The 72,089-nt window shown below is 41.2% G+C and overlaps 2 long non-coding RNA genes across 2 annotated transcripts; both read right to left on the reverse strand.

Moving 5' to 3' along the window:
* Positions 1-33,777: 33,777 nt before the first annotated feature.
* Positions 33,778-39,108, reverse strand: LOC122801365. Its single transcript, XR_006364692.1, has 3 exons — positions 38,968-39,108; positions 36,344-36,491; positions 33,778-33,857 (listed from the first exon to the last, which is right to left on the reverse strand). It is a non-coding gene; the product is annotated as an uncharacterized LOC122801365 (long non-coding RNA).
* A 2,444-nt stretch (positions 39,109-41,552) lies between these two features.
* LOC122801366 lies at positions 41,553-46,758 on the reverse strand. Its single transcript, XR_006364693.1, has 3 exons — positions 46,703-46,758; positions 44,087-44,234; positions 41,553-41,632 (listed from the first exon to the last, which is right to left on the reverse strand). It is a non-coding gene; the product is annotated as an uncharacterized LOC122801366 (long non-coding RNA).
* Between the last annotated feature and the right edge of the window lie 25,331 nt (positions 46,759-72,089).

Below are 72,089 nucleotides of genomic sequence, written 5' to 3' on the forward strand. Positions count from 1 at the left end.
GTTTCAGGTATGACCCAGAGAAGTAAAATAGTACTTTCTGCAAAATGTCCAGTAAATTTACTGGGGAGAGACATTATGCAGCTGTTTGGCATAGCAGTAGTCCCTACTAAGAAGGGTATGGAGGCACAAAGGCAAATGGATACTTTTGTGGTGCGATCGGAGGGTGAATCCCATAATTGGTACAGGCAGGACCTCGTCACGACTGGTCCAGGGGCAGTAACCGAGGAACTGATGAACGTAGCCATCAGTAAGGTACGCTCCCTTCACATTGATCAGCAGCATTTGTTACATTGTACTCTGTACTATTGTAGCACACCAGGGCCTGATAAGGAATATGAGCAAACATTGTGCAGACATCCTGCCAATAGACTAGTGTTACGAACCTTGTACTGGGATACTGAGGGTAATAGTGTGCTGAGTTGTTCATTACCTCAGGAATTCATGGGATTATATAAGTCCAACAGGCCACCGCATGTCAGTGTAACCAAACATAAAAATGTCAGATGGGTGGACCTGGGTGAAAAAGTGACAAGATGGGAAAGGCAAATCGACTTAGAATTGTCACAACAGGGAATACAGAAGCAAAACTTAAATTGGCTAACGCAAGCACGTCCAGCTGTACACTTACAGCAGAGTGAGGACAGCTGATTGGTGTTCCTGTTAAAAGAAGAGAGAGCCATGTGTGACATACCAAGCACTCTTTGGTCAACAGGGAAATCAGATGTAGGGCTTATTCGGACAGCACGTCCAGTAACCATTACACCGAAGTCAGCATTTAGACCACAAAAGAAATAATACCCTTTGAGGAAGGATGCAGAGCAGGGAATCAATCCTATCATAGCGGCACAACTCAAGAAAGGGATACTGGTAGAATCTTTAGATTCACCATGCAATACCCCTCTATCTCCTGTTAGAAAAGCAAACGGGGAATGGCGGATGGTACAGGATTTACAAGCTGTAAATCATGCAATAATACCTAGGGCACCGATGGTGCCAGACCCACACACTATATTGAATGATTTGAAGCCGTAACAGAAGTATTTTACCGTGGTAGATATAAGCTATGCTTCCTTTTCAATACCTATACATCCAGATAGTAAGTATTGGTTTGCTTTTACATTCAGGGTAACAGATACACCTATACTCGGCTACCGCAGGGATACTGTGAAAGTCCAACAATATTTGCACAGGAGATGGCTAGCAACCTGGCGGGGTTTACTCCACCCGGGGGCAGTCAAGTTCTACTTTATGTGGATGACATCCTGCTTGCGGCCCCTACCCAGCAGCAATGTAGGGAAGCTACAATAGCATTATCGAAATATTTAGCATAACAGGGACATAAAGTAAACAAGCATAAAGTGCAACTTTGGAGAATACAGGTCAAGTACCTGGGATATGTGGTATCCAAGGAGGGTAGAACATTAGATGAAGATAGGAAGGCAGCAATTTTACAAGCACCCAAGCCAACTACCAAGAAGGAAATGATGTCCTTCCTGGGGACGACTAACATTTGTCGAAGCTGGATACCAAACTATGTTTTGGAATTGGCTGTATTGGCTGCTTTAATCTTTAATACACCTATGGCAGCACATGATATACTACATTGGACTCCAGTAGCAGAAACAGCTTTCTGCAGACTAAAACGATTGATAGCTTCATCATCAGTTTTAGGGCTCCCGAATTATCATAAGAGATGTCTTCAGACTGTAGATTGTAAGCAGGGATATATGACGTCAGTCTTGACGCAACAGCATGGAAGTAAGACACGCCCCATAGCTTACTACTCATCGCAGTTGGACCCAGTGGCACGGTCATTGCCACAGTGTGTACAGGCAGTTGTTGCAGCTGCTATGGCAGTACAGGCTTCGGCATCAATGGTATTATTCCACCCTCTCACTTTGAGAGTGCCTCATGCAGTTGCGATAATTTAGCTGCAAGAGGAAATAGCATGCCTGTCCCGTGCTAGACATCTGTCTTGTATGATCATACTCCTGAGTCAACCTCATATGGTGATTGAACGTTGTACAACATTAAATCCATCAACGTTACTTCCGACTCCTGTGGATGGCACACCACACAGTTGCCTACAGGAAATGGAGCAAATAACTTTACCCAGACAGGATCTTACTGATATACCCTTAGATGATGCAGAGGTGACATTTTATGTGGACGGATCATGTAGAAAGGGTCCTACAGGAAAGAATCTAGTAGGTTATGCAGTAGTTACTGATATTGAGATTGTAGAAGCCCAACCCCTGCAGCATAACTTGTCTGCTCAAGCAGCAGAATTGATAGCTTTAACACGTGCTTGCACTCTAGCGGAAAACAGATGTGTGGACATATATACTGATATGAAGTATGCTTTCTCTACAGTGCATGTTTTTGCGCAGCAGTAGAAGAATAGGGGAATGATAACATCCACTGGTAAACCGATTAATCATGCGCAATTCATCTTGAATTTATTAGATTCCATTCAGTTACCTACTAAAGTAGCTATTTGTAAATGTGCAGCTCATACAAAGCAACAGGATAAGATTTCGAAAGGTAATGCACGAGCTGATGCAGCTGCAAAACAAGCAGCCTCACACTCAGAAACTGTCTTTTTGAATGAGGAATTACAACCCTCAGAGATGTTAGATTTAGAAATGTTTACAACAATGCAAACATTAACTACAAAAGCAGAAAAACAGAAGTGGGTAAGACGAGGAGCAATCCTTGAAGACGGACTGTACATCTCCAAAGAGAAAAAGCCAATATTACCGTCTAATTTAATTAGATATGCGGCTGTGTTGAGCCATGGGCAGAGCCATGTCTCAACAGGGGGGATGGTACAGTAAGTTAACAGAATATTCCCACCATACGGAATTACGAACTACACACAAACAGTTTGTGCAGCGTGTCATATTTGCAGTAAACATCATGCACAGGGAGCATTCCAACTGAAGCGAGGGGGTTTCCCTACACCACCATATCCGTTCCATACTATTTGTCTGGATTTTATAGAGCTGAATAAATGTGAAGGGAAGAAATACTGTTTAGTGATTATAGATATGTTTCAAAATGGGTAGAAGCTTTCCCAACCAGGAATCCGGATGCAGCAACAGCGGCAAAGGCCCTAGTAAAAGAAATAATCCCTAGATCTGGCATACCGGAAAGAATCTATAGTGATAATGGAACGCAGTTTGTGAACCAGACAATCCAGCAATCTGGGAGATTCTTTGGGATTTCCATGAAGAATCAATGCACATACCACCCACAGTCAGCAGGACTGTTGGAGAGGTACAATGGGATTTAGAAAATAAGTTGAGGAAGTTGATGAGTGAGGCTCAGAAGAATTGGATTTGCTGTCTACCTCTAGCATTGCTGAGCATGAGAACAGTTCCAAATGTAAAGGGTTTGACCCCCTTTGAAGTAGTATTTGGAAGGGCATATTATGTGCCACAGTGGAAAGCTCTCATGCCTGCAGAGCTGGAGGTCGATGGCTCATTAGCCAGTTATATGAAAGGATTGTTAACCAATAAGATTGTTTTTCAGTTAAACTCTTTTTCAGATAAAGAACAAACGAAGCCGGACGCAGTGCTGACTCCAGGATCCTGGGTGTGGTTGAAAGTTATCCAAAGAAATAACTGGATGAGTCCAACGTGGGAAGGTCCGTACCAGGTACTGTTGGCAACGCCCACTGCAGTAAAGGTTGCGGAGAGGTCGTCCTGGGTTCACCTGACCCATTGCAAATCGGTGAAGAATATTCAGTTTTAGAAACATTTCGTAGCCGATATACCACAGAGACAGAATGACCAGGGCCAGAGTGTATGAAAATACAAAGCAACCCCAAAGACATTGGTTTACTGTCCTACTGATCATACACCTATCAACCATGTTTGTGGTGACTTTTCTTTTGCTGGGATCTTTCCTGCATATAACTACACAGATATAAATGAGGAAACGTGATGAACTGGCCACAGATTGGCATCCCAACTTTAACACATACCTAGCCATGAAGCGTGTGTATGTAGAGACTATGAACATTTCAAATTGCTGGGTTTGTACTGCCATACCTACAGCATATGGAGGACATTTGATGTCTGCTGTCCCCTTGGGGATAAATGAGACCTGTGAAAATCTACTTTGTGATACAGGTTCTGTGAGATCACATGACAAAGTGGCACTGTACTTACCTGTTACACAAAAAGGAATTGTTTGTCTCTATAAAAATGATACACTCCAAGTTGGTTGGAGTGATTGTAATATAACTGTGTCTTACAAATGTTATCTAAAAGCCAAAGATGAGAGTACTAGTTGTAGCACGATATAGGAGTCGTATGTAAGCTTAATGAGAACAACGTTGAAAGATGTGCAGAAAAATCCTGAATTGTATAAACAGTTGTCTGTTATAGACAGGAAAATGTTTCATTCAGAGTTAACCCGCATCAGTACTAAAGTAGAATATTATTTTGTTTGTGGGAAAAAAGCATATCAATGGTTACCTGAGAATTGGTCCGGCAGTTGTTTTTTGGGTTATCTGGTTCCAGCCATAAGACATACTGCAGAATTGCCTCTGGGTAAGATACGAAATGTAAGAGATATAGCTCGAAGAACTGGGAACTCAGTCAAGAAACCTACTAATCCAGTGGGTAAAATCGAAGCTGGTTGGAAAGATCATTCATCCGTAAGAGATAAAGGAAAATTGACTCATATGGACTTGAGTGACAGTGTCATATCCTGGGCTGGAATAATCACAGCCTATGGAGCAGTCAAATCAATCTGGGAACTGAGGAAGTTGTCAAAACCTCTCGAAGTAATGAGCAATGCGACCTTTCCACTCTCGAACTTGTGACAGATGAACTGAATGCAATGAGAACTGTTGTGCTGCAAAATCGAATGGCTCTTGACTGCACCCTGGCGGCGAGAGGTGGTACGCGCGCGCTTATCAAAGAAGAATGCTGTGCATAAATACCAGATAATACGCACGAGATCAACGACCACCTAGAGGTAATACAGCAGGTATCAGCCATGGCGGAACCAGGCCCAAACCCACTGATGAACCTTTTCCAGAATCCATTTTGTGGATGGGGTTCAATCCTAATGAATATCTTGATTGCCATTTGTGTTGTTTTGCTCATATTGGGAGCATGTGTCTGTTGCGGGATACCCTGTATGAAAGGATTAGTTAGGGACTTTGTTGACGTATCTGTAACCGAGACTAGGTATCAAGACCTGGATTTGAATCTGTCAATACCAAATGAAATTCTTTCTGAAATGTAAAACAAATGACTTGCCTAGTTAAAAGTTCCAGAAAGGAAGAGGCTAGGGAATGAAATAATGTTGTTTATGTTTCTGGATAGAATAAAAAGCATTAAAAGGAGGGAGAATGTTAGAAAAATATATATATCTAAACATATATGAAGTGCTAGTTTAGAAGCAAATAGTATATAATGCATTTTATTCTATTTTACAATATGGCAGTAGAAATGATCTTGCATGTAATTGCCTGAAGCATAGCTGCAGTGTGATTGAACTCTGACCCTGGCAGTAACCAGTTCAGCAGGCGTATGTCATTCAGCATTAATTATCTGCTGGGTTAGAGAATAATAAATGTATGTACATGTATATCTTTCTTCCTTCCACTGAGGAGGATGGTTTTGTGAGCTCTATCGAAGATAGAGTACAGCTGCTCACCAGAGAGACAAAGGAACGTATTAGGAAATGAACTGACTATTGTATCCGAACAGGCTTGGAACCTTGAAAGAGCAACATTTACAGAAGGACATTGTAATTGACCAGGTGCCTTGCAAGGCTGTGCTATTCTCATGGGAAAACTTTTAATAAGCATTACCTTAGCACCTTCGTATGAATAGAATATTGTGGACTATAGTGATGTGAATGCCCTGTGACTGACCATGTCATTAAGGTGGGCAAAAGCTGATTGTAAACACAATATAAACAAAGCTGCTTCCTGTATAGAGTCAGACAAAACTCTATACTTGTACTGCATAGTTATTTGCCTCCTGGTGTACACTATTAAAACGTTGTGAAACTGAGCTTCCTGTGTTATTGACTGTCATTTTGAAAAGCCTAATGAGTGTTACAGTCTGATTTTAACAACTTAATTGACAGATGTGTATGTCATAGCATGGGAATAGGCCAAGCCAACCACCACAATCGCCATGTGTACCACATACAAACAGCCAGTAACACGCAGTAGTAATGCATGAAGGCATACACGACTGTGGGAATAGCACAGGACATATGGCACGTGCCAAGTGTAGATGCATGACACAAAACTCCAGGATGGGGCCCCCTGCAAAGAGGAACATGTGCCAACCACACCTCCCACAGATGTACCGGCAGTGAAAACACATGCCAAACACACACCAACACTACCGTCCATCCCACGACCGCAACGGAGGCTGGTCAAAGACCACCATGACGCGCGCACAAACAATGACACATGTAACCATTGCCTTAACACCCCCCATAGGCCAAAGAATAATAGAATGGACATATGCATGTAATGCTGTGAAGGATGTGTGGTAGTCCTCAGTATCACAGTGGTAGGGACACAGATACACTGTAATCAACCGTGACGTATGTGCACTGTAGACAGCATACCTGCAGGTAATACAGAGGCCAATCACGTGCCACAGAAATATACACATGAGAAAGAGGATAGGGGATAGACAAGTGTAAATGAGACAAACTATGAACATAGGTTCATAGGTCCATAGGTACAGGGTAGGCTATCTTCCCAAGGTCAGCCATAACCCTAGGCCAGAGTTAGGATACCTTTGCCAACCTTCCAGTCCGGAGATAAAATGCCTATTATATTGCTGTACCTCTGTCAAGCAGTGACAATGATGTAATCCCTGGGGTATATCTGCAATCCCCCATCCAACGGACAAGATCCCCCTCGAACAAGGCTAGCAAGGATCTCTGCCTCACATGTACTGTGATGTAGATCCACAGCATAGTGAGTGTCTGGGTGACGTATGTGTCACTCCAACACATCCTATTAATGGCCACATCAAGGTTCACGTCACCTGCCCTTGTGGTTCCGAGGGATGTAGATCCAGTAGGTGAAGCATAGTCATCAAATATGGGTCGACATGGCCTCGTATGTCAGGCACAGGTCAACACCGAACAAGAGGTATGTGACTGAATGGAGCAGGAGTCCTAACAGTGGGGCAGCATAACACAAATCCCTGACACCCTGCATCTGTCTGACGATTAACCTATGGGGCCTTCCCAGCTGCTGTAGGTGTCGGGTCCGATACCCTCCGAATGGGGCAATGTACTCAATCATAGGTGTAACACGTAATGAGTACAAGGAGACAATGACCTACCCTGATCTAGATGTGAATCCCTGCACGAACAGGTGGGCAATGTAGAAGTCCTAACCAAAGAAGAAAAAAAGCGAAACAAATTCCACCAAACTCCAAGAAAAAGGATGCGGAAGACTCGACTGCTAAACCACCTCAGATTTAATATTTGTGGATAACAAAGCACACACAGCACGAACACTAAGAATAAAATCTTGCTTATACCAAAACCATGAACGCCTTCCTAGTACAAGCGTTTTCGTCCAAATGGACTTCATCAGATAATACTTTAAACAGTCACATATGTCTAATATACACAATTAAAAATATATTAACCAATCAATTGTCCAAATATCTTTCAAATCAACAAACCAAGCCTCAAACTGATTAATAATTCATTATGCTATGCTCTCGTGTTTAATTATCTTTGGTTCACATAGAATTCATTATAAACTTGTTAAAAAATATTATTAAAACTGTTATTTAAAACCTGTTCCTTCTTTATAAATATTCTATTAAATATACTATTAAATAAATTATAATGTTATTTGTTAAAACAATTGTTCCATACAAAAACTTTTTTGTATGGAACAATTGTTTTAACAAATAACATTATAATTTATTTAATAGTATATTTAATAGAATATTTATAAAGAAGGAACAGGTTTTAAATAACAGTTTTAATAATATTTTTTAACAAGTTTATAATGAATTCTATGTGAACCAAAGATAATTAAACACGAGAGCATAGCATAATGAATTATTAATCAGTTTGAGGCTTGATTTGTTGATTTGAAAGATATTTGGACAATTGATTGGTTAATATATTTTTAATTGTGTATATTAGACGTATGTGACTGTTTAAAGTGTTATCTGATGAAGTCCATTTGGACGAAAACGCTTGTACTAGGAAGGCGTTCATGGTTTTGGTATAAGCAAGATTTTATTCTTAGTGTTCGTGCTGTGTGTGCTTTGTTATCCACAAATATTAATTCTGAGGTGGTTTAGCAGTCGAGTCTTCCGCATCCTTTTTCTTGGAATGTAGAAGTCCTACCGAACCACGATAGCAACGTGTGTGTTGAACGAATGGTGACCGACAACCTGGGTCCCCAGATCCCTGGTAATTAACCCCGTGCTCAGTGGACTGCCACCCATATGCCGGACAGGGGTGACCTCGTTCTCCTCGACGGGTATGACTTTGCATTACCTGGCATTTAGCTTTAGGCCATGTCCCTGACAGCAGATATGCATATCTGGGAGGCCCCTTTGAAGGATATCTGTGTCAGATGTCCGTCCCACTATGGCACCCGGTTCGCAGTCATCTACAAACAATGTCAGCCATAACACCCCTGTGTGTGCCTGTACTGTGGAAATGTAGATGTAGAAAAAGAGTGGACCCAGGGCAGAGCCCCGTGGGACACCGCCTGCGACAGGCAGTAGGTCCGACATGCTGCCAGAAACTATGACCTCGTGGGTCGTGTCACCTAGCCACTTTGCAACCCATCCTGCGATGTACGTGTTCACATCCAAGCCGATGGGTTTATCAATGATACCCGAGGGGGGTATTGTGTTGAAGGCCTTTGCCAGGTCGAGGTAGGCTGTATGGACTGCAAGACCCCCATCAATGGCCTCGGTGACTGTCCCTAAAACGTCAACCAGGATTTAAACGCATGAACCGCCCCTGACCAAGCCAAACCGGGTTGGATGCAAAGTATGCAGGTCCCCATGTCGTCATCTACGAGCCGCAGTATGATCCCTCCCCATGTCTTTGCAGATAGGTCTCCTCATGGTAATGGGACAGTAATAACCAGGGTCAGTGGAGGCACTGGCCCTGTGACGTGGGACTACAGTCGCCGTGCGACACAACCTGGGTACGTTACCCGAGGTGAGGCTAAGAATAAACAGCTGTCCTAACTGTGGGTCTAATTCCTCAATGAGATCGCAGAGTACACAGTCGGGACACCAGCTGGTCCCATGGATGCTATGTTCACTACCCTGGAGAGAGCATGTCCCACCCGTGCATCACAGAACATTCGGGGACCACAAACCACTGGTACAGACATCTCTCCATGTGGGGGGAGAGGGTGGAGATGTCTTCACCGAACCTGTCAGCCCGTATGTTGGCAATGTGTGTATGTTCAGTAAACTCCACATCATTGTGAACCCAGTCAGAGCATATGTGTGAGTTACCTCCCAGGTGTCCAGCATAGCAAATGAAGGCTGTATGATTGTCTGCCAGATCCATGGAGATATATCTGTGGAACCTGCCCCGGACCATGTCATGACAGCCTGTAGCTCTACACATATAATGAGCAAGGGTGTCATACCTCACAAGGTGTCTGCTCTGCCTTGTAGTAGCTACCACCTCTCATTGTACAGCTTGTGTATGGCTCGGGTACATCACACTGGATGCTTGGCATTGGTACAATGAACCACAGTTGGGTAAGGGAATGCCTGATCCATGCAGTCCTGTAGGTACCGGTAGACGGCATATGTAAGTGATGCAGTGGCTGCAGTACTGTTGACCACTGGCTCAGGGTCCTTAAAGGAGACCACAGTAGTGTTCAGAATTGTGAATTCGGCCTTTGAGAAAGCCATGTGTATGGTAACCGGCAACACCCACAGCAACGGATGTCAATAGCAGAAGCCATTGTCCAAATAACATAGATTAACTTCGGTATGACAATATGTATTATTATACATGTATTGACACGTGTCTGCTAATTACACTTGCAAATGGCCGGTAAGACCGGGCCAAAGTGCCCGTGATTTACCTAGTATAGAGGTGTCATTCCGACAATAAAGTGGCGATACTTCCCAACCGGGACCTCTGGGGATTAATTAAAGCAGTTGTTAACCTGTAACATTGGATGTACACCATTTGGTTCCGGTTTCGGAAAACATGGTTTCCGTAGCACTACACACTATGGGTAGTCAAGCAGACATCCGCGATTGGTGAACACACAGCAGCAGTCAAAACCACTGGCCACACGGACACAGTCCGACAAGCTCTACACTTTACATATGCACATTGGTGTCCATTGTAGGACCCCAAAATTTTCCCGTACGGAATGCGTGCCAGCCTTCATCGTCCACCCACGAGAACTGATAGTCGTGACCACGGCACAGCTAGACATATGCACCACAAGCGTGTTCAATGTTGATGACAGCTGTCCATGAAATGCAGCACATATGTACAGAAATCCCCAGAGTTCCGAGTCCATAGAAGTGCGTCCACATCCCAGTCCCGCACACATGAAGGATGTGTAATGGGTACTGTCGACTGTTGCAGCCAAGGGATCCTGGGTATGTAGAAACAGGGCTCGGTGTCGTTTGGCAGGTAATCCATTGTCCCGCCCCATGGGAGGGATGTGGGCGTAGCACCTGCCTTACTCCCCACTAATAATGCAAAGCATCCACCGGAGAATGCTAAATGCAGGTGTGAAATGTGTGCAGCCCTATACCAGTGTCCAGTAGGCAATTCTCATGGATGGACAAGCGTACGACCAAGATGGCACCCATAACTGCAAACCCGGTGGAATTACACAGCCGCAGTAAGGCATAACACAGGAAATACACATAGGGACTACAGTTGACATTCCCCATACAAAGTTGGACCGCTGTGCGAACACCGCATACACAGCACTCAATCTGCCAGCAACAAAATGGGAGCACTCGCTACCATACTGCGGAACAGATGGGCGACCTGTGGAACACATACTAATGGCACACCAACAACGTCAACTAGGATATGTAAACTATGGCATTCCCACCTATAAAGAAAACATGCTTCAATGAATACATAGGGGATCAACATGTTCCGGTGGTGTTATGTTGAAAATACAGTGACGGATATGTCCTGTTGGGACGTCTGAGGTTTATTTAAAGCAGTTGCTAACCTGCATCTTTGGATGTACACCATTTGTTCACAGTTCTAAATCACCTGGTTACGTAGCACCACGTAGAATGGGTAGTCAAACAGACATCCGCGATTGGGGAACATACAGCAGCAGTCAAAACCACTGGCCAGTTGGACACAGTCCAGCAACATCTAACTTTACATATGCACATTGGTGTCCATTGAAGGACCCAAAAATACCTTCTAACAGAACTCCCTCCAGCCATTTCCGAACAACAGATGATGCGATAGCCGTGACTACGGCACAGTTAGACATATGCACCACCAGCGTGTTTAAGGTTGATGACAGGTGTCCATGAAATGCAGGACATATGAACAGAAATCCCCAGATCGACGTGTCCATACATGTGCGTCCACATCCCAGTCACGCACACATGAAGGATGTGTAATGGGTACTGTCGAGGGTTGCAGCCATGGGATCTTGGGTATGCAGAAATGGGGCTCGGTGTTGTTTGGCAGATAATCCGTTGTCCCGCCCTGTGGGAGGGATGTGGGCATAGTACCTGCCTTACTCCCCACTAATAATGCAAAGCATCCACCGGAGAATGCTAAATGCAGGTGTGAAATGTGTACAGCCCTATACCAGTGTCCAGTCGGCAATTCACATGGATGGACAAGCGTACGACCAAGATGGCACCCATAACTGCAAACCCGGTGGAATTACACTGCCACAGTAAGGCATTACACAGGAAATACACATAGGGACTACAGTTGACATTCCCCATATAAAGTCGGACTGCCGTGCGAACACCGGCGTACACAGCACTCAATCTGCCAGCAACAAAATGGGGAGCACTCGCTACCATACAGCGGAACAGATGAGCGACCTGTGGAACACATACTAATGGCACACCAACAACATCAACTAGGATATGTAAACTATGGCGTTCCCACCTATAAAGAAAACATGCTTCAATGAATACATAGGGGATCAACATGTTCCGGTGGTGTTATGTTGAAAATACAGTGACGAATATGTCCTATTGGGACGTCTGAGGTTTATTTAAAGCAGTTGCTAACCTGCATCTTTGGATATGCACCATTTATTCACAGTTCTAATACACCTGGTTTACGTAGCACCACGTAGAATGGGTAGTCAAACAGACATCCGCGATTGGGGAACATACAGCAGCAGTCAAAACCACTGGCCAGTTGGACACAGTCCAGCAACATCTAACTTTACATATGCACATTTGTGTCCATTGTAGGAACCAAAAATACCTTCTAACAGAACTCCATCCAGCCGTTTCCGACCACCAGATGATGCGATAGCCGTGACTACGGCACAGTTAGACATATGCACCACCAGCGTGTTTAAGGTTGATGACAGGTGTCCATGAAATGCAGGACATATGAACAGAAATCCCCAGATTGACGTGTCCATACATGTGCGTCCACATCCCTGTCCCGCACACATGAAGGATGTGTAATGGGTACTGTCGAGGGTTGCAGCCATGGGATCTTGGGTATGCAGAAATGGGGCTCGGTGTTGTTTGGCAGATAATCCGTTGTCCCGCCCCGTGGGAGGGATGTGGGTGTAGCACATGACCTACTCCCCACTAATAATGCAAAGCATCCACCGGATAATGCTAAATGCAGGTGTGGAATGTGTACAGGCCATAACAGTGTCCAGTAGGCAATCCCCATGGATGGACAGGCCTACGACCAGGATGGCACCCATACCTGCAAGCCCGGTGGAATTACACAGCTGCAGTAAGGCATAACACAGGAAATGCAGATGGAAACTACAGTAGACACTCCCCATAGAAATCCAGACCGCCGTGCAAATACCGGCGTACACAGCACTCAATCTGCCAGCAACAACATGGGGATTACTCGCTGCCATACTGCGGAACAAATGGGTGACCAGTGGAACACATACCAATGGCACACCAACAACGTCAACTAGGAAGGTCATAGGATGTTTAAACACTGGTGTTCCCGCTTATAAAGAACATCCTTCAATGAATCAATAGGGTCTACATGTTCTGGCTGTGTTATATTGACAATACAGTGGCGTATATGTCCTACTGGGCTTTCTGAGGATTACTTAAAGCAGTTGCCAACCTGCAGCATTACATTAATACCATTTGGGTTAATCGTAGCAGAACATGGGTTTCATAGCACAACATAATATGTGTAGTCAAACACACATCCACGATTGGGGAACATACAGCAGCGGTCACAACCACTGGCCAGATGGACACAGTCCAACATGTTCTACATTTTACATATGCACATTTGTGTCCATTGTAGGACCCAAAAATTTATCCGTACGCAATGTCAACCGGCTGCGATCGGGAGACCCAGATGAAGTGACAGCCGTGACTACGGCACAGCTACATATATGCACCACCAGCGTGTTCAAGGTTGATGACAACTGTCCATGAAATGCAGGACATATGCACAGAAATCCCCAGATTGTCGAGTCCATAGATGTGCGTCCACATCCCATTCCCGCACACATGGAGGATTTGCAATGGGTACTGTCGAGGGTTGCAGCCATGGGATCGTGGGTATGCAGAAATGGGTGTCGGAGTTGATTGGCAGATGATCCGTTGTCCCGCCCCATGTGAGGGATGTGGGTATGGCATATGCGTTACTCCGCACTAATAATGCAAATCATCCACCGGAGAATGCTAAATGCAGCTGTGAAATGTGTACAGCCCTATACCAGTGTCCATTAGGCAGTTCCCATGGATGGACAAACGTACGGCCAAGATGGCACCCATAACTGCAAACCTGGTGGAATCACACAGCTGTAGTAAGGCAAAACACAGGGAATACAGATAGGGACTACAGTAGAGACTCCACATACAAATTCAGACCGCCGTGCGAATACCGGCGTACACAGCACTCAATCTGCCAGCAAGTGAATGGGGATCACTCGCTTCCATACCGCGGAACAAATGGGCGACCTGCGGAACACATGCTAATGGCACACCAACAACGTCAACTAGGAAGGTTATAGGATGGTTAAGCTATGGCGTACCCACATATAAAGAACATCCTTCAATGAATTAATAGGATCTACATGTTTCGTTCATGTTAATTTGACAATACAGAGGCGGGAATGTCCCAATGGGATATCTGTGGATTAGTTAAAGCAATTGTTAGCCTGCATCATTGGAATTACAACATTTGGGTTCAGTGGCGGAAAACCCGGTTTACGTAGCACTACATAATATGGGTACTCAAACAGACATCCGTAATTGCTGAACATACAGCAGCAGTCAGACCCACTGGCCAGATGGACACAGTCCAATAAGTTCTACACTTTACATATGCACATTGGTGTCCATTATAGGACCAAAAAATGTATCCGTATGCAATGTGAACAGGCAGCGATCTAGAGACCCAGAAGAACTGATAGCCATGACTACGGCACAGCTAGATATGTGCACCACCAGCGCGTTCAAGGTTGATGACAAGTGTCCATGAAATGCAGGACATATGAATAGGACTCCCCAGGTTGCCGAGTCCATAGATGTGCGTCCACATCCCATTCCCGCACACATGAAGGATGTGCAATGGGTACCATCGAGGGTTGCAGACATGGGATCGTGGGTATGCAGAAATGGGGCTCGGTGTTGATTGGCAGATAATCCGTTGTACCGCCCCGTGGGAGGTATGTGGGTATAGCACATGCGTTACTCCCCACTAATAATGCAAATCATCCACCGGAGAATGCTAAATGTAGCTGTGAAATGTGTACAGCCCTATATCAGTGTCCAGTAGGCATTTCCCATGGACGGACAAACGTACGACCAAGATGGTCACCCATAACTGCAGACCCGGTGTAATTCCACAGCTGCAGTAAGGCATAACACAGAAAATACAGATAGGGACCACAGTACACACCCCCCATACAAAGCCAGACCGGCATGCGAATACCGGCGTAGACAGCACTCAATCTGCCAGCAAGAAAATGGGGTTCACTCGCTTACATACTGCGGAACAAATGGGCGATCTGAGGAACACATAGTAATGGCACACCACCAACGTCAACTAGGAAGGTTATGGGATGGTCAAGCTATGGCGTACCCACATATAAAGAACATCCTTCAATAAATTAATAGGATCCACATGTCATGGTGGTGTTAGTTTGACAATACAGTGGCGGATATTTCGTATTGTGACTTCAGAGGATTATGTAAAGCAGTTGCTAACCTGCATCTTTGGATGTACACCATTCGGTGTCAGGTTTGAAAGACCTGGATGTCGTAGCACTACATAATATGTGTAGTCAAACACACACCCGCGATTGGGGAACATACAGCAGCAGTCAAACCCACTGGCCAGATGGACACAGTCCAACAGGTTCTACACTTTACATATGCACATTGGTGTCCATTGTAGGACCCAAAAATTTTGCCCTAAGCAAGATAAACGTGATGGAGGAAGCGATGCTGAAGGAGTAACAGCCATGACTATGGCACTGTTAGACATATGCACCACCAGCGTGTTTAAGGTTGATGACAGGTGTCCATGAAACGCAGAACATATGAGCAGAAATACCCATATGGCCGTGTCCATAGATGTGCGTCCACATCTCAGTCCCGCACACATGAAGAATGTATAATGGGTACCGTCGAGGGCTGCAGCCATGGGATCGTGGGTATGCAGAAATGGGGCTCGGTGTTGTTTGGCAGATAATCCGTTGTCCCGCCCCATGGGAGGGATGTGGGTATAGAACATGCCTTACCCCCCACCAATAATGACAATCATCCACCGGAGAATGCTACATGCAGCTGTGAAATGGGTACAGCCCTACACCAGTGTCCAGTAGGCATTTCCCAAGGATGGACAAATGTACGGCCAAGATGGCACCCATAACTGCAAACCTGGTGGAATCACACAGCTGTAGTAAGGCAAAACACAGGGAATACAGATAGGGACTACAGTAGAGACTCCACATACAAAGTCAGACCGCCGTGCGAATACCGGCGTACACAGCACTCAATCTGCCAGCAAGAGAATGGTGATCACTCGCTTCCATACCGCGGAACAAATGGGCGACCTGCGGAACACATACTAATGGCACACCAACAACGTCAACTAGAAAGGTTATAGGATGTTTAAGCTATGGCGTACACATATAAAGAACATCCTTCAATGAATTAATAGGATCTACATGTTTTGTTCGTGTTAATTTGACAATACAGAGGCGGGAATGTCCCAATGGGATATCTGCGGATTAGTTAAAGCAATTGTTAGCCTGCATCATTGGAATTACACCATTTGGGTTCAGTGGCGGAAAACCCGGTTTACGTAGTACTACATAATATGGGTACTCAAACAGACATCCGTGATTGCTGAACATACAGCAGCAGTCAAACCCACTGGCCGGATGGACACAGTCCAATAAGTTCTACACTTTACGTATGCACATTGGTGTCCATTGTAGGACCCAAAAATTTATCCGTACGCAATGTCAACCTGCTGTGATCGGGAGACCCAGATGAAGTGACAGCAATGACTACGGCACAGCTACATATATGCACCACCAGCGTGTTCAAGGTTGATGACAACTGTCCATGAAATGCAGGTGATATGCACAGAAATCCCCAGATTGTCCAGTCCATAGAAGTGCGTCCACATCCCATTCCCGCACACATGGAGGATGTGCAATGGGTACTGTCGAGGGTTGCAGCCATGGGATCGTGGGTATGCAGAAATGGGTCTCGGTGTTGATTGGCAGATGATCCATTGTCCCGCCCCGTGTGAGGGATGTGGGTATGGCATATGCGTTACTCCGCACTAATAATGCAAATCATCCACCGGAGAATGCTAAATGCAGCTGTGAAATGTGTACAGCCCTATACCAGTGTCCATTAGGCAGTTCCCATGGATAGACAAACGTACGGCCAAGATGGCACCCATAACTGCAAACCTGGTGGAATCACACAGCTGTAGTAAGGCAAAACACAGGGAATACAGATAGGGACTACAGTAGAGACTCCACATACAAAGTCAGACCGCCGTGCGAATACCGCGTACACAGCACTCAATCTGCCAGAAAGAGAATGGGGATCCTCGCTTCCATACCGTGGAACAAATGGGCGACCTGCGGAACACATACTAATGGCACACCAACAACGTCAAGTAGGAAAGTCATAGGATCCTGAAACTATGGCGTTCACGCTTATAAAGAACATCCTTCAATGAATTAATAGGATCTACATGTTTTGATTGTGTCAGTTTGACAATACAGTGGCGGACATATCCTAATGGGACATTTGAGGATTACTTAAAGCATCTCCTAGCCTGCATCATTGGATTTACACCATCTGGTTTCAGTTTAGAATACCCTGGTTAACGTAGCACTACATAATATGGGTAGCAAGCAGACATCAGCGATTGGGGAACATACAGCAGCAGTCAAACCCACTAGCCAGATGGACACAGTCCAACAAGGTCTACACTGTACATATGCACAATGGTGTTCATAGTAGGACCCCAGAGATTCATCCGTACGCAATGTCAACCAGCTACGATCGGGAGACCCAGAAGAACTGACAGCCATGACTATGGTACAGCCAGACATATGCACCCCCAGCGTGTTCAGGGTTGACGACAACTGTCCACGGAATGCAGGACATATGTACAGATATTTCTAGATTGTAGAGTCCATAGAGGTGCGTCCACATCCCATTCCAGCACACATGCCGGATGTGTAATGGGTACCGTCGAGGGTTGCAGCCATGGGATCCTGGGCATGCAGAAATGGGGCTCGGTGTTGTTTGGCAGATAATACGTTGTCCCGCACCGTGGGAGGGATGTGGGAGTAGCACGTGCCTTACTCCCCACTGATAGTGCAAAGCATCCACTGGCTAATGCTAAATGCAGGTGTGAAATGTGTACTGCTCCATACCAGTGTCCAGTAGACAATCGCTAGGGATGGACAAGCGTAGGACCAAGATGGCACCCATATCTGCGAACCTGGTGTAACCACACAGCTGCAGTGAGGCATAACACAAGAAATACAGATAGGGACAACAGTAGACACTCCCCATACAAAGCCAGACCGCTGTGCGAATACCGGCATACACAGCACTCAATCTGCCAGCACCGAAATGGGGATCACACGCTTCCATACCGCGGAACAAATGGGTGACCTGTGGAACACATAGCAATGGCACAATATCAACGTCAGCTAGGAAAGCCATACGATGGTCAAACTATGGCGTTCCCACCAATGAAGAACATCCTTCAGTGAATTAATAGGATTAATGTCAATTGACCATGGAATACACCTAATCAATATCAAAGACCCGCTGGCACCTTATGGCACACAAACCAAGTCACACATAGGTAGATGAAACAGTCAACGTAGACATTTTGTCCACGACAGGTCACATATGGTATCCAGAGGTTACTCCATAGACATGTAAGCGCTATCACCCGTAGGCTCCGTGAGACTTACACATAACATAGAAGCATCCAGGCTTTCAATATCCCCCTTACACTTCCATTTGTTACTTTCTATGCAAACAATGAACATGTAACCACAGCATAGAAAGCACAGATGCAATGTTAACCACACACACATATGTTAACATCTCAGAAAGCATCCTATTAACACATGTATTATATGATATTGTACTATGCCGAATACTCATCAATCAAAGATTTAACAATGTATATGGAAGATATGCATAGCATATCACTGTAATACAGCGGTACAGAACTGAAAGAGTGGACAAATGTGTGTCAACTCTACATCTGTACCTAAACTACATTCCTGTTACGGGGGTTTGCTCCACCTGCTTCTCAAAAGAGGCCTCATCAGTGTTCCATCGGTCAGCCCTGGTGTGTGGCCAACCCTCCACCTACTAATCCATCTAAATCCGCATTCTATAGCATAGCTAAATTATTAATAATTTTTATTTCATGTATATAATAATATTTTCATGTGAATACTTTTTTATATATTATTTGTACATATAGGGAATATATATATATTTAATACATAGGGATATATGTTTGTGTTTTATTTTATTTCATTTTATTTGTTCTATTTTATTTAATTGTTTATGTAGCTGCTTTAATCTATGTCGTTAGACCAAGGAACAGAAGTGAAAATGATGTAATGTCTGCTTTAAAAATTAATGCCTCACTATCTAATCATTTGATTCATCAAGTAATTACTTTAATTGCTTGATTGCTTAATTATACTGTTCAGTTGAGTATATAAGCAGAGTGATTTTACTTATAAAATGTAACCTGATGAAGCATACTCGATGTATGTGAAAGCGCTCGTTTTTGTCTTTTGGTCCTGTATTGTGGAATAAAAGTTCTACTTCATATCGTGGTGGATTCCTTGGTTTTTATCTAGTATTCTTGTGCCTACTCCGCTGGAATCCTTTGGATGGTAAATAGCCTGTCTTTGCTGATATTTTTGATCGTTTTGGGTTGCTGTTACCTTCACATGATGGAGAACTCATCAGCTGAACTCGACTATAATCCGATACCAGCGGAATACACTACTAAATGGAAAGACGTTCTTCAACAACAAGCAAACCCTTTATTGGGCTTGGAACTACATCTCGCTACCATTAATGAAACAGGTACTGTACCGCTACATAAAGAGTTCTATGTGAATCTAAGGGAGTTGGAAAATGTGTTATATAAGCTTAACAGACTTACTTGGCAGAGACGGCACCTTGAAGCATGCCTACATTTTAATGTCATTCCTAGAGGCATGCGTATTTTATGCATGCCTACCTATGGCGAAATACATCCTACTTTATTAAAAAAGTGGCAAGAACTAAATATTAACTTTAGCAAACAGTATATCCATCTGCTCATAGAATATTTTACTCCTATTGAGAAAGAGCTCACGGAGAAAGCTGATGAGCTACATAAAGATTTGCTAAAGCGATTTAAAGGGGAAATTCATCGTAAAAAACTAGAAAGCATGTTTCTACAAGTAATAGCCTTTGGCGAGAGACTGCAACAACTGAAGCATAAGAAACTTTTAAGGGACTATAACGACTTTGTGTCCGGCCAGATTTTTGTTTGGCCGAGGGCTAATACCCAAAATCAACACAATTCTTATGCAGATATGACCAAGCCTATACCTAGACCAAATGGCAATGTTGAGAATACTAATTTAGACATTTCCACCTTAAATGAAACAACACCATTTCTGGGAAGGGATTCTCAGAGTAACATACTCAGCAATGAACAGAGTATCCATCCAATAGGAGCAGATGTTTGTAATACTCCGCCTCCGAACCAGGAAGCCTTACAAACGTCCACATCCAATGGAGCGAGACCGAAGCTAACTACGGCCATGACATCACAAGGTTTTTTACCCTTGCCAGTTCGGTACCGACAGGAGAACAGAATGAGGTCAAGCAGCAGAGGCAGAAGAAAAAGGAAATTCTCGGAAGAAGCCATAGAAGAACGGAGGAGACAGCATTAATAAATGAACTTGTGTTTAATTTATCTAGCCATTGCCTCATGACTAGTGAACACAGTTTATTAAATAAAGGACTTTCTTTCATACCATCTCAAAGCAGTAATTTAGCTGAGCTTTTAGTAGATCTGCATATGTTCACACGAACACTATCTTTGAAATTAATGTACAAAGATAAAGGAATAGAAAACAATCTAGACACTGATACATATTATAAGAGGAAAAGTGTTTTTATTCCTGAAGTTCTTCCTAATGTGCATTGCTTCATAAGGAAGTGTGAGAATGATCTTTATAAATATTTTTCAGATATAAGAAAGGGGAAGAGACATGAAAGAATTTTTTATAATCTTAATTTTGAAGAATTCCAAGCATTGCAGAATCTATCTAGAAATGAGCTGCTAACTATAAGACCAGCTGATAAAGGGGGAGGCATTGTGGTCTTAGATACCTTGTTCTATGATGAACTAATGCTTAAGATGCTAAGTGATACTGATAAATACCAAGAAATCGACAAAAATAGACTAATTAATTTTATTTATTTTTTTTATTTTACATTTGTTGACCGGGCTAGTCAAGCTGGACATACATCCGTTTACAGTCGAGGCCCGGGGAGAAAAGCTCCAGAACAGGTAAGCAACAATTTTAAATGACAAAAAAAAAAAAAAAAAAAAAATTTATATGCACAACAATATACAAGTTGAAAAAAGGAGAAAATTACAAAAAGAATCTAAAAATACATTAGAAGTAGAATTAAAATAAGAGAAAAAAAAATTAAAGGCATGGTACTATAGTTAGACTAATAAATCAGATGGAAACAATATAGGAATACGTTACAAAAAGATTCTTAGTAAGGCATAGTTCTAAGAAGTGACTCACGGCAATTAAAAGTGTAGGTTAGGATCTCAGTAAGGGAGGAAGAGGAAGATTAGGTGTATGGAGTCGTGTTTTCAGTCGGGGTTGGTGCAAGGACATAACCATTGAGTTTTAAGATGTTCTTTGATATGTTTTTTGAAAAGAGTAGTAGAGTCTTGATTAGTTAATTCTTGAGGGAGTTGGTTCCAGTTTTTACCTATGGAATTTGAAAATAATGCGTCACCAGCTTTATTGTGCGATTTAGTAACAGATACTAGAAGTTTATTGGCAGAGCGAAGTGTGGCTAGGTTTTTATATGGTGAAATTAGTTTTGTCAGGCTAGGAGTATCATCAGGGTAGTAAAGTGTCTTATGAATGATGAGTAATTGTTGGTAGAGTAAGTGGTTATTTAGCTCTAGCCAGTTTAGTTGTTTGAGGTTGAGACAGTGGTGAGTTCTAAGGGAGTAGAAGTAATGAATCTTGCTATACTGTGATAGCAGGTAGAGAGTTTGGAAATGTTATTTTTAGATAAGTTAGTGTATAAAGCTGAGGCATAAAAGAGGGTAGAGATCAGGTGAGTTTGAGCAATGGTTTTCTCGCTACTGGGGAAAGGAAGAGTTTAATTCTGTAGAGCATCCCAATTTTTTATTTACAGCTTTAATAGTAGAGTTAATATGGTCATCAAAGTTAAGTCGGTTGTCAATGGTTACACCTAACAGTCGAGTGGTCATATCAGGGTTAATACAGGTAGAATTATTTGAGGAGATAGTGAAGAATGGTGTGGGAGATTTATTGGTAGGAGTAAAGAGAAGAAGCTTAGTTTTTTGGGATTCAGGAGGAGGCAGTGTTGCATAAACCATTTTCAACGTTTTGGAAAACTGTTTGGGTGATGGACTGAAGGGAGGAGACATTTTTAGCAGTGCAGATCAAAGTAGAGTCGTCAGCATATTGAATACAAGTAGCTTCTGGCACATTAAAGTGTAGGTCATTAATAAATAATGAGAAAAGAAAGGGACCTAAGATTGATCCTTGTGGAACACCAATATTTACTGGGGTTAAGGATGATAGGTTGTTATCCCAAAGCACTGCTTGTTGCCTGTTATTGAGATAGCTCCTAAACCACTGTAGAGATTGTGGGCTAAGAGAAAAGAGATTGAGTTTGTGAAGAAGTATATTATGGTTAACCATGTCAAAGGCTTTTGATAGATCTATGAATAGAGCGGAGGAGAAATGATTATTGTTTCGATTATTATTTATGGAGTCAGAGAAGGAAAGGAGGGCAGTTGTAGTGCTATGGAAAGGCCTGAAACCATGTTGACAGTCAGCTAAAAGTTTGTTATGAAGAAGATAGTTGAGAAATTGTTTGTGTATACATCTTTCCATAATTTTAGCTAATGGGGAGAGTAAAGCAATAGGGCGAAAGTTGGAGAGCTCAGTAGAAGAGCCCCCTTTATGTAGAGGAATAATGTGCGATATTTTCCATATGGTGGGGATCACTCCTTCAGAGATTGTTCTATTTATCAGTATGGATATGGGGTGATTAATAACTTTTGCAGCAATTTGTAAGTATTCAGATGGGAGTTGGTCAGCAGAAGGGGTACATGGTTTGAGTTTGTTGAGAAGCTTATAAATAATAGATGAGGTGACAGGTTGAATCTGAAAGGCATTAGAAGAGTCTTCAGAGATATTTGGTGAGAATGCAGAAGATGTGGGTAATGAACTAGCTAGAGTTTGAATGGCTTCTGTAAAGTATTTGTTAAAGGCATCTGGGATCAGGGTAGAATTGTTAAGGTTAAAGCCTGAAGGGATAGGAGTAGGTGAATGCCCTGGTTTCAGAAGTTTATTAACACCTGACCAGAACTTTTGAGGGTTTTTTTGACTAGTTTGTTGAAGATGAAGATAAAATTCTTTTTTATCTCTAAGAGTATCTTTCTTGGTGGCATTTCTTAATTGTTTGAAGAGGAGGTGATCTGATGGATGTTTGGTAGCTCTCCATTTAGCCCATATTTTATTTCTGAGGATCATTTTTTCTTTAGTTTGCTTAGTTAGCCATGGGGCAGTCCTAGCTTTTATCCTAGTAGAGCGTAAAGGAGCATGATAATCAAGGATTTGCAAAAAGTTTGTGTTAAAATAGTTAACCGCTTCATTGAGCTCAAGATGTAGCAGTGGTGACCAGTCACATGCCTGCAATTCAGTAAGGAAGTTGTCAGGGTTGAAAAGTTTTTTTGAGCGGGATGTCCTAATTTTATGAGCATTTGGAATATTTAATTTTTTCCTAATGACATATGTAAGTATATGATCACTAATACTATCAGGCAAGGTTCCTGGGGTATAGCTGCTTGGGTCGTTATTAATAAGGATCCAGTCCAAAATTGTTTCTTTCTTATTTGGTTTATGGATTCTAGTTGGAGTTAATATTAATTGTGAGAAACCATAGAGATTAATGTGGTTAGTGGGCTTCTGGGATGAACAGGTTGTCCAATCAATGTTGAAATCCCCAAGTATAATGGTTTCTTGGGGTAGTTGATTAGAAAGGGAACTGAGTAAGTCTTCTAGATTCTGAATATTGTTACCAGGGGGAAGATACATACAGATTAGATAGATTGATTTGTTGTTGCTAATCTGAAGTTTGGTTACTAATATTTCAGCTTTGTGGTCTGTTAATGGAAGTTCATTATAAAGGGTAACCTGGAGGTTAGATTTGTAGATGATGGCTATGCCGCCACCTTTCTTCTTTGTGCGGTCATATCTAAGTATGTTGTAGCCAGGAGGAGTAATTTCCTGGTCTTGAGTAGAGGGTTTAAGCCATGTTTCTGTTAGACATAAAATATCAAATGAGTGCAAGTTTAGGAGTGCATGTAGGTGGTGAAGTTTGTTATTGACACTTCTAATATTAAGGTGGGCTATTAGAAGGGAGTTGGCAACTTTAGTACGTGATGAATGTAAAGGTAAAGGATAATTATTTAGATTATGTTCAAATGTGGTAGAGGGACCGGGATTAGGATGAATATCACCATGGAGGAGGAGGTGGTGATGGGAATACAATAGTAATTTGAGGATCTTAAGTGAGATATTAAGGATCTTTTTGTTTAAGTAGAATGTTATATGGGTTATTCTATGGTATTTTGGTCCTAGATAGTTGGAGGAACAGGTTATGTTACTATGACTAAGGGTAATGAGGAAAGAAGAAGGAAGTGTTTGTTGGAGATGAAGGTTTTGTTCATTTAAAGTGATGTTTTCCACAAAGGTGACGTAGTAAGATATAGAAAGAAAGGCTGTAACAGTAGTAAAAAGAAGGGTATATATGAGAAAAGCATTAAGACTTGGAGACATGGTAGTGAGAAGCTGACAAGTAAATGTAACTTATAAGAGATGTTCAGTGTAAGAGTAAGTAGATCAGTGCAAATTTGTACAATAGGGTTTAAGGGAAGTATGAAAGGGAAGTTGAGGTAGGAGATAGGTAGAGGTAGTCAGAATAAGAGGTAAATGCTAGATAGTAAGTGAAAGGTACAGTGTGGTAAGGTAAAAATGGAAAATTAGAGAAGGATGTAAGAAATAAAGTTAAATGAGAGTTACAGGCGATAAGAATATAATAGGTTTTAGATTTGGAGGGGAGAGATGGGTGGATCAGGAGGTGGGGAGGGAAAGAAATATAGAATAAATCCTAGGGAAGAGGTCTAGTGGTAAGATGGTTAGAGATTGGTTAGAAGGATAAGGGCCAGTGTCTAGTGAGGTATAAGTTAAGCACCCCTGGCGGTCGGTGGCAATTGGCGGTAGGGAGGGGAGCGGAGCGGGGCAGAGACTATTAGGTCGAGAGCAGTGGAAGAGAAAACAATCAGCAAGTAGTTAGCCAAGGGCAGTAGGCTTAATACAAGAAGTTAGCTGGGGTAACCAGAGGATAAGGAAAAAGTAAAAGGAATAATTGAAGGTTAAAGAGTGACAGTCACAGGATAGGTTCAAGGAAGGCTTAGAAGAAGTACAGTTGGTGAAGGTGAGTTCAGAGACAGATTAATTGAACCAAGGTATGCAGGACTCAGAAGGGAAGAAGAACAAAGAAGAAAAAATGGTCAAGAAGAGACAGTTAGCATCGAAAGTAGGAAGAGAAACTAGAAAGTCTTCAGGGGGGAGAGATAGTACTATACAAGGAGACAGACTAAGGGGTATAGCAGTATGGTAGACAGGGGGGTGGGTTTGGCTGCTGGCAGAGACAGGCAGTAATCTAGTACATGTATGAAGTGAGGAGAACCAATAATGACAACAGTGATGCTCTTGATAAAACTTAATAATGCAGAGACATACAGTATATATTTCTGTGATTTTAACCAGGGTATTAAGGTAACCCAGGGGAGAAAGACTCAGACAGGTTTTGTTGGGTGGATAATGCAGTCTTAGGAGTCCAAATCGAACACTTCCAGGAGTTGAGAGTGGGAAAGATGCCTTATACCAGCTGATAAAAAGAATAAATAAAAAGGAAAAAAAAGGAAAAAGTGCAGTCAGATTACACTTTGGGACAAGAACAAGCAGGTTAAACTATACAAATGAATTTCAATACCTTACAAACATTAGGCTTCAAGAGTAAAGGTACAAGCAATTAGGCAGCTAAATACAAAATTCTAATTACTTTCTCTAAAGTGCAGCAGGTTAAACTATACATATGAATTTCAATACCTTACAAACATTAGGCTTCAAGAGTAAAGGTACAAGCAATTAGGCAGCTAAATACAACATTATAATTACTTTCTCTAAAGTGCAGCCATCAGCTTCAGTTTGTAAAAACAGTCCAATATATTCAGAAGACAAAAACCCAGTCGTGACAAGTGGTAGAATCTAAGTTAGAAAAAGTAATACCACTCGCGCAAGTTTCCTAAAAACATTTAACAGTGATTGGGCGGGAAAAAGTATTCTAAACAGTTTCTCCGCTCTCCCAAAGTCAAAAACGCTAAAATGGCAACAAATCTAATTTCCTAGATCCATCAAACAGTAATTGGGCAGGAAAAAATATTCTAGCAGTTCCTCCGTTCTCCCAAAGTCAAAAACGCTAAATAGCCAGCATAACCTAATACTGTACATCCAAAAAGTACATGCGACATATCTAACACTCTAAGAGAAAGAGATACGAAAAACACTTAAAACTAAAGGTTAAACAGGTAAGAAGAGGGAGACGAAAAACACTTAAAACTAAAGGTTAAACAGGTAAGAAGAGGGAGACCCACCATAACAAACCATATCACTACAAACCAGCCTAGCGCCTACAGGGTGGAGAAAGCAGTCGAGTAGTGGCATACAGTTAATGCAAAGAGCATTGGAGCGGAGAGCGCTACCGCTAGCAGACCCCCCTTGACACGTGGTTCAAAGGTTAGAAGTACCAATACTATGTTAAGGCTACACCACAACTAAACACAGCCACTAGAAGTATCAGCTAATAACAAGTAAAAATCTCAGGGTTACAAGAGACCGTAAATGCCAGTAAAACAACATGCAGATACGGACATAATCTTGCAAAAATAACTCCACGCCAAAGGTTACAGGTACAGCCAAATAAGACTGTTTAGAGGCTAACCCAAAACAAGACACCTAAAGCTTACACGACAAACCAGTAATAACCATAAAATAACATAATAAAGAGCAAAAAAAATGCCAGCAAAATACGTACGTTCTACCGGCCCTACAACATGCAAACAAGGGAACAATTAGCAGAATCTAGCCTAGTGGATGCAGAGGTTCAGACGCAGCAGCATAGGCAGCTAAACAAGTATGATGCAAACAGTTTCAAGTATACAGTATAAAAGCAAACAGTCGGGTAAAGTATGCAGCACAACAGAGGGACTAAGTACAGCTTAAGGCTACGCTTAGTACATTATCAACAGCTAGACAGATAAATCTTCAGTTACAGAATAATGACCATAGGTAATTTGTGGCACAACATACAAACTTACAATCCACCGACTCAGACAGCAGCCACGCGCAAAGTGGGAGATTCAAGATGGCGCCCTAAGGGAACTACTCCTAATTACCAGTTCCAGAGCGGAAATGGGAAAACTAGGGGGCAAGGCAAAATACTCCCATCGCACATTGGTAGACAGTTAGTACTAGTAAAAGGAGGGAGGAGTCAGAAAGATATTAGGGAAAAACGGTCACACAGGACCTACAATAATGGCTGAGGGAAAGCAAACCAATAGAAAGGAAAAAGAGCAACAAATAAATGAAATTAGTAAAACTATAATATGGGACTAGTAAAGGTGTGCTTATAGAGAGTTAGATTAAGCCAGTATTCTATAGACAGAGGTAGGGAAGTAAAGATAAAGTTTAAAGTAGGGGAAGAAGCAATGAGGAGAGGTTACAGAAATAAGAGTGTGATGGAAATGAGATAGTGGGAAGGAGCAAGTAAAGAAAAGAAACTGAGTAGAGTAGCCAGAGGTTCACAATTAGGGTAGTTAGCTCACAATTAGGTCGAGAGCAGTGGAAGAGAAAACAATCAGCAAGTAGTTAGCCAAGGGCAGTAGGCTTAATACAAGAAGTTAGCTGGGGTAACCAGAGGATAAGGAAAAAGTAAAAGGAATAATTGAAGGTTAAAGAGTGACAGTCACAGGATAGGTTCAAGGAAGGCTTAGAAGAAGTACAGTTGGTGAAGGTGAGTTCAGAGACAGATTAATTGAACCAAGGTATGCAGGACTCAGAAGGGAAGAAGAACAAAGAAGAAAAAATGGTCAAGAAGAGACAGTTAGCATCGAAAGTAGGAAGAGAAACTAGAAAGTCTTCAGGGGGGAGAGATAGTACTATACAAGGAGACAGACTAAGGGGTATAGCAGTATGGTAGACAGGGGGTTGGGTTTGGCTGCTGGCAGAGACAGGCAGTAATCTAGTACATGTATGAAGTGAGGAGAACCAATAATGACAACAGTGATGCTCTTGATAAAACTTAATAATGCAGAGACATACAGTATATATTTCTGTGATTTTAACCAGGGTATTAAGGTAACCCAGGGAGAAAGACTCAGACAGGTTTTGTTGGGTGGATAATGCAGTCTTAGGAGTCCAAATCGAACACTTCCAGGAGTTGAGAGTGGGAAAGATGCCTTATATCAGCTGATAAAAAGAATAAATAAAAAGGAAAAAAAAAGGAAAAAGTGCAGTCAGATTACACTTTGGGACAAGAACAAGCAGGTTAAACTATACAAATGAATTTCAATACCTTACAAACATTAGGCTTCAAGAGTAAAGGTACAAGCAATTAGGCAGCTAAATACAAAATTCTAATTACTTTCTCTAAAGTGCAGCAGGTTAAACTATACATATGAATTTCAATACCTTACAAACATTAGGCTTCAAGAGTAAAGGTACAAGCAATTAGGCAGCTAAATACAACATTATAATTACTTTCTCTAAAGTGCAGCCATCAGCTTCAGTTTGTAAAAACAGTCCAATATATTCAGAAGACAAAAACCCAGTCGTGACAAGTGGTAGAATCTAAGTTAGAAAAGTAATACCACTCGCATGAGTTTCCTAAAACATTTAACAGTGATTGGGCGGGAAAAAGTATTCTAAACAGTTTCTCCGCTCTCCCAAAGTCAAAACGCTAAAATGGCAACAAATCTAATTTCCTAGATCCATCAAACAGTAATTGGGCAGGAAAAAATATTCTAGCAGTTCCTCCGTTCTCCCAAAGTCAAAAACGCTAAATAGCCAGCATAACCTAATACTGTACATCCGAAAAGTACATGCGACATATCTAACACTCTAAGAGAAAGAGATACGAAAAACACTTAAAACTAAAGGTTAAACAGGTAAGAAGAGGGAGACGAAAAACACTTAAAACTAAAGGTTAAACAGGTAAGAAGAGGGAGACCCACCATAACAAACCATATCACTACAAACCAGCCTAGCGCCTACAGGGTGGAGAAAGCAGTCAGTAGTGGCATACAGTTAATGCAAAGAGCATTGAGCGGAGAGCTACCGCTAGCAGACCCCTTGACACGTGGTTCAAAGGTTAGAAGTACCAATACTATGTTAAGGCTACACCACAACTAAACACAGCCACTAGAAGTATCAGCTAATAACAAGTAAAAATCTCAGGGTTACAAGAGACCGTAAATGCCAGTAAAACAACATGCAGATACGGACATAATCTTGCAAAAATAACTCCACGCCAAAGGTTACAGGTACAGCCAAATAAGACTGTTTAGAGGCTAACCCAAAACAAGACACCTAAAGCTTACACGACAAACCAGTAATAACCATAAAATAACATAATAAAGAGCAAAAAATGCCAGCAAAATACGTACGTTCTACCGGCCCTACAACATGCAAACAAGGGAACAATTAGCAGAATCTAGCCTAGTGGATGCAGAGGTTCAGACGCAGCAGCATAGGCAGCTAAACAAGTATGATGCAAACAGTTTCAAGTATACAGTATAAAAGCAAACAGTCGGGTAAAGTATGCAGCACAACAGAGGGACTAAGTACAGCTTAAGGCTACGCTTAGTACATTATCAACAGCTAGACAGATAAATCTTCAGTTACAGAATAATAACCATAGGTAATTTGTGGCACAACGTACAAACTTACAATCCACCGACTCAGACAGCAGCCACGCCAAAGTGGGAGATTCAAGATGGCCCTAAGGGAACTACTCCTAATTACCAGTTCCAGAGCGGAAATGGGAAAACTAGGGGGCAAGGCAAAATACTCCCATCGCACATTGGTAGACAGTTAGTACTAGTAAAAGGAGGGAGGAGTCAGAAAGATATTAGGGAAAACGGTCACACAGGACCTACAATAATGGCTGAGGGAAAGCAAACCAATAGAAAGGAAAAAGAGCAACAAATAAATGAAATTAGTAAAACTATAATATGGGACTAGTAAAGGTGTGCTTATAGAGAGTTAGATTAAGCCAGTATTCTATAGACAGAGGTAGGGAAGTAAAGATAAAGTTTAAAGTAGGGGAAGAAGCAATGAGGAGAGGTTACAGAAATAAGAGTGTGATGGAAATGAGATAGTGGGAAGGAGCAAGTAAAGAAAAGAAACTGAGTAGAGTAGCCAGAGGTTCACAATTAGGGTAGTTAGCTCACAATTAGGTCGAGAGCAGTGGAAGAGAAAACAATCAGCAAGTAGTTAGCCAAGGGCAGTAGGCTTAATACAAGAAGTTAGCTGGGGTAACCAGAGGATAAGGAAAAAGTAAAAGGAATAATTGAAGGTTAAAGAGTGACAGTCACAGGATAGGTTCAAGGAAGGCTTAGAAGAAGTACAGTTGGTGAAGGTGAGTTCAGAGACAGATTAATTGAACCAAGGTATGCAGGACTCAGAAGGGAAGAAGAACAAAGAAGAAAAAATGGTCAAGAAGAGACAGTTAGCATCGAAAGTAGGAAGAGAAACTAGAAAGTCTTCAGGGGGGAGAGATAGTACTATACAAGGAGACAGACTAAGGGGTATAGCAGTATGGTAGACAGGGGGGTGGGTTTGGCTGCTGGCAGAGACAGGCAGTAATCTAGTACATGTATGAAGTGAGGAGAACCAATAATGACAACAGTGATGCTCTTGATAAAACTTAATAATGCAGAGACATACAGTATATATTTCTGTGATTTTAACCAGGGTATTAAGGTAACCCAGGGAGAAAGACTCAGACAGGTTTTGTTGGGTGGATAATGCAGTCTTAGGAGTCCAAATCGAACACTTCCAGGAGTTGAGAGTGGGAAAGATGCCTTATACCAGCTGATAAAAAGAATAAATAAAAAGGAAAAAAGGAAAAAGTGCAGTCAGATTACACTTTGGGACAAGAACAAGCAGGTTAAACTATACAAATGAATTTCAATACCTTACAAACATTAGGCTTCAAGAGTAAAGGTACAAGCAATTAGGCAGCTAAATACAAAATTCTAATTACTTTCTCTAAAGTGCAGCAGGTTAAACTATACATATGAATTTCAATACCTTACAAACATTAGGCTTCAAGAGTAAAGGTACAAGCAATTAGGCAGCTAAATACAACATTATAATTACTTTCTCTAAAGTGCAGCCATCAGCTTCAGTTTGTAAAAACAGTCCAATATATTCAGAAGACAAAAACCCAGTCGTGACAAGTGGTAGAATCTAAGTTAGAAAAAGTAATACCACTCGCGCGAGTTTCCTAAAAACATTTAACAGTGATTGGGCGGGAAAAAGTATTCTAAACAGTTTCTCCGCTCTCCCAAAGTCAAAAACGCTAAAATGGCAACAAATCTAATTTCCTAGATCCATCAAACAGTAATTGGGCAGGAAAAAATATTCTAGCAGTTCCTCCGTTCTCCCAAAGTCAAAAACGCTAAATAGCCAGCATAACCTAATACTGTACATCCGAAAAGTACATGCGACATATCTAACACTCTAAGAGAAAGAGATACGAAAAACACTTAAAACTAAAGGTTAAACAGGTAAGAAGAGGGAGACGAAAAACACTTAAAACTAAAGGTTAAACAGGTAAGAAGAGGCAGTCCCACCATAACAAACCATATCACTACAAACCAGCCTAGCGCCTACAGGGTGGAGAAAGCAGTCGAGTAGTGGCATACAGTTAATGCAAAGAGCATTGGAGCGGAGAGCGCTACCGCTAGCAGACCCCCCTTGACACGTGGTTCAAAGGTTAGAAGTACCAATACTATGTTAAGGCTACACCACAACTAAACACAGCCACTAGAAGTATCAGCTAATAACAAGTAAAAATCTCAGGGTTACAAGAGACCGTAAATGCCAGTAAAACAACATGCAGATACGGACATAATCTTGCAAAAATAACTCCACGCCAAAGGTTACAGGTACAGCCAAATAAGACTGTTTAGAGGCTAACCCAAAACAAGACACCTAAAGCTTACACGACAAACCAGTAATAACCATAAAATAACATAATAAAGAGCAAAAAAAATGCCAGCAAAATACGTACGTTCTACCGGCCCTACAACATGCAAACAAGGGAACAATTAGCAGAATCTAGCCTAGTGGATGCAGAGGTTCAGACGCAGCAGCATAGGCAGCTAAACAAGTATGATGCAAACAGTTTCAAGTATACAGTATAAAAGCAAATAGTCGGGTAAAGTATGCAGCACAACAGAGGGACTAAGTACAGCTTAAGGCTACGCTTAGTACATTATCAACAGCTAGACAGATAAATCTTCAGTTACAGAATAATGACCATAGGTAATTTGTGGCACAACGTACAAACTTACAATCCATCGACTCAGACAGCAGCCACGCGCAAAGTGGGAGATTCAAGATGGCGCCCTAAGGGAACTACTCCTAATTACCAGTTCCAGAGCGGAAATGGGAAAACTAGGGGGCAAGGCAAAATACTCCCATCGCACATTGGTAGACAGTTAGTACTAGTAAAAGGAGGGAGGAGTCAGAAAGATATTAGGGAAAAACGGTCACACAGGACCTACAATAATGGCTGAGGGAAAGCAAACCAATAGAAAGGAAAAAGAGCAACAAATAAATGAAATTAGTAAAACTATAATATGGGACTAGTAAAGGTGTGCTTATAGAGAGTTAGATTAAGCCAGTATTCTATAGACAGAGGTAGGGAAGTAAAGATAAAGTTTAAAGTAGGGGAAGAAGCAATGAGGAGAGGTTACAGAAATAAGAGTGTGATGGAAATGAGATAGTGGGAAGGAGCAAGTAAAGAAAAGAAACTGAGTAGAGTAGCCAGAGGTTCACAATTAGGGTAGTTAGCTCACAATTAGGTCGAGAGCAGTGGAAGAGAAAACAATCAGCAAGTAGTTAGCCAAGGGCAGTAGGCTTAATACAAGAAGTTAGCTGGGGTAACCAGAGGATAAGGAAAAGTAAAAGGAATAATTGAAGGTTAAAGAGTGACAGTCACAGGATAGGTTCAAGGAAGGCTTAGAAGAAGTACAGTTGGTGAAGGTGAGTTCAGAGACAGATTAATTGAACCAAGGTATGCAGGACTCAGAAGGGAAGAAGAACAAAGAAGAAAAATGGTCAAGAAGAGACAGTTAGCATCGAAAGTAGGAAGAGAAACTAGAAAGTCTTCAGGGGGGAGAGATAGTACTATACAAGGAGACAGACTAAGGGGTATAGCAGTATGGTAGACAGGGGGTTGGGTTTGGCTGCTGGCAGAGACAGGCAGTAATCTAGTACATGTATGAAGTGAGGAGAACCAATAATGACAACAGTGATGCTCTTGATAAAACTTAATAATGCAGAGACATACAGTATATATTTCTGTGATTTTAACCAGGGTATTAAGGTAACCCAGGGAGAAAGACTCAGACAGGTTTTGTTGGGTGGATAATGCAGTCTTAGGAGTCCAAATCGAACACTTCCAGGAGTTGAGAGTGGGAAAGATGCCTTATACCAGCTGATAAAAAGAATAAATAAAAAGGAAAAAAAAGGAAAAAGTGCAGTCAGATTACACTTTGGGACAAGAACAAGCAGGTTAAACTATACAAATGAATTTCAATACCTTACAAACATTAGGCTTCAAGAGTAAAGGTACAAGCAATTAGGCAGCTAAATACAAAATTCTAATTACTTTCTCTAAAGTGCAGCAGGTTAAACTATACATATGAATTTCAATACCTTACAAACATTAGGCTTCAAGAGTAAAGGTACAAGCAATTAGGCAGCTAAATACAACATTATAATTACTTTCTCTAAAGTGCAGCCATCAGCTTCAGTTTGTAAAAACAGTCCAATATATTCAGAAGACAAAAACCCAGTCGTGACAAGTGGTAGAATCTAAGTTAGAAAAAGTAATACCACTCGCGCGAGTTTCCTAAAAACATTTAACAGTGATTGGGCGGGAAAAAGTATTCTAAACAGTTTCTCCGCTCTCCCAAAGTCAAAAACGCTAAAATGGCAACAAATCTAATTTCCTAGATCCATCAAACAGTAATTGGGCAGGAAAAAATATTCTAGCAGTTCCTCCGTTCTCCCAAAGTCAAAAACGCTAAATAGCCAGCATAACCTAATACTGTACATCCAAAAAGTACATGCGACATATCTAACACTCTAAGAGAAAGAGATACGAAAAACACTTAAAACTAAAGGTTAAACAGGTAAGAAGAGGGAGACGAAAAACACTTAAAACTAAAGGTTAAACAGGTAAGAAGAGGGAGACCCACCATAACAAACCATATCACTACAAACCAGCCTAGCGCCTACAGGGTGGAGAAAGCAGTCGAGTAGTGGCATACAGTTAATGCAAAGAGCATTGGAGCGGAGAGCGCTACCGCTAGCAGACCCCCCTTGACACGTGGTTCAAAGGTTAGAAGTACCAATACTATGTTAAGGCTACACCACAACTAAACACAGCCACTAGAAGTATCAGCTAATAACAAGTAAAAATCTCAGGGTTACAAGAGACCGTAAATGCCAGTAAAACAACATGCAGATACGGACATAATCTTGCAAAAATAACTCCACGCCAAAGGTTACAGGTACAGCCAAATAAGACTGTTTAGAGGCTAACCCAAAACAAGACACCTAAAGCTTACACGACAAACCAGTAATAACCATAAAATAACATAATAAAGAGCAAAAAAAATGCCAGCAAAATACGTACGTTCTACCGGCCCTACAACATGCAAACAAGGGAACAATTAGCAGAATCTAGCCTAGTGGATGCAGAGGTTCAGACGCAGCAGCATAGGCAGCTAAACAAGTATGATGCAAACAGTTTCAAGTATACAGTATAAAAGCAAACAGTCGGGTAAAGTATGCAGCACAACAGAGGGACTAAGTACAGCTTAAGGCTACGCTTAGTACATTATCAACAGCTAGACAGATAAATCTTCAGTTACAGAATAATAACCATAGGTAATTTGTGGCACAACGTACAAACTTACAATCCACCAACTCAGACAGCAGCCACGCGCAAAGTGGGAGATTCAAGATGGCCCTAAGGGAACTACTCCTAATTACCAGTTCCAGAGCGGAAATGGGAAAACTAGGGGGCAAGGCAAAATACTCCCATCGCACATTGGTAGACAGTTAGTACTAGTAAAAGGAGGGAGGAGTCAGAAAGAGATTAGGGAAAACGGTCACACAGGACCTACAATAATGGCTGAGGGAAAGCAAACCAATAGAAAGGAAAAAGAGCAACAAATAAATGAAATTAGTAAAACTATAATATGGGACTAGTAAAGGTGTGCTTATAGAGAGTTAGATTAAGCCAGTATTCTATAGACAGAGGTAGGGAAGTAAAGATAAAGTTTAAAGTAGGAGAAGCAATGAGGAGAGGTTACAGAAATAAGAGTGTGATGGAAATGAGATAGTGGGAAGGAGCAAGTAAAGAAAAGAAACTGAGTAGAGTAGCCAGAGGTTCACAATTAGGGTAGTTAGCTCACAATTAGGTCGAGAGCAGTGGAAGAGAAAACAATCAGCAAGTAGTTAGCCAAGGGCAGTAGGCTTAATACAAGAAGTTAGCTGGGGTAACCAGAGGATAAGGAAAAAGTAAAAGGAATAATTGAAGGTTAAAGAGTGACAGTCACAGGATAGGTTCAAGGAAGGCTTAGAAGAAGTACAGTTGGTGAAGGTGAGTTCAGAGACAGATTAATTGAACCAAGGTATGCAGGACTCAGAAGGGAAGAAGAACAAAGAAGAAAAAATGGTCAAGAAGAGACAGTTAGCATCGAAAGTAGGAAGAGAAACTAGAAAGTCTTCAGGGGGGAGAGATAGTACTATACAAGGAGACAGACTAAGGGGTATAGCAGTATGGTAGACAGGGGGGTGGGTTTGGCTGCTGGCAGAGACAGGCAGTAATCTAGTACATGTATGAAGTGAGGAGAACCAATAATGACAACAGTGATGCTCTTGATAAAACTTAATAATGCAGAGACATACAGTATATATTTCTGTGATTTTAACCAGGGTATTAAGGTAACCCAGGGGAGAAAGACTCAGACAGGTTTTGTTGGGTGGATAATGCAGTCTTAGGAGTCCAAATCGAACACTTCCAGGAGTTGAGAGTGGGAAAGATGCCTTATACCAGCTGATAAAAAGAATAAATAAAAAGGAAAAAAGGAAAAGTGCAGTCAGATTACACTTTGGGACAAGAACAAGCAGGTTAAACTATACAAATGAATTTCAATACCTTACAAACATTAGGCTTCAAGAGTAAAGGTACAAGCAATTAGGCAGCTAAATACAAAATTCTAATTACTTTCTCTAAAGTGCAGCAGGTTAAACTATACATATGAATTTCAATACCTTACAAACATTAGGCTTCAAGAGTAAAGGTACAAGCAATTAGGCAGCTAAATACAACATTATAATTACTTTCTCTAAAGTGCAGCCATCAGCTTCAGTTTGTAAAACAGTCCAATATATTCAGAAGACAAAACCCAGTCGTGACAAGTGGTAGAATCTAAGTTAGAAAAGTAATACCACTCAAGTGAGTTTCCTAAAAACATTTAACAGTGATTGGGCGGGAAAAAGTATTCTAAACAGTTTCTCCGCTCTCCCAAAGTCAAAAACGCTAAAATGGCAACAAATCTAATTTCCTAGATCCATCAAACAGTAATTGGGCAGGAAAAATATTCTAGCAGTTCCTCCGTTCTCCCAAAGTCAAAACGCTAAATAGCCAGCATAACCTAATACTGTACATCCAAAAAGTACATGCGACATATCTAACACTCTAAGAGAAAGAGATACGAAAAACACTTAAAACTAAAGGTTAAACAGGTAAGAAGAGGGAGACGAAAAACACTTAAAACTAAAGGTTAAACAGGTAAGAAGAGGAGACCCACCATAACAAACCATATCACTACAAACCAGCCTAGCCTACAGGGTGGAGAAAGCAGTCGAGTAGTGGCATACAGTTAATGCAAAGAGCATTGAGCGAGAGCGCTACCGCTAGCAGACCCCTTGACACGTGGTTCAAAGGTTAGAAGTACCAATACTATGTTAAGGCTACACCACAACTAAACACAGCCACTAGAAGTATCAGCTAATAACAAGTAAAAATCTCAGGGTTACAAGAGACCGTAAATGCCAGTAAAACAACATGCAGATACGGACATAATCTTGCAAAAATAACTCCACGCCAAAGGTTACAGGTACAGCCAAATAAGACTGTTTAGAGGCTAACCCAAAACAAGACACCTAAAGCTTACACGACAAACCAGTAATAACCATAAAATAACATAATAAAGAGCAAAAAAAATGCCAGCAAAATACGTACGTTCTACCGGCCCTACAACATGCAAACAAGGGAACAATTAGCAGAATCTAGCCTAGTGGATGCAGAGGGTTAGACGCAGCAGCATAGGCAGCTAAACAAGTATGATGCAAACAGTTTCAAGTATACAGTATAAAAGCAAACAGTCGGGTAAAGTATGCAGCACAACAGAGGGACTAAGTACAGCTTAAGGCTACGCTTAGTACATTATCAACAGCTAGACAGATAAATCTTCAGTTACAGAATAATAACCATAGGTAATTTGTGGCACAACGTACAAACTTACAATCCACCGACTCAGACAGCAGCCACGCGCAAAGTGGGAGATTCAAGATGGCGCCCTAAGGGAACTACTCCTAATTACCAGTTCCAGAGCGGAAATGGGAAAACTAGGGGGCAAGGCAAAATACTCCCATCGCACATTGGTAGACAGTTAGTACTAGTAAAAGGAGGGAGGAGTCAGAAAGATATTAGGGAAAAACGGTCACACAGGACCTACAATAATGGCTGAGGGAAAGCAAACCAATAGAAAGGAAAAGAGCAACAAATAAATGAAATTAGTAAAACTATAATATGGGACTAGTAAAGGTGTGCTTATAGAGAGTTAGATTAAGCCAGTATTCTATAGACAGAGGTAGGGAAGTAAAGATAAAGTTTAAAGTAGGGGAAGAAGCAATGAGGAGAGGTTACAGAAATAAGAGTGTGATGGAAATGAGATAGTGGGAAGGAGCAAGTAAAGAAAAGAAACTGAGTAGAGTAGCCAGAGGTTCACAATTAGGGTAGTTAGCTCACAATTAGGTCGAGAGCAGTGGAAGAGAAAACAATCAGCAAGTAGTTAGCCAAGGGCAGTAGGCTTAATACAAGAAGTTAGCTGGGGTAACCAGAGGATAAGGAAAAAGTAAAAGGAATAATTGAAGGTTAAAGAGTGACAGTCACAGGATAGGTTCAAGGAAGGCTTAGAAGAAGTACAGTTGGTGAAGGTGAGTTCAGAGACAGATTAATTGAACCAAGGTATGCAGGACTCAGAAGGGAAGAAGAACAAAGAAGAAAAAATGGTCAAGAAGAGACAGTTAGCATCGAAAGTAGGAAGAGAAACTAGAAAGTCTTCAGGGGGGAGAGATAGTACTATACAAGGAGACAGACTAAGGGGTATAGCAGTATGGTAGACAGGGGGGTGGGTTTGGCTGCTGGCAGAGACAGGCAGTAATCTAGTACATGTATGAAGTGAGGAGAACCAATAATGACAACAGTGATGCTCTTGATAAAACTTAATAATGCAGAGACATACAGTATATATTTCTGTGATTTTAACCAGGGTATTAAGGTAACCCAGGGGAGAAAGACTCAGACAGGTTTTGTTGGGTGGATAATGCAGTCTTAGGAGTCCAAATCGAACACTTCCAGGAGTTGAGAGTGGGAAAGATGCCTTATACCAGCTGATAAAAAGAATAAATAAAAAGGAAAAAAAAAAGTGCAGTCAGATTACACTTTGGGACAAGAACAAGCAGGTTAAACTATACAAATGAATTTCAATACCTTACAAACATTAGGCTTCAAGAGTAAAGGTACAAGCAATTAGGTAGCTAAATACAACATTATAATTACTTTCTCTAAAGTGCAGCCATCAGCTTCAGTTTGTAAAAACAGTCCAATATATTCAGAAGACAAAAACCCAGTCGTGACAAGTGGTAGAATCTAAGTTAGAAAAAGTAATACCACTCGCGCGAGTTTCCTAAAAACATTTAACAGTGATTGGGCGGGAAAAAGTATTCTAAACAGTTTCTCCGCTCTCCCAAAGTCAAAACGCTAAAATGGCAACAAATCTAATTTCCTAGATCCATCAAACAGTAATTGGGCAGGAAAAAATATTCTAGCAGTTCCTCCGTTCTCCCAAAGTCAAAAACGCTAAATAGCCAGCATAACCTAATACTGTACATCCAAAAAGTACATGCGACATATCTAACACTCTAAGAGAAAGAGATACGAAAAACACTTAAAACTAAAGGTTAAACAGGTAAGAAGAGGGAGACGAAAAACACTTAAAACTAAAGGTTAAACAGGTAAGAAGAGGGAGACCCACCATAACAAACCATATCACTACAAACCAGCCTAGCGCCTACAGGGTGGAGAAAGCAGTCGAGTAGTGGCATACAGTTAATGCAAAGAGCATTGGAGCGGAGAGCGCTACCACTAGCAGACCCCCCTTGACACGTGGTTCAAAGGTTAGAAGTACCAATACTATGTTAAGGCTACACCACAACTAAACACAGCCACTAGAAGTATCAGCTAATAACAAGTAAAAATCTCAGGGTTACAAGAGACCGTAAATGCCAGTAAAACAACATGCAGATACGGACATAATCTTGCAAAAATAACTCCACGCCAAAGGTTACAGGTACAGCCAAATAAGACTGTTTAGAGGCTAACCCAAAACAAGACACCTAAAGCTTACACGACAAACCAGTAATAACCATAAAATAACATAATAAAGAGCAAAAAAAATGCCAGCAAAATACGTACGTTCTACCGGCCCTACAACATGCAAACAAGGGAACAATTAGCAGAATCTAGCCTAGTGGATGCAGAGGTTCAGATGCAGCAGCATAGGCAGCTAAACAAGTATGATGCAAACAGTTTCAAGTATACAGTATAAAAGCAAACAGTCGGGTAAAGTATGCAGCACAACAGAGGGACTAAGTACAGCTTAAGGCTACGCTTAGTACATTATCAACAGCTAGACAGATAAATCTTCAGTTACAGAATAATAACCATAGGTAATTTGTGGCACAACGTACAAACTTACAATCCACCGACTCAGACAGCAGCCACGCGCAAAGTGGGAGATTCAAGATGGCGCCCTAAGGGAACTACTCCTAATTACCAGTTCCAGAGCGGAAATGGGAAAACTAGGGGGCAAGGCAAAATACTCCCATCGCACATTGGTAGACAGTTAGTACTAGTAAAAGGAGGGAGGAGTCAGAAAGATATTAGGGAAAAACGGTCACACAGGACCTACAATAATGGCTGAGGGAAAGCAAACCAATAGAAAGGAAAAAGAGCAACAAATAAATGAAATTAGTAAAACTATAATATGGGACTAGTAAAGGTGTGCTTATAGAGAGTTAGATTAAGCCAGTATTCTATAGACAGAGGTAGGGAAGTAAAGATAAAGTTTAAAGTAGGGGAAGAAGCAATGAGGAGAGGTTACAGAAATAAGAGTGTGATGGAAATGAGATAGTGGGAAGGAGCAAGTAAAGAAAAGAAACTGAGTAGAGTAGCCAGAGGTTCACAATTAGGGTAGTTAGCTCACAATTAGGTCGAGAGCAGTGGAAGAGAAAACAATCAGCAAGTAGTTAGCCAAGGGCAGTAGGCTTAATACAAGAAGTTAGCTGGGGTAACCAGAGGATAAGGAAAAAGTAAAAGGAATAATTGAAGGTTAAAGAGTGACAGTCACAGGATAGGTTCAAGGAAGGCTTAGAAGAAGTACAGTTGGTGAAGGTGAGTTCAGAGACAGATTAATTGAACCAATTTATGCAGGACTCAGAAGGGAAGAAGAACAAAGAAGAAAAAATGGTCAAGAAGAGACAGTTAGCATCGAAAGTAGGAAGAGAAACTAGAAAGTCTTCAGGGGGGAGAGATAGTACTATACAAGGAGACAGACTAAGGGGTATAGCAGTATGGTAGACAGGGGGGTGGGTTTGGCTGCTGGCAGAGACAGGCAGTAATCTAGTACATGTATGAAGTGAGGAGAACCAATAATGACAACAGTGATGCTCTTGATAAAACTTAATAATGCAGAGACATACAGTATATATTTCTGTGATTTTAACCAGGGTATTAAGGTAACCCAGGGAGAAAGACTCAGACAGGTTTTGTTGGGTGGATAATGCAGTCTTAGGAGTCCAAATCGAACACTTCCAGGAGTTGAGAGTGGGAAAGATGCCTTATACCAGCTGATAAAAAGAATAAATAAAAAGGAAAAAAAAGGAAAAAGTGCAGTCAGATTACACTTTGGGACAAGAACAAGCAGGTTAAACTATACAAATGAATTTCAATACCTTACAAACATTAGGCTTCAAGAGTAAAGGTACAAGCAATTAGGCAGCTAAATACAAAATTCTAATTACTTTCTCTAAAGTGCAGCAGGTTAAACTATACATATGAATTTCAATACCTTACAAACATTAGGCTTCAAGAGTAAAGGTACAAGCAATTAGGTAGCTAAATACAACATTATAATTACTTTCTCTAAAGTGCAGCCATCAGCTTCAGTTTGTAAAAACAGTCCAATATATTCAGAAGACAAAAACCCAGTCGTGACAAGTGGTAGAATCTAAGTTAGAAAAAGTAATACCACTCGCGAGTTTCCTAAAAACATTTAACAGTGATTGGGCGGGAAAAAGTATTCTAAACAGTTTCTCCGCTCTCCCAAAGTCAAAAACGCTAAAATGGCAACAAATCTAATTTCCTAGATCCATCAAACAGTAATTGGGCAGGAAAAAATATTCTAGCAGTTCCTCCGTTCTCCCAAAGTCAAAAACGCTAAATAGCCAGCATAACCTAATACTGTACATCCGAAAAGTACATGACATATCTAACACTCTAAGAGAAAGAGATCTGAAAAACACTTAAAACTAAAGGTTAAACAGGTAAGAAGAGGGAGACGAAAAACACTTAAAACTAAAGGTTAAACAGGTAAGAAGAGGGAGACCCACCATAACAAACCATATCACTACAAACCAGCCTAGCCTACAGGGTGGAGAAAGCAGTCGAGTAGTGGCATACAGTTAATGCAAAGAGCATTGAGCGGAGAGCGCTAGCAGACCCCTGACACGTGGTTCAAAGGTTAGAAGTACCAATACTATGTTAAGGCTACACCACAACTAAACACAGCCACTAGAAGTATCAGCTAATAACAAGTAAAAATCTCAGGGTTACAAGAGACCGTAAATGCCAGTAAAACAACATGCAGATACGGACATAATCTTGCAAAATAACTCCACGCCAAAGGTTACAGGTACAGCCAAATAAGACTGTTTAGAGGCTAACCCAAAACAAGACACCTAAAGCTTACACGACAAACCAGTAATAACCATAAAATAACATAATAAAGAGCAAAAATGCCAGCAAAATGCGTTCTACCGGCCCTACAACATGCAAACAAGGGAACAATTAGCAGAATCTAGCCTAGTGGATGCAGAGGTTCAGGCAGCAGCATAGGCAGCTAAACAAGTATGATGCAAACAGTTTCAAGTATACAGTATAAAAGCAAACAGTCGGGTAAAGTATGCAGCACAACAGAGGGACTAAGTACAGCTTAAGGCTACGCTTAGTACATTATCAACAGCTAGACAGATAAATCTTCAGTTACAGAATAATAACCATAGGTAATTTGTGGCACATACAAACTTACAATCCACCGACTCAGACAGCAGCCACGCAAAGTGGGAGATTCAAGATGGCGCCCTAAGGAACTACTCCTAATTACCAGTTCCAGAGCGGAAATGGGAAAACTAGCGGGCAAGGGAAAATACTCCCATCGTACATTGGTAGGCTGCTAGTACTAGTAAAAGGAGGAGGAGTCAGAAAGATATTAGGGAAAAACGGTCACACAGGACCTACAATAATGGCTGAGGAAAGCAAACCAATAGAAAGGAAAAAGAGCAACAAATAAATGAAATTAGTAAAACTATAATATGGGACTAGTAAAGGTGTGCTTATAGAGAGTTAGATTAAGCCAGTATTCTATAGACAGAGGTAGGGAAGTAAAGATAAAGTTTAAAGTAGGGGAAGAAGCAATGAGGAGAGGTTACAGAAATAAGAGTGTGATGGAAATGAGATAGTGGGAAGGAGCAAGTAAAGAAAGAAAACTGAGTAGAGTAGCCAGAGGTTCACAATTAGGGTAGTTAGCTCACAATTAGGTCGAGAGCAGTGGAAGAGAAAACAATCAGCAAGTAGTTAGCCAAGGGCAGTAGGCTTAATACAAGAAGTTAGCTGGGGTAACCAGAGGATAAGGAAAAGTAAAAGGAATAATTGAAGGTTAAAGAGTGACAGTCACAGGATAGGTTCAAGGAAGGCTTAGAAGAAGTACAGTTGGTGAAGGTGAGTTCAGAGACAGATTAATTGAACCAAGGTATGCAGGACACAGTGGAAGAAGAACAAAGAAGAAAAATGGTCAAGAAGAGACAGTTAGCATCGAAAGTAGGAAGAGAAACTAGAAAGTCTTCAGGGGGGAGAGATAGTACTATACAAGGAGACAGACTAAGGGGTATAGCAGTATGGTAGACAGGGGGGTGGGTTTGGCTGCTGGCAGAGACAGGCAGTAATCTAGTACATGTATGAAGTGAGGAGAACCAATAATGACAACAGTGATGCTCTTGATAAAACTTAATAATGCAGAGACATACAGTATATATTTCTGTGATTTTAACCAGGGTATTAAGGTAACCCAGGGGAGAAAGACTCAGACAGGTTTTGTTGGGTGGATAATGCAGTCTTAGGAGTCCAAATCGAACACTTCCAGGAGTTGAGAGTGGGAAAGATGCCTTATACCAGCTGATAAAAGAATAAATAAAAAGGAAAAAAAAGGAAAAAGTGCAGTCAGATTACACTTTGGGACAAGAACAAGCAGGTTAAACTATACAAATGAATTTCAATACCTTACAAACATTAGGCTTCAAGAGTAAAGGTACAAGCAATTAGGCAGCTAAATACAAAATTCTAATTACTTTCTCTAAAGTGCAGCAGGTTAAACTATACATATGAATTTCAATACCTTACAAACATTAGGCTTCAAGAGTAAAGGTACAAGCAATTAGGCAGCTAAATACAACATTATAATTACTTTCTCTAAAGTGCAGCCATCAGCTTCAGTTTGTAAAAACAGTCCAATATATTCAGAAGACAAAAACCAGTCGTGACAAGTGGTAGAATCTAAGTTAGAAAAAGTAATACCACTCGCGTGAGTTTCCTAAAAACATTTAACAGTGATTGGGCGGGAAAAAGTATTCTAAACAGTTTCTCCGCTCTCCCAAAGTCAAAAACGCTAAAATGGCAACAAATCTAATTTCCTAGATCCATCAAACAGTAATTGGGCAGGAAAAAATATTCTAGCAGTTCCTCCGTTCTCCCAAAGTCAAAACGCTAAATAGCCAGCATAACCTAATACTGTACATCCAAAAGTACATGCGACATATCTAACACTCTAAGAGAAAGAGATACGAAAACACTTAAAACTAAAGGTTAAACAGGTAAGAAGAGGGAGACGAAAACACTTAAAACTAAAGGTTAAACAGGTAAGAAGAGGGAGACCCACCATAACAAACCATATCACTACAAACCAGCCTAGCGCCTACAGGGTGGAGAAAGCAGTCAGTAGTGGCATACAGTTAATGCAAAGAGCATTGGAGCGAGAGCTACCACTAGCAGACCCCCCTTGACACGTGGTTCAAAGGTTAGAAGTACCAATACTATGTTAAGGCTACACCACAACTAAACACAGCCACTAGAAGTATCAGCTAATAACAAGTAAAAATCTCAGGGTTACAAGAGACCGTAAATGCCAGTAAAACAACATGCAGATACGGACATAATCTTGCAAAAATAACTCCACACCAAAGGTTACAGGTACAGCCAAATAAGACTGTTTAGAGGCTAACCCAAAACAAGACACCTAAAGCTTACACGACAAACCAGTAATAACCATAAAATAACATAATAAAGAGCAAAAAAAATGCCAGCAAAATACGTACGTTCTACCGGCCCTACAACATGCAAACAAGGGAACAATTAGCAGAATCTAGCCTAGTGGATGCAGAGGTTCAGACGCAGCAGCATAGGCAGCTAAACAAGTATGATGCAAACAGTTTCAAGTATACAGTATAAAAGCAAACAGTCGGGTAAAGTATGCAGCACAACAGAGGGACTAAGTACAGCTTAAGGCTACGCAGTACATTATCAACAGCTAGACAGATAAATCTTCAGTTACAGAATAATAACCATAGGTAATTTGTGGCACAACACAAACTTACAATCCACCGACTCAGACAGCAGCCACGCAAAGTGGGAGATTCAAGATGGCCCTAAGGAACTACTCCTAATTACCAGTTCCAGAGCGGAAATGGGAAAACTAGGGGGCAAGGCAAAATACTCCCATCGCACATTGGTAGACAGTTAGTACTAGTAAAAGGAGGGAGGAGTCAGAAAGATATTAGGGAAAAACGGTCACACAGGACCTACAATAATGGCTGAGGGAAAGCAAACCAATAGAAAGGAAAAAGAGCAACAAATAAATGAAATTAGTAAAACTATAATATGGGACTAGTAAAGGTGTGCTTATAGAGAGTTAGATTAAGCCAGTATTCTATAGACAGAGGTAGGGAAGTAAAGATAAAGTTTAAAGTAGGGGAAGAAGCAATGAGGAGAGGTTACAGAAATAAGAGTGTGATGGAAATGAGATAGTGGGAAGGAGCAAGTAAAGAAAAGAAACTGAGTAGAGTAGCCAGAGGTTCACAATTAGGTAGTTAGCTCACAATTGGTCGAGAGCAGTGGAAGAAAACAATCAGCAAGTAGTTAGCCAAGGGCAGTAGGCTTAATACAAGAAGTTAGCTGGGGTAACCAGAGGATAAGGAAAAAGTAAAAGGAATAATTGAAGGTTAAAGAGTGACAGTCACAGGATAGGTTCAAGGAAGGCTTAGAAGAAGTACAGTTGGTGAAGGTGAGTTCAGAGACAGATTAATTGAACCAAGGTATGCAGGACTCAGAAGGGAAGAAGAACAAGAAGAAAAAATGGTCAAGAAGAGACAGTTAGCATCGAAAGTAGGAAGAGAAACTAGAAAGTCTTCAGGGGGGAGAGATAGTACTATACAAGGAGACAGACTAAGGGGTATAGCAGTATGGTAGACAGGGGGGTGGGTTTGGCTGCTGGCAGAGACAGGCAGTAATCTAGTACATGTATGAAGTGAGGAGAACCAATAATGACAACAGTGATGCTCTTGATAAAACTTAATAATGCAGAGACATACAGTATATATTTCTGTGATTTTAACCAGGGTATTAAGGTAACCCAGGGGAGAAAGACTCAAACAGGTTTTGTTGGGTGGATAATGCAGTCTTAGGAGTCCAAATCGAACACTTCCAGGAGTTGAGAGTGGGAAAGATGCCTTATACCAGAGTATATATTTCTGTGATTTTAACCAGGGTATTAAGGTAACCCAGGGGAGAAAGACTCAGACAGGTTTTGTTGGGTGGATAATGCAGTCTTAGGAGTCCAAATCGAACACTTCCAGGAGTTGAGAGTGGGAAAGATGCCTTATACCAGAATCCACCGACTCAGACAGCAGCCACTAATACAGTACAGGATATGTTATATGATTTACTTATGTGCAGATTTACTTATGTGCAGATTAATTTCTAAACAATTATATGACTACTTTTTAATTAATGCACCCAATGTTCCTAATATTAAAGGTCTCCCGAAAATACATAAAATGGAGTACCCCCCACCCATGAGACCCATTGTGGCAGGGGAAAAATGGGTGACAGAATACATATCAAAGTATGTTGAATCTAAATTAGGTCCTGTTATTAGACGAATACCTACCATCCTAAATAATACATACTCACTGTTGGATGATATAGAACAGGTAGTGGGCCAGATAGATAATATTTCGAATTTAATATTGGTATCACTAGATGTTAAAAACCTCTTTACAGTCATACCTAATGACTATGGAGTTGAGGCAACAAGAGATGTACTACTAGAGGAGAAATCCTTAAATAAGGATATGCAATATTTAATATGTACATTATTGACTTTAGTTCTAGAAAATAATGCGTTCATGTTTAAAGACAACTTGTATATACAAACATGGGGTGTTGCAATGGGCACCCCATGTGCGAATTCGTACGCTAACATTGTTATGTACTATTGGGAATCTAAATATTTATTCAACACCCACTATATGGACAACATTGTTCTTTATAGATGGTTTGTTGATGATGTTCTGATATTTTGGAAGGGGGAACAGTCAGAATTAATAGAATTAGTAAATTATTTGGAAACAACGACTGATTTCTTAAGATTCACCCTTGAATATTCACATAACAAGATTGATTTTCTAGACATATCTATTCTGAAAGATGACAATAATTTACTTATTACGCAATTGTATAGAAAACCTTGCTGCAAGAATGCAATTTTGAACTATAACAGTATGCATCCTCGATTCATTTTTTCAAATATAATACAGAATCAAAGAGCTAGGATTACTAGGCTATGCACCCATACACCAGAGAGAAATGAACAACTTACACTGTTGGATAAGTTATTTGTAGACACGGGGTATCCAGTTAGTCTTATAAACAAATCCAATAGTGGAAGCCACTTGTATGCTAAAACTAAACAGTGGTACAATAAAGGTTATACAATATATGCCTAGAAATGATAGAAATGAAGGTACCATAGCCTTCACTCTGAGGTACACTAATGATAACCATAATATTGTAAGAATTATACAAGAGAACTGGGATAGCCTTACAAAGGAGAATAGTATCAAAAATCTAGTAGGACTCACACCACATTTCAGGTATAGAAATGCTAAGAACCTGAAAAGATGGTTATGTATAGATAAAATGATTAAGAAACCCAATATCAATAGAAATATTGGTTTCAAGATAGGAACTTGGCCATGTGGAAAATGCAACATGTGTAAATATGTTAATACAGAAAGTGAATTTATAACACCATATTTGGACTATACACACAGGTTTCTTATATATGCTACATGTAATACTACCAATTTAATATATCTAGCTACTTGTGAGAACTGCCAAGCATTCTATGTAGGTCTCACCTCCAGAAGGCTTAGAGACCGTATCAATAAGTATTTAAGAAATCACAAAATGCTTAGTAGCAATTAGTTAATAAACATACTTAATTTAATGTTAAAATATAACCCTATATGGAAGTAATATTTAATAAGTATACTAATTAATATTTAAATATCAATAGTCCAGATTGTTAAGATGAATAACCATTACTGTAACAAGAAAAAGCAATCTGAATTAAATTTAATAAGACTTTTAATATAATTAAAAAAAACCTACTTTTATGAAATAAACTATTAGCTATTGTTTAATTAATAAATTTATAAATTATTTAATTTTTACATATAATTTCATAATTATTAATAAATAAAAATACTAATAAATTTACTAATTAAACATCATTAAAGAGGTCATTAAATAAACTGAGATAAATATAATAATATTTGTATATATATATATATTATTAATGAATATTAGATTTCATCAATTTATATATTTATAATATTGTAAATAGTCTAAAATTGTATACAGATTAAATTACTATATTTAATATCATTTATTAACATTATATAATTATATTCTTAATTGTTATGTTTTAATTATATTAATTTATATTAATTTATAATATTCATTTTTACGAATAGTATATTTTATAATTTTATTAAAATAAGATTTTTGTAATATTTATAATATTTTGTAATTAGGATTATATAATTATTTTCATAGTATATTTTGTATTTTTTTGATCATTTTATTATTTATTTTGATAATTTTAATGTTTAATTATATATTAGTAAGATTATGTAAATTATTAATATTTTTAATAATGCATATATAATATTTTATTATTATATTTTTAATTGTTAATTGTTTAATATATTTTATTTATATAGATTATTTTATTATAAATTGTAATTGTTTAAATTTGTTTTAAAGTTATAGTTTTATTTTGTATGTTTATTAATTAAACTATATTAAGTGATTATTTTTTTTATTTGTCCTGATTGTAATATTTGTTTATAACTTTGTTTATTCTTTTATTATTCATTATGTAATTATAGCAGTGTTTGCCTATCGAATGTTACCTACACATATGTTAAATCTCGTATATCCATTAACCTAACTTTAATTGATGTCAATACCTTTATTGTTATTTTTGAATCTTGAACATTATGTAAAATTTACTGAATCAAATGTACATGTGAACTAACAATGTACTAACTAATCCGTCATGTTATGCACCACAGTTTAACATAGGACATCATTTACAATTTTACTCTGTTGGAACCTCACTAAAATCACAATTGCATATGCATAGCTAAATTTATAATTTCATTATAAATAATTAAATGAGTCTTTAATTTCTAAAATATATATATTTAGTAGCTGTTTTAATTTTATCATTTTTTATTCTATTTATTTAAGTTTATTATATTATTAATGGATCAAAAAATAGTGAAATATGTAATATTTTTTATTTAATATTTTATTAATATTTGATTATATGATTTTATTGTTATGTTATATTTATTATGGTAAGTGTATTTTTCTTATAATTTAATCTTTTAAATTCAATTTATGTAGCTGCTATTATTTTATCCATGAAAAAAAATTTACTTCATACTTGAATTTAGTTTATCTATATTCATTTGCTATCATAAATTTTAATTAATTAGTGTATTTTATATTTTTATTTTTAGTTCTTGTTCTCACTGTTGAGAACTGTAAAGCTGAATTCGAGTGAATCCTTGCTGCTTTATTAAATGAAAGGTTCTTCAACATGACTTATGGTTTGGATAATTTCCTTCTTAATGAATGGTTCTTTGATAATAAGCTTTTTGATTATAGTGGAAACTTTTATAAGCACGCTTACTTAGGAATCTTGAAAAGTACTTTAAAGTTTCATAATCCTCTAGAGACACTCTTTAAAATGCAACGTAATGTGAACTGTGTATTTAAATTAGAGAATATTTTTCTATGGAGAAACTAGTAACTGAAACTATATAAATTTAAGGATTTATGGACCTTAACAAAACTAAAAATGTTCTAAGATACTTTGCACTCACATAAATAGATTCTCTATTAGAAACTATGTGAAATCTGACTAAAATGTTTGTCAGCGGAAGAAATACGAAAAACTTAAGCAGTTACAATCTTCCAGCCAATGAAGTAGAAATAATAACATTTATAAATGAAAAACCATATTGAGATCAGTTAACATACCAAATAACATTTATCCTATGCAAAGACAGATTTAAAATTCCGCCAACAGGTAACAAAATCAAGGTATAACTAACAATTAATAGCCAAGTCAACCTCAAGTTGGAGAAATAGAATAGCCAACGAAGGCCAGAGAAAGAATTTCCGAAGAAGCCTAGAAGACGAGAACTAAAAATGAACTTGTTTTAATACTACCATTGGCACGCAGTGAAAGTAAAAAAGGACTTTTTTATGCCATCTCAAAGATTCCCTAGACACAGTTACAGAACATTAATCTAATCAAGTAAAAGTAATTATAAACATAGACTATACATCTAAAGAAATTTTTTATCTGAGTTCCTTGAACAATGTAAGTTAAAGTAAAGAGAAGGAATTTAAAATATCTAAATATATAAAGGAGGATAGAATTTTTAATTTAATTTTAAAATTCTATTAAGAATGATAGAAATTAAAATTTAGACCTATAAAGGGGAAGGAATGTTTTATACTTTCTAATGTGAATATTCAAGAAGTGTAGAATAATCTAAAAATTGTAAAAAACTAAAGTATATATAAGGAATGTTTATATTTTATGTGCAATAATTCAAACAATTAATGATATTTAATATTACAAATGTTCTAATTAAAGGGAAATACATAAAATTTTTATATCCAATTAGATTAATGGCTGAAAATATGAAAATAATACCAATTTAAATCTAATAAAGGGTTTGAAATCTAAATGATCACATACTCATGTGATGATATGAAATATGACCAAATATAAATTAATTAATATTGTTCTAATAAAACTCTTACCAGACATACCTATGTGGATGGATATAGGAACAAGAATGTCATATAATAATCTTAAAAGGTCATGATTAAAATTACATATGACTAATACTAAATAGCATTGAGAAATATTAACAAAATGATTTAATGAATATTGCGTTATTTAAAATTATTTACTATGAAATAATGATTGCAATTGGCACATATGGACAATGTTTAAAATGTTAGTTGATGATCTAATTTTTCAAACTTAGTAGTATAAATTATATTATTTAAACAAGATTTTTGTTCATGAAATTTAAGAAATTGATTTTAGACAACTATTTGAAAATAATTATTATTATTGAACATGATTTTAAAACTTTGAAAATGAATTTTGAATTTTCATGACATCATAATTTTAAATAATACAAATTATAATAAATTCACCTGCATTTACATAAGAATGACATTCATGTTGATAATATTTTGACAGGGGATCAGAAGTAAAAAACAATAGTGGAAACCATTACTAGAAAATTACTTACAATGAGTAACACATTTCTAGAAATAAAAATGAAAACAAGCTTCATTTATACCAATGTAAACAAATATAATAATTTAAAGATGATGCCTCAAGAATAGTATAAAAATCATAGATCAAGACATTAAAATAGAATGTAAAACTAAAGAATTGTATATAAAATGTTAAAACTAAAAAATTTGGTTAAAAAAACATATGAAAAGTAATAATGAAAATATTATAAAAAGTAATTAACAATATTGGACTATACAACATTATTAATAGCTACATGTAAAACCAATTTATATATTAATTTTGAAATTCATACACAGTATTTACCAGGAATTAGAACCAATTAAATACTAGAAATTTAAAAATGCTTGACTAAGCATATTGATTAACAGATTAATTAATTTATAGATAATATAATCAAACCATCATTAAGTGATAATGTTATAACTAAGCAAGTAGATGGATATTAAATTTAGACTATAGAGCGGTTATATTTGATATTAAAACAGATTAAGCAGATTAAAATGCCATCTAATACATTAATGAATATTAACATATAATATACCATATAATTATAAGAAATCTAGATATGAATTATATTGAATATTTAAATTATTCAAATTTGATTTTTTATTAATTTCATAATAGTTTATATTTTGAATAATTAATAAAATTATATTTTCATTATTATTATATACATATAAGGTACATTATTGAATATAAAATTTAATAAACTAGATAATTGTATATTATTCCAAATTAATATAATAAATGAGGTAGTAATACATTTACATAAATATATTTATATTGGATATTTGCATATTCTATTTATGAAGATTTATGTGCATTTAATTAATATATCTTATTTATTCAATTATATATGTATTTTTAATATTTTATTATATATATATATTGATATTATTAAATTTTTATATACTAATTTTAAATAATGATTAATTATAATAATTTTTATTTATTATATAAAATTTATGATTTATATATATTTGTAATATAGATTCATTAATATTTTATTTGTATATGATTTTATTTATTATTTTTTTATTTTATTTAATTTTATGTATTGTTTAATTTTATTAACTTTTAAATGTATTTGTTTAATTTTTTAAAATTAATTATATGTAATTATTGATTATCAAGTAATACTAATTTGATTGTTAATTATACTATTATTTGAATTAATAATTTTATTATAATTAATTATAATACTCGTAGTAATTTTTAATTTGTCTTATGAGAATAAGTTTACTTCTATATGTGATTCGTTTTTATTAATTTGTTTATTTCTTGGATTCCTTGTATGTTTTATTATTTGTTCTTTCATCTTACTCTTTGATCAATCTTTTCACTTTAGAAAGCATAGACATTTACTCAACACATGTTATTCAATAACATATCACTCTAATATATTGACATGCATTACCATCATAAAGTTTAACATTATTGAGATATGCATGCAATAACAATAAGCTAAAATGAATGGGAATGTTTAATCACATCATTACTAAAAACTGAAGGTTGAACACCTGTTATCAAATGCTCTGTCCACTCACCTGTGTGTACCAACCATCACCACTAATTTACCACCCATCTATAGCGTAGCAATTTCAATCTTAATCTGTATATAATAATATTTTATTAATATTTTTATAATATTTTATATAAGATATATATATTTATCATAGTATAGTTTATTATTTATATTTATAATTTTTTATTTAATTGTTATGTACTTTTAATTTATGTGTTTGATCATTTCTTTAAAAGTATTTTTTAATTAATGCTATTTAACAATTTATCATAAATAATTATTTAATTCTTATTTTAATTATTTATTTATTTTAGCATAATTTATTATAATGAATCTATGAATTCTATGTATTAATGAATTTATTTGTCTTATGTGAATAAAGTTCTTACTTTATTGATATTTTTTCATTCGTTTGCCTGTGTAATCCTTTGATGTATACCTGATTTTGTTTTTGTGTTTTGTTTGCTACTTCAATGATAGACTTCTTTCTACTTAATGATTATTGGCTAATTACTTACAATGGAGAATGCTTGAACACAAATCCTTTATTGATTAACTATTCGCTACATAATGAAACATCTGACCGTATGAAACTGTACTTTAATTGAAAATGGTATTAGTTAAAGTTTTATGAAATTGGACCTTGAAGCATGCCTACATTTTAATGTCATTCCTAGAGGCATGCGTATTTTATGCATGCCTACCTATGGCGAAACACATCCCACTTTATTAAAAAAGTGGCAAGAACTAAATATTAACTTTAGCAAACAGTATATCCATCTGCTCATAGAATATTTTACTCCTATTGAGAAAGAGCTCACGGAGAAAGCTGATGAGCTACATAAAGATTTGCTAAAGCGATTTAAAGGGGAAATTCATCGTAAAAAACTAGAAAGCATGTTTCTACAAGTAATAGCCTTTGGCGAGAGACTGCAACAACTGAAGCATAAGAAACTTTTAAGGGACTATAACGACTTTGTGTCCGGCCAGATTTTTGTCTGGCCGAGGGCTAATACCCAAAATCAACACAATTCTTATGCAGATATGACCAAGCCTATACCTAGACCAAATGGCAATGTTGAGAATACTAATTTAGACATTTCCACCTTAAATGAAACAACACCATTTCTGGGAAGGGATTCTCAGAGTAACATACTCAGCAATGAACAGAGTATCCATCCAATAGGAGCAGATGTTTGTAATACTTCGCCTCCGAACCAGGAAGCCTTACAAACGTCCACATCCAATGGAGTGAGACCGAAGCTAACTACGGCCATGACATCACAAGGTTTTTTACCCTTGCCAGTTTGGTACCGACAGGAGAACAGAATGAGGTCAAGCAGCAGAGGCAGAAGAAAAAGGAAATTCTCGGAAGAAGCCATAGAAGAACGGAGGAGACAGCGTTAATAAATGAACTTGTGTTTAATTTATCTAGCCATTGCCTCACGACTAGTGAACACAGTTTATTAAATAAAGGACTTTCTTTCATACCATCTCAAAGCAGTAATTTAGCTGAGCTTTTAGTAGATCTACGTATGTTCACACGAACACTATCTTTGAAATTAATGTACAAAGATAAAGGAATAGAAAACAATCTAGACACTGATACATATTATAAGAGGAAAAGTGTTTTTATTCCTGAAGTTCTTCCTAATGTGCATTTCTTCATAAGGAAGTGTGAGAATGATCTTTATAAATATTTTTCAGATATAAGAAAGGGGAAGAGACATGAAAGAATTTTTTATAATCTTAATTTTGAAGAATTCCAAGCATTGCAGAATATATCTAGAAATGAGCTGCTAACTATAAGACCAGCTGATAAAGGGGGAGGCATTGTGGTCTTAGATACCTTGTTCTATGATGAACTAATGCTTAAGATGCTAAGTGATACTGATAAATACCAAGAAATCGACAAAAATAGACTAATTAAGATCATTAATACAGTACAGGATATGTTATATGATTTACTTATGTGCAGATTAATTTCTAAACAATTATATGACTACTTTTTAATTAATGCACCCAATGTTCCTAATATTAAAGGTCTCCCGAAAATACATAAAATGGAGTACCCCCCACCCATGAGACCCATTGTGGCAGGGGAAAAATGGGTGACAGAATACATATCAAAGTATGTTGAATCTAAATTAGGTCCTGTTATTAGACGAATACCTACCATCCTAAATAATACATACTCACTGTTGGATGATATAGAACAGGTAGTGGGCCAGATAGATAATATTTCGAATTTAATATTGGTATCACTAGATGTTAAAAACCTCTTTACAGTCATACCTAATGACTATGGAGTTGAGGCAACAAGAGATGTACTACTAGAGGAGAAATCCTTAAATAAGGATATGCAATATTTAATATGTACATTATTGACTTTAGTTCTAGAAAATAATGCGTTCATGTTTAAAGACAACTTGTATATACAAACATGGGGTGTTGCAATGGGCACCCCATGTGCGAATTCGTACGCTAACATTGTTATGTACTATTGGGAATCTAAATATTTATTCAACACCCACTATATGGACAACATTGTTCTTTATAGACGGTTTGTTGATGATGTTCTGATATTTTGGAAGGGGGAACAGTCAGAAGTAATAGAATTAGTAAATTATTTGGAAACAACGACTGATTTCTTAAGATTCACCCTTGAATATTCACATAACAAGATTGATTTTCTAGACATATCTATTCTGAAAGATGACAATAATTTACTTATTACGCAATTGTATAGAAAACCTTGCTGGAAGAATGCAATTTTGAACTATAACAGTATGCATCCTCGATTCATTTTTTCAAATATAATACAGAATCAAAGAGCTAGGATTACTAGGCCATGCACCCATACACCAGAGAGAAATGAACAACTTACACTGTTGGATAAGTTATTTGTAGAGAGGGGGTATCCAGTTAGTCTTATAAACAAATCCAATAGTGGAAGCCACTTGTATGCTAAAACTAAACAGTGGTACAATAAAGGTTATACAATATATGCCTAGAAATGATAGAAATGAAGGTACCATAGCCTTCACTCTGAGGTACACTAATGATAACCATAATATTGTAAGAATTATACAAGAGAACTGGGATAGCCTTACAAAGGAGAATAGTATCAAAAATCTAGTAGGACTCACACCACATTTCAGGTATAGAAATGCTAAGAACCTGAAAAGATGGTTATGTATAGATAAAATGATTAAGAAACCCAATATCAATAGAAATATTGGTTTCAAGATAGGAACTTGGCCATGTGGAAAATGCAACATGTGTAAATATGTTAATTCAGAAAGTGAATTTATAACACCATATTTGGACTATACACACAGGTTTCTTATATATGCTACATGTAATACTACCAATTTAATATATCTAGCTACTTGTGAGAACTGCCAAGCATTCTATGTAGGTCTCACCTCCAGGAGGCTTAGAGACCGTATTTATAATCATACATATGATATCAGAAAGATGAATCTAACAAATGCTCTAGCTAAGCATATTAGCTCTAATCAAGATCATCACTTTAATTTTAGAGTGTTACAAATAATCAAACCATCAGTTAGAGGTGGGGATAGAATGAATATATTAGCTAAGGCAGAGCTAGATTGGATATTTAAATTATGAGCACATATAGAGCCTGGATTGAATATTAACATCAGTATAAAACCAGTACTGGAAGCACGCAGATAAAAAACTGCACATCTGAGATATAGAATGTAATGAGAGACACTATTTACATATCATATATACAATAGTTACTATCTTTTTATTGACATATCGCCAGACTATTTGCTATATTTTTATTGAATTATATAAAAATTTTGTAAAATTTTGTATTTTCATATTCATATTTACATATGATAGGTTTCATACATATTGAATAAAATAATAAGATAGATAATTGATATTTCATCACTAAATTAATATACATACAGTCAAAAGAGTGAGGTAGCAGTTTAAGTTGAACTGATGACATATAATATAATCTCTAGATATTTGTTATGATGCATTTACCCATAAGTATATATGATGAGCTGGATATATGTACGATTTCCATCCATATAGTATTTATATAGCTGGCAAATAGGACATATATGCTAATTATATGACAGATTGTATGTGCTCCGTATATTTAATATTTCTGTATTTATTCACACATTTATATACATGTTACATTCTTCGTGAGACTATTTTTATTATGATTATATATTTGATATGTAATTAAATTGGATTTGAAAAATACTGCACGAAGATTTTTAAAGACATAAGGATATTATTAATAATTTTTATTTCATGTATATAATAATATTTGCATGTGAATACTTTTTTATATATTATTTGTACATATAGGGAATATATATATTTAATACATAGGGATATATGTTTGTATTTTATTTTATTTCATTTTATTTGTTCTATTTTATTTAATTGTTTATGTAGCTGCTTTAATCTATGTCATTAGACCAAGGAACAGAAGTGAAAATGATGTAATGTCTGCTTTAAAAATTAATGCCTCACTATCTAATCATTTGATTCATCAAGTAATTACTTTAATTGCTTGATTGCTTAATTATACTGTTCAGTTGAGTATATAAGCAGAGTGATTTTACTTATAAAATGTAACCTGATGAAGCATACTCGACGTATGTGAAAGCGCTCGTTTTTGTCTTTTGGTCCTGTATTGTGGAATAAAAGTTCTACTTCATATCGTGGTGGATTCCGTGGTTTTTATCTAGTATTCTTGTGCCTACTCCGTTGGAATCCTTTGGATGGTAACTAGCCTGTTTTTGCTGACTTCCATTTGTTACTTTCTATGCAAACAATGAACATGTAACCACAGCATAGAAAGCACAGACGCAATGTTAACCACACACACATATGTTAACATCTCAGAAAGCATCCTATTAACACATGTATTATATGATATTGTACTATGCCGAATACTCATCAATCAAAGATTTAACAATGTATATGGAAGATATGCATAGCATATCACTGTAATACAGCGGTACAGAACTGAAAGAGTGGACAAATGTGTGTCAACTCTACATCTGTACCTAAACTACATTCTCGTTATGGGGGTTTGCTCCACCTGCTTCTCAAAACAGTCCTCATCAGTGTTCCATTGGTCAGCCCTGGTGTGTGGCCAACCCTCCACCTACTAATCCATCTAAATCCGCATTCTATAGCATAGCTGATGAGGTCCCCCCTCTGGTATTATAACCTGGACGTCATAAAACACCGAATGTAGACGTATGCCTTGTGATGTGCCCATATCCGGCCGTAGGCATACGCCAATCCTGCGGCTGCCCAGGGCGCCGCACTAGTAGGGCCACCTGTCTAGTAGGTGTGTCATGTAGGTATACCAAGATGGGGGCACCATGTGCTGTGGTCGTGGGCACCATAGAGCCCTACAGCCTAGGGCAGCAGTCGATCTAAGGCCGCTGCCGTAGGAGGGGTAGTACGGTCTGCGGGTATGTGCAGACGTGCACATGAAACAGCGGTCCACAAGGATTACCCATAGTGGCGACACCTGCACAGATGGCTGTAGCGGGACACACACACGGCCATGCATACAGCACAGGTAGACATACACACACCATAAATAGACAAGTACACATAAGGTGTATGGCGTGTATGGGTACAGTGTCAGGACAGCAAGGATAGCTGTCTGCCACGATATCCAGCAGATGTCATTAGGGTGTTCTGGAATACGGACGGTGCATGGACAATGAGTGGATATACAACGTACCACAGTTATATGTGTCAGCCGTGCAAATATGCGATACATGGGAAAGACAGCTGTCCATGCTAGAGCAGCAGTACGGGCACAACATAAGTACGTAGATATACAATGACAGAGATACAGACGGACACATGTGGCAGGCCTGTGAGTGTAATGTACACAGCACCACCCCACCACACCATAGCAGGGTGCATGTGGAGAACACGCTACGGCGGTCGCCGACCACAACAGGCACACAAGCAGTACACGAGCTTCGTCCCACAATCCACAAACACAGGGATGGCGGCAGGATATGAGTGTTCTGCGTAAACTTCAAGGCCATACCCTATGAACCCATGCAGCTGGGAGCATGGACACACACACACATGTGGCAGGCATGGTGATTGACCACACCTCCACATACCCAACCGCACAAACGTATGACACAGGTATGGAATGCGCTACGTGGACCACCGAACACACCACCATCAGAGGCACATGTACAGGTGGGTGACAACATCCATAAAGGAATGGCCGCTGATAGCCAAGGTATGTGTTGCGAAGCGTCTAAAAGCATGTTCATCTGCAGAGGCAGCTGGAAACACACACACACACACACACACACACACACACACACACACACACACACAGGGAAGGGCCGAGAGCCGAACCTATGCCTCTCTACATGAACTCACTACAGCATGAAGCATTTACAGAACGCGCTACCGAGATTACTGAGCACAGCGCTGTCAGAGGCATACTTCTAGGCGGGTGACATCACCCGTATGATAATAGCTGGCAATAGCCAAGGTATGTGTTGCGAAGCGTCTAAAAGCATGTTCATCTGCAGAGGCAGCTGGAAACACACACACACACACACACACACACACACACACACACACACACACACACACACACACACACAAGGGCCGAGAGTCGAACCTATGCCTACCTACATGAACTCACTACAGCATGAAGCATTTACAGAACGCGCTACCGAGTTTACTGAGCACAATGCTGTCAGAGGCATACTTCTAGGCGGGTGACATCACCCGTAAGAGAATAGCTGGCAATAGCCAAGGTATGTGTTGCGAAGCGTCTAAAAGCATGTTCATCTGCAGAGGCAGCTGGAAACACACACACACACACACACAGGGAAGGGCCGAGAGTCGAACTTACGCCTATCTACATGAACTCACTACAGCATGAAGCATTTACAGAACGCGCTACCGAGATTACTGAGCACAGCGCTGTCAGAGGCATACTTCTAGGCGGGTGACATCACCCGTATGATAATAGCTGGCAATAGCCAAGGTATGTGTTGCGAAGCGTCTAAAAGCATGTTCATCTGCAGAGGCAGCTGGAAACACACACACACACACACACACAGAAGGGCCGAGAGTCGAACCTACGCCTACCTACATGAACTCACTACAGCATGAAGCATTTACAGAACGCGCTACCGAGTTTACTGAGCACAACGCTGTCAGAGGCATACTTCTAGGCGGGTGACATCACCCGTATGATAATAGCTGGCAATAGCCAAGGTATGTGTTGCGAAGCGTCTAAAAGCATGTTCATCTGCAGAGGCAGCTGGAAACACACACACACACACACACACACACACAGAAGGGCCGAGAGTCGAACCTACGCCTACCTACATGAACTCACTACAGCATGAAGCATTTACAGAATGTGCTACCGAGTTTACTGAGCACAACGCTGTCAGAGGCATACTTCTAGGTGGGTGACATCACCCGTAAGAGAATAGCTGGCAATAGCCAAGGTATGTGTTGCGAAGCGTCTAAAAGCATGTTCATCTGCAGAGGCAGCTGGAAACACACACACACACACACACACACACACACACACACACACACACAGGGAAGGGCCGAGAGTCGAACCTACGCCTATCTACATGAACTCACTACAGCATGAAGCATTTACAGAATGCGCTACCAAGATTACTGAGCACAGCGCTGTCAGAGGCATACTTCTAGGCGGGTGACATCACCCGTAAGAGAATAGCTGGCAATAGCCAAGGTATGTGTTGCGCGTCTAAAGCATGTTCATCTGCAGAGGCAGCTGGAAACACACACACACACACACACACACACACACACACACACACACAAGGGCCGGGAGTCGAACCTACGCCTACCTGCATGAACTCACTACAGCATGAAGCATTTACAGAACGCTACCGAGTTTACTGAGCACAACGCTGTCAGAGGCATACTTCTAGGCGGGTGACATCACCCGTAAGAGAACAGCTGGCAATAGCCAAGGAATGTGTTGCGAAGCATCTAAAAGAATGTTCATCTGCAGAGGCAGCTAGAAACACAAACACACACACACACACACGGAAGGGCCGAGAGTCGAACCTACGCCTACCTACATGAACTCACTACAGCATGAAGCATTTACAGAACGCGCTACCGAGTTTACTGAGCACAACGCTGTCAGAGGCATACTTCTAGGCGGGTGACATCACCCGTAAGAGAATAGCTGGCAATAGCCAAGGTATGTGTTGCGAAGCGTCTAAAAGCATGTTCATCTGCAGAGGCAGCTAGAAACACACACACACACACACACACACACACACACACACAGGGAAGGGCCGAGAGTCGAACCTATGCCTACCTACATGAACTCACTACAGCATGAAGCATTTACAGAACGCGCTACCGGGATTACTGAGCACAGCACTGTCAGGAGGCATACCCCTAGGTGGGTGGTATCATCTGCAGAGGCAATGCGTCCGATAGGGAATGAACACAGAGTGTGCAGCCACACAGCCTGTTACCATCCCAAGGTGGCCGTACAGTAACACGGTAGTGCTGCAGTCGGGAATACCAAATAACTACTGTGCAGTACATCACGACATGAATACAGGATGCACCACATGACAGTATACCCTATGAGAGGGCATCCGGCGTGCAGGATGTAGGCAGCCAATGTGGCATGACAGCCACATATGAGTCACCTGTATGGTCACCATGGCTATGCAGGATGTCATTGTCCATGGCTACACGCCTAGTAGCAGACATCAGTGCTGACTGTCGTGTGTACCCCCGGCGGGTGTACTGGCCATGCCTCTCACACCTAGCGGTTGCAAAGGGGAGACAGACATGCTCATGGGGTATCAACGCAGTCGGGCGCGGTGTGCACTGTACTGTGTGTCTATCTACACAGCTGCTTACTGGGCATGCTCAGACACTTAGACTCGGCACAGAGCAGACATGCATACACATGGTGCGACGGCATGGGTGGCAGACTGTGGACCGTCGTGTGTCCAGCCACACAACAGCAACCCGGCCATGCCACAGACGTGGCAGTTGCGAAGGGGAAACAGGCATGCACCCGGGGTATCAATGCAGTCGGGCGCGGTGTGCACTGTACTGTGTGTCCATCTACACAGCTGCTTACTGGGCATGCTCAGACACTTAGACTCAGCACAGAGCAGACATGCATACACATGGTGCGACGGCATGGGTGGCAGACTGTGGACTGTCGTGTGTGTCCAGCCACACAACAGCAACCCGGCCATGCCACAGATGTGGCAGTTGCGAAGGGGAAACAGGCATGCACCCGGGGTATCAATGCAGTCGGGCGGTGTGCACTGTACTGTGTGTCCATCTACACAGCTGCTTACTGGGCATGCTCAGACACTTAGACTCGGCACAGAGCAGACATGCATACACATGGTGCTACGGCATGGGTGGCAGACTGTGGACCGTCGTGTGTGTCCAACCACACAACAGCAACCCGGCCATGCCACAGACGTGGCAGTTGCGAAGGAAACAGGCATGCACCCAGGGTATCAATGCAGTCGGGCGCGGTGTGCACTGTACTGTGTGTCCATCTACACAGCTGCTTACTGGGCATGCTCAGACACTTAGACTCGGCACAGAGCAGACATGCATACACATGGTGCGATGGCATGGGTGGCAGACTGTGGAGCGTTGTGTGTGTCCAGCCACACAACAGCAACCTGGCCATGCCACAGACGTGGCAGTTGTGAAGGGGAAACAAGCATGCACCCGGGGTATCAATGCAGTCGGGCGCGGTGTGCACTGTACTGTGTGTCCATCTACACAGCTGCTTACTGGGCATGCTCAGACACTTAGACTCGGCACAGAGCAGACATGCATACACATGGTGCGACGGCATGGGTGGCAGACTGTGGACCGTCGTGTGTGTCCAGCCACACAACAGCAACCCGGCCATGCCACAGACGTGGCAGTTGCGAAGGGGAAACAGGCATGCTCCCGGGTTATCAATGCAGTCGGGCGTGGTGTGCACTGTACTGTGTGTCCATCTACACAGCTGCTTACTGGGCATGCTCAGACACTTAGACTCGGCACAGAGCAGACATGCATACACATGGTGCGACGGCATGGGTGGCAGACTGTGGACCGTCGTGTGTGTCCAGCCACACAACAGCGACCGGCCATGCTCACACCGTGGTATGTGCTACTGGCGCCATCCGGCATGCAGACGGAGTGCACACACCGCAAGTCACGGACAGGCAAACCCATACACGCGACAGGGTGGACACACATGCAGTCCTGCGTACACACACAGATGACAGCACAGGCACCATGGGTGCAGGCTGAACATGTACACACCGAAGTGAACACTGTAGCTGCCATGCCAGCACCTTGTTATCGGTGCAGCAGTATGCCTCACGGTCCCGAAACTGCATGTGACATATGTCCAGAGGACTGTGTGGCGGTGTACGTCCGTCGTGCAGAGTACACATGTACTATCAATGATCCCACAGGTGTGATGTAGTCCACCCGTACTGGTATACACGGACAGGCATGATCCACACATGCCACGGGCCTGACACAGGTATGACACATGACTGCAGCTGTACCACAGTGAAACACTGTCCGGATATGTCACATATGTGGTTTACAGGCTGTGTGCATGGACTGCACACAGGACACATACGAGGCCTGTGATGGACCACATGCATGACACAGGCGTACGTGGTAATACACACACAGAGGGAGAGAGGACAAATGTTTGTGGTATGCACCCCCTACAGGGTGTGGCGGTGTTCACAGGGACACATACCCTTGTACAGTTTGCCTGTGACAGCTGTGATACCAAACCACAGTCCATGTTCCATGCATGTTGACACACATGTCACAACGTAGCAATGCATACACACATGGCAACAGGGGATACATGTGACACGTGTACTGTGCACGGTGCAGCCATGCAGGGGCAGTGTCTGGTGTCCGTAAGACAGTTGCAACCCCCTCCCACATGCATACCCATCATGGGGGCCGTCATTTGGTGGCATAGTAACAGCACGCATGGCAGTCTGTGTGTACACCAATTGTTTAAACACCTGTCCACATGCATGTGTGCAGGTGCTGGTCACAGGTGTGTCACACACCGTCCTACCCTGACATGTGCATACAGTCCGCTATGTCGCCTTTACATGACAGCGCTGCCATGATGCATACCCATCGGCCATGCGGGTTCGACCATATGTCACATTGCCACTCTAACCCCTACCACCACCCAAGTGCAGATATTGGCACAGCTGCCGGATACAGTGGTAGTACGCAGGATGCACCACATACCGCTGCACACCTGCACAAACACATGTAGCATGTGTGGCATTCCAGGCACCAACATGTGTGCAGGAATGTGTGCCCATGTATGCCACAGATCGGGGGAACTATGTGCCACGTGCCACACATCACTGTACACCATGGTAGAGCTCTGTACCTACCTCAATGTGGGGTGCACCGATGTGGATGGTGTGGTACATGCAACATGTCATCCCTCCGTGTAGACATGTGTGGCCACCACCATGTCAGTGTGTCGACATGTGTGTATGTCTGCTGCTTGTTGAGAGGGTGTATGCAGATATCGTGTTGTGCCCGGACACTGACCACACAGGGTGACCATCCCGTAGTGGTGCTGCATTGTACAGCCCTGTCATTCCCACACCTGTGAGCCACCTGTGCAAGACCACCCCCTGTGACATGGCGCATCGCTGCATTGTCTTGTGAGGGTGCCGACCACACAGACAGGTGTCCCCATCTGCACACAATGGTGTGTGTGCCATAGAGGTGTACGCCCTGCGAATGCGGGTATATTCCTATACCGGTACAGCATCCGACTGTCGAACCCTGTGCACCACAGCTGACATATGACACCTTCGGTCAGTAGCCAGCACACTGCGTACGACACCTGCAGAATGTCACCATACCTGTACTGTGTCATGCCATGTATGTGATGTCTCTGTCCACCGTAGCCTGTGGCACCGACCACAGGCGTCAGGTGCAGTATATGTGTGGACATGTGCGTCATGTACCGTATAGGCAACGTTACACTGTATCCGGCTCTGTGCTCCGCAGGTCTATGTGTATGACCTCTCTTCTTGCAATCCCGACTGTCTGTTCTGTACATCACAAAAGCATTGCACCTGCTCCCATAGTATTCCCACATAGATGTATACAAATACATATATTTATATACATATATTTATATACATATAATGTATATAAAGTACATGTATACTAAATGGAGTACTACACTGTCCTAGAATCCCCTTGTGTGCCCAATTTCCTATAGGTGCCTTCTGACCCGGCTACACAGCAGATGCATTCACATCCTCTGGCATGTCGACGGGTCAATTGCTAGCGACCTCTCCTGTTCAGATGGTGAATCTGGGCGTCCTGGCCACTGTTACAGGTGCCTCATGGACACGGACAAGCCGCACCTCCCCCAATGACCATAATACATGTGACAGATGCAACTATATAGCCAGACAGGGTGCTGTGCTCTCTCCAACCATGACCGGCAAGATCACGCGGGAGGGGAAGGACACAATGCACACCACATACCCAGTGTCACATGTGACCATCGCAAATGCTAATCAAACACATGAACACAGTACGACATACCTGGGGCACTGTAGGACATGTCGCGAACCTAACGAGCCCTCTGAAGCAGACACACAAGCTACTGCCTCCACAAGACATAGGACATGCAACACATAGTTCTCAACGTCAGTGTACTAACCCGGCAGAGACCCAAAGGCGACGCACACACTGCCAGACACACCTGTAATGGGTGACGCCACTGCCAGACACACCGGCGTCCCACCCACCATACTGAACAAGGGAATGATCACAGTAGGCTGCCTGCGGCGCTGGAATGCGCCACATAACACACGCACTCAGGTCACTCCGCAGCATGTGCAGGTATGACGCGGTCATTGCCCATGCTGGTGTCTACGTCTGGTGGCATACCACCCTGGGATACATTACAGGACACATAGAGGGCCACTCAGATTGTGTAGCCCAGGCCGGCATGTCCCTGACCCTGGGCAGTATCCCACCCTCAGCAAGTATGATGCCACTACACTGGCTCAATGTGGTCACCCTTGATAATGTCCTGGTTACCGGTGTCAGTCTGAGGGGATCCGGATTCCATTTACCTGGGATGACATGCTTGGCACGCCACGCCCCTTCGCATGGTATGGCTGGCAGCTGTCGCCCCTGGTCTACAAGGGTTTGGCAGAGGCACCTGCCACCCCCACAGTGCTCAACGCAGGCACGGCTGGAATGATACACCTACCACCCCACACCACAAGCCTGGAGAACACACAGGATAATGCAGCTCACTGCCAGTGGTCTACAGCCAAGCTGCACACCCTCAAATGCCCTCCTCAGTATGGAGGACATCGATGTCAGTGCAGTGACTGGAACATTGGTCAGGGCTGCTGAGAGCACCCCAGCACTGTAGGGTCATACCCTATATCACGCGTTCAGGACCATAACCCGGACATAACACAGAAGGAGGTGGAGTCTGCATTTCTATGACGGATGCACACACCTCCATGTTGGCAGAGATGCACGTAGGAGCGGGGAATATCCAGGTGCAATTAACCATGGTTAGGACTGCCCTACAGTTTGTTGCATGCTACAGACCACCCTCCCAAACCCAGGATACCTGCACAGCCGTCCTGAGGACACTGGTGAGTGTGCATGCTCTCACAACACCGCCGTATTGGGTGACATCAACCACCCATACATAGACCGAGAACATTACCCAAGACACAACACCCTATGCCACAGGTCCCAGGTGTTCATACACCTGACTGCTGTGGAACACCCATGCACCATACCCACTAGGGGGGGACGTATACCAGTTCTGATCATCACACATGGGGAGGATATGCTCCACACAGGATGTACATCCCTCAATGGTGATGTCAGACCGTATAGTAGATCCACTGGTAATCCACATCCTGCACCCAACACTGGCATGGGAGACCTAAGTGACGACCTCTCCACAGAAAAACACACACGTCATACGACCGGTGTGGTACCCTACAAGGCTTCCATGCCAGTGGTAAACACAGACCACACTGCTGAAACCCTTACAAATGCCTTTTCTGAGCACCCCCAGGGATGTCTGCACCAAGCGATCATGATAACATCAGGACCTTGTCCACCGAAGGCAGGCACATGGTCTGGTGGACCCCAGCCACTGACAAACTGTACAACAACAGTTGGAGCTAATACATGACAGAGCAATATCAGTACCAGGGAAGGCATCACTCATTAATACCAGCGTTAACATACGGTCACACATACAATCATCCAAGGCCACTTGTGGGAGTGGTACTGCAGAGGGCACATGAGACAACCATAGGGCCTTCCTTAGCTGTGGTAGGGACATGGGTGGGAGCGCACAGTCATGCCCGGAATTACTCCGGAATGGTACATTGGTCACTGAACCCACAGACATTGTCAACAAACCAGCAGACATGTTCCATGCATACATCCCCCCCCCACCAAGAGGGGACGTATCCATCCCACCAGAGTCTAGCCTCCCAAACATCTCGTATGCCCAGGAGTGATCTGATATCTGTTAGGCGGTGAACACAGCACCAATGGACCCAGATGGTGTCCCTGGCTGTGTGCTACCCAACCTCATTGAGGCCCTCGCCCCACACATAAGGCCGCTGTGTCATCTTAGCCTTACTACGGGCTAGGTCCCCGCTGGATGGCATATGGCAGCTGTGGTCCCACTACGCCAGGGTAGTGCTCTTATGGACTGTAGACATTCCTGCCCTATCAGCTTGACAAGCCTTGTCTGCAAAGCTGCAGGGAGGTCCATACTGGGGCCCATGAATACAGACAGTGGTGTACAGCCAATACCGGAACATACCCACAACGACTTAGTCAAGGGCAGACCCTGCCTCCCAAACCTGCTCGGCCTGTCTGGAGGGGTCACTAAGGCCATTGATGGGGGTACGTCAGTTTGCACAGACTACCATGACCTGGCGGGAGCGTTCAGACCACACTCCACGTGGGACTCATGGAAAGGCTCGCCAGCGTACATGTGGGGACATATGTCACACGATGGTTTTCCAAATGGATGGAGGTCACACCACACAGGGTTTGTGTTCCTGGTGCCATGTCAGACTCCAAGCTGGTCTCGAGTGGAGGCCTACAGGGCTCAGTCCTGGGCCCCCTCCTGTTCGGCATTCAACATTCCAATGTGCATGCAAACATAGGGGGATTGTGGCAGACAAGGTATGCAGATGACTGCACACCGGCCACCATACCCAACACCCCATCTGACACGGACATCTACCTGGGGCCTCATAGACATGGATAACTGGTGCCAGAGCCATGGCCTGCTGCTACATGCCAGGGAAGGTGCAGACCTACCCAGTGGGAAGGACATGTTCGCCCTGACGTAACATGTAGGTGGTAATCCATTCAACATGGTGGACGTGTTCAGGGACATGGGTACCACACCTGTCGGTAACCTCTGTCAACACACACAATGCCAATGTGGTTGGGAAGACATTCCACTGTGGCCACCTGGTCAGGAAGGAATCACCTCCACATCAGGGGAGTTCATTGTACCCCTGTACACTTCACACATCAGACCAATGATTGCGTACAATGCCACATCTGGGCTGTACCTAACCTGACACCTGCAGCACTCGGAAGGACCACAAACGTTCCACAACAGGGATAAAGGTGCTGAGACATGTGTCACACGCTGCCCGACCAAGGGGACTCCGGCTGTATACCTTCCCAGCACGTCTGCTCTGTGGTGATCTGTGCCTGACATACACGGCCATGTCCGACCTGGGTGACATGGACATGTTCCACCTCCTAGGCTCCAGGCAAACACGGGCACAGAAGCAACTGTCAGAAACCTCACCACGAAGATGAATAGGACGTGCTGGGGGAACAGGGTCAACGCCCAGAGACCCCCTACAACATGGAGAGGATTGCCAGCCCATGTGAAGCAGAGGCCCTGACTGACTTTGTCCAGGAGTAATCATGACGTGTGATGTGTGATCATAGGTATGCGCCAGGCATCATCTCTGTGTCACTGCTGGACAGAGGGACAGCAGACCGATGGATGTGGTATCCTCATCCTAAGGGGTGTTAGCAGCCACACACACTCTGGCTAGGATTACACATGCCATAGGGCACATAGCCTGGTATGTACATGTGCGCCTATGTACCTATGTAGGGGTCCATGCAGGTTGTGGGTACCTGTGGTATGCTGATATTGCCAGATGTGCCTGTGGGTACCCCACAGCTACGTGGGGACTGATAACAGTGCTCCCAGTAGGCACATGCAAGTACACCATAATTGGCATACGGGTTAACTGAACCAACATGGTGCTACACATGTAACTGCCACGCATACCGTGTACACAAAACAATGAATGCTGCACCTGCACTACATGGTATGTCTGCTGCATGATGTCAGTGCATGACCCACGTCACATACGCACCTGTCACCTACCATACACAACCACCGCAACATACACATCGCATACTATGCGGACACAGGTATCACATACACCTCTCACTATCTTGTCCACCCTGTGCATCAGAATATGTTTGCATAACTGTGCACCGATGGTGTAGATCACGGTGCTGCGGCAGAGGCTTCATCATATGCCCAGGGTGATATGTGTGCCAGGGGCATAGGCTGTACCAATGGATGACATCATGTGTGTGTGTAAGGGCCTGTGCATTTACTGGGCATGACTGTGCAGAATGCATGTGGATGTGGTGGAGCCCTACAGTTGTGTCTGCTGTGTGTGGGTATGTGTGTACACAGTTCAGTCATCTGTGATGCCTACACGGGGTATACTTGGCAGCCCCAGACCGTACAGTGCAGGTGGTATGGCTCACTGTGACCGCCTGCGGCCACGTGACCCGTGCCTGCCTGGAGTCGCACGGGCACTACCGGGTGGAGGTATAGAGTGGCCACGCTCCGATGACACATGTCCGCTGGAACCGTGTCCACACTGGGACCGTCCAGGGCCATGTCCACGTGGCCTGCTGTGTCCTGGTGTGGTTGGTGTAGCACCAGCTGCACTGCTGCTGCTACCAGCACTGTGTGAGTGGGCATGAGAGGTGGCACACACACATCGACCTGCACTAGGTGGTGTTGCTGGCCTACGCCCACGTGCCCTATGCCTCACCCCTACCAGGTGTTCCAGCACGGACAGCTCACGCTCGTGGATGGCCATGCCTCGGTCGAGGATCCCAACCATCTCACCTAATCTCCTATCCAGAACATCGGCAAGCTGCTGTTGAGCATTTGCCAATGACTGGATGTTCTCATTTAAGGAACGGATTGCGGCCCTCTGCAGCCTCTGCCCTTCCTGGTTCTGCCGTTCGGCACGTGCCTGTGCCACCATTACAGTCTGAAACATGTGTCTGGTTATACCAGCTGCTGCACCCTGTACGGCAGGTGCATGTCTAGCAGTGCTCCTCCTATGAGCAGCACCAGCCACATGCCTGTGTGGTACTTCACCAGTCATTACACTGGCAACAAGGTGTGTACCCACACCTTCTGCAGCCACCACACATTCCTGCTCAATGCCAACAGACGCTGACTGTCCTTCTTCTATGGGCAACGGTGATGTGGTATGTGTCGGCATCTGAACCATGTGCGGGGATGAAGGGGACATAGGTGGGATGTTCTCCAATGGCACAGCTTCTGCCCGTGACGACCCTGCCTGTGCATCATGCACATGGTCATCACCGCTAGTATCTGTGGGGACACTAGCATCAGATGGACCGCAGGAGGGGAACGCACCTACAGCACCTGTGAATACAAAGACATACCGTAAGTTACATTACACACACGCAGACACACATGCAGACGCGCACACACACACACACACACACACACACACACACACAGACACACACACACACACACACACACATGCGGACACAAACACGCTGACATACACACGCAGACACACACATGCAGACACATCATGCATGTGATATTGCAGGTGGCATGCAGCATTCCCACACCACAGCCCAGTGAATGCAGCCCAGACATTAATAGTGGCAGTATGCATACTGCCCTGGAGTGCACACTACATTAAGCAGGTGTCTTTTAGTAGGCTTGCAGTACACACATTCATGGTAGTTTGCATGCATCACCATGATACACCGTGTGGCCACGGGCGGGTTAACAGTACACATGGCTGGCGTCACTATGTCATGTAAACCGCAAACATGTGCGGTATCATGTGGACATGTGACAATGGTGTCCCACCACATGCACCACATCACAACGGATGTCACAGTGCAGTGTTATGTGTACAGTCTACAGATAGAATGCATGTGTAACAAGGATGCCTGTGCAGGTGTGGTTGGTGTGAGCTGTGTACATAGCTGTACAGTGGGGAGTACGGGCACTGTGCCACTGCACGGCAGCAGGACACAGGTATGTTTCTGTGCGATG

The sequence above is a fragment of the Protopterus annectens genome, chromosome 4.part1 (assembly GCF_019279795.1).
Source record: "Protopterus annectens isolate FY-2018-M chromosome 4.part1, PAN1.0, whole genome shotgun sequence".
NCBI classification, from domain to species: domain Eukaryota; kingdom Metazoa; phylum Chordata; order Ceratodontiformes; family Protopteridae; genus Protopterus; species Protopterus annectens.